Source organism: Bubalus kerabau, chromosome 6 (assembly GCF_029407905.1).
Source record: "Bubalus kerabau isolate K-KA32 ecotype Philippines breed swamp buffalo chromosome 6, PCC_UOA_SB_1v2, whole genome shotgun sequence".
Lineage (NCBI taxonomy): Eukaryota > Metazoa > Chordata > Mammalia > Artiodactyla > Bovidae > Bubalus > Bubalus kerabau.
Window position 1 is genome coordinate 121,245,520 of NC_073629.1, and position 67,593 is coordinate 121,313,112.

The window sequence follows — 67,593 nt, forward strand, 5'->3', positions numbered from 1 at the left end:
CTGTGCCTCTGCCACCGCTCCCCAAGGGTGGGGGGACATGACCCACCTCTTCCCGGGGCCTCCCTGGAGGGCCGGCTGGGGGGTGTTGCTCCGCTCTCTGGGGTCCAGCCCAGGTCCTGCGGGCTGTGCCAGCTCTGGCGGAAGGGTGGGTCCCGTGGGGCTTCTGGGACACATGGCCCGGCCGGCCGCTGTGCGTGTCCCAGGCTTGCGGTGCGGCGCAGACCTCGGGGAGAAGGCAGTGTGCGGGCTCACACTCGGTGGCCCTGAAGGCCCAGAACCTCGGGGCAGTTTTCTCTGACTTGTGGGAACGCCTGGGGCCCATGTTGCTAGGTCAGCATCCTGGGCCTGTGGGCAGACAGGCCGGCTGCCGCCCAGGATAGGGCACCGGCAGGCTCAGGCTTGCAGCACGTCTGGGCACCACGGGAACCGAGGGGACGAGTGTGGGCTGGGGGCATCCAGGGGTCCACAGGGAGGAGGGGTGGGTGTGGGCCAGGGGTGCCCAGGGGTCCACAGGGAGGAGGGGATGGGCATGGGCTGGGGGCACCCAGGGATCCATGGGGACAGCGGGGACGGGCGTGGGCTGGGAGTGCCCAGGGCTCCACAGGTAGGAGGGGACGGGCATGGGCTGGGGAGCCCAGGGGCCCTCAGGCAGGAGGGGATGGGCATGGGCCGGGGGCGCCCAGTGGCTTGTTTGGCTAGACAGGCTGCCTGGAGCAGAGACCAGACCTCTTCTGCTGGACAGGGTGAGGGGTCTGGGTGAGGCTGCTGGCCTGAGGTGCTGGGGCATCAATCTCCCTGACTGTATGGGAGCTATTGGATGGTCCCTCAACTCCACGCCTTGGCTTCAGGTCTTTGGAAACTTGTGATTCTGGTTATTTGAGGTCAGCTTCTCAGGACAAAAATCTCCTGGGGTGCTGAGACCAGGGAGTGGCTGTGGGATCCATGTGATTCCAGGGGGCTGTGTGACCCATAGAAGGTTGTGACCCCATGGGGGCTCTGTGACCCCATGAGGGCTGTGTGACCCATAGAAGGCTGTGACCCCATGAGGGCTGTGTGACCCATAGAAGGCTGTGATTCCTTGGGGACTGTGTGACCCCGTAGAAGGCTGTGACCCCGTGGGGGCTGTGTGACCCCATGGGGACTGTGTGACCCCGTAGAAGGCTGTGACCCCGTGGGGACAGTGTGACCCCATAGAAGGCTGTGACCCCGTGGGGGCAGTGTGACCTCACAGTGGCAGTGTGACCCCATGGGGGCTGTGTGACCCCGGGGGGACAGTGTGACTCCCTGTGGGGGCTGTGTGACCTCGTGGGGGCTGTGTGACCCTGTGGGGGCTGTGTAACCCCAGGGGGACAGTGTGACCCCCTGTAGGGGCTGTGTGACCCCATGTGGGGGCTGTGTGACCCTGTGGAGGCTGTGTGACCCCGTGGGGATAGTGTGACCCCGTAGAAGGCTGTGACCCCATGGGGGCAGTGTGACCTCACAGGGGCAGTGCGACCCCATGGGGGTTGTGTGACCCCGGGGGGACAGTGTGACCCCCTGTGGGGGCTGTGTGACCTCGTGGGGGCTGTGTGACCCTGTGGGGGCTGTGTGACCCCAGGGGGACAGTGTGACCCCCTGTAGGGGCTGTGTGACCCCATGTGGGGGCTGTGTGACCCTGTGGAGGGCTGTGTGATCTGTGGGGGGCTGTGTGATCTGTGGGGAGCTGTGTGATCTGTGGGGGGCTGTGTGGACCCTGTGGGGGCTGTGTGATCTGTGGAGGGCTGTGTGATCTGTGGGGGGCTGTGTGATCTGTGGGGGGCTGTGTGGACCCTGTGGGGGGCTGTGTGACTCTCCTGGCCTCAGGCCAGCTCTTAGGGTGGGTAAAGAGTACACGCAGGAGCGCAGGCGGGGAGGGGACAGGGCAGGGCGTCTGGCAACATTCTGCTGGTGCACAGCTGCGGTGGCCACGTGTGGGCTGGATGGGGGCTGGAAAGAGTCCAGAGGGGGGCCAGCCAGGATGCTTGCAGTCTGCTTTTCAGTGGACAAGGGGACGCTTTGGCCTGAGCATGAGGTGACGGAGGCAGGATGGCAACTGAATGATGAGGAAGAGTAGACCTGTTTCCATGGTGACTGGGCAGAAGAGTGGACCTGTTTCCATGGTGACCTGGGGGAAGACAGCACGCAGCATCACTGTCTGGGACACACTTGAATCTCTGTGTGCTGTGTCTGTCTGAAACATGTCTCCCCGCAGCCACACTGCCTCCCACATGCTCAGATACTGTCTAGTCTGCTCTAGTCTGCGTTTATTCTTTGCCCGTCTGTATCAGGTGGCACAGTGGTAAAGAATCCGCCTCCAGTGCAGGGGGGTCAAGAAACCTGGGTTTGATCCCTGGGTTGGGAAGATCCCCTGGAGGAGGAAATGGCAACCCACTCCAGTGTTCTTGCCTGGGAAATCCCACGGACAGAGGAGCCTGGTGGGCAACCATCCATGGGGTCACAAAGAGAGTTGGACACAACTGTATCTACACTATTCTATTCTGTGCCTGTGCTTTTCTTTCTGTTCTATTTGGTCCTATTTCACACTATTCTCTAAGAGTGCTGGCTGCAACCTCCAGCTCTCAGAGTGTGATCCACTGAACTGACTTCAGGGCAAATGTGGTGCCACCTGGATGGGAGGAAACACCCCCGGGTTGTAGAGCACGAAGCAGTCCCCTTTGGGGGAAAGACTCAGAGGGCCCCGTTGGGGTCGGGTGGGGACATAGGCCACCCTGGGCTCTCCTCATATCAGCAGTCTGGTAAGCAGCCCCCAGAGACCTGGCTGCACCAGGCCATGCTGACCTATCTCTCGGCTCAGTGTCCCCCCTGGCGACGCCCCGCCCCACCAGGGGCTGCGCCCAGCTGGACGGCTGCAGGGCTGGAAGGCCCTGGCTGCCTCTTGCTCCCGGGCCTCGGCTGCGGCATCTCGGTTCCCCTCCTGGAAAGTGGCACCGCAGCTTCCAGGGGGTTGCCATCTCAGGACAGTGTTGAGGGAGTAGAAGCGGAAGTTGCAAGGTTCTTCCTGCCAGCCTCAGATCCCAGCCAAAGAAAGGCCCCATCACTCCCGATTCAGTGGGCGGTGACAGGTGGGGACTGGGTGTGGGGCAGGCGTCTCGGCCACGTGCCGAGGGCCAGCCCCGGCTGATCCAGGGAGTTCGAAGGGGAGACGGCATTGGCGATTACACTGGCTTTATTTAAATATTCATCAAAGATATAAAGAGTAATAGAATGAGGATAGCTCAGTAGGAAAATTCAGTGGAGAAAAGAGGCTGAGTAGCTTGGTTTACACGGAAAATCAATACAACCTGTGACATCAGGTTAGCTCTGACCACGGAGGCCGCAGGCGCCGTCTCGAATAGCGGAAGGTGCCCCACCTTAGGCACCTTCTCGAGTGGGTCTTAGAAGCCCAGGCAAATAAATGGTCGCAGAGGACCTCCGTGCTCCAGATGGAGACTCAGCCAGAAATTGAGAAAAAGAATGACATGGGAGACCAAGCTTTGGTGAGCAAGGCCCGCAGCTTTATTTTCAACAGGGGCTTTTATACCCTAAGTTGCACATAGAGGACAATAGGGGGGTGTGAAATCATGCAAAGTCAGCAGTCTTTGATCCTTATCAAAACCAGGGTTTCTTTCCTGCAAACTTATCTTATACAAATGGTTTAGGTGATTTACATCATCTTCTGGCCAGAAGGCCTATTAACATTTTATGACTCTTGACAAAGGTTTGTCAACCGTAAGACTTATTTTCTCTAAGAGTAATTATTTTAAGGTTTGGCGCCATCCTCCAGAGGTGTTACATAAAGTTGCATTCCTATAGGGCAGAGGTGCAGTGGGTTTACAACAAAGGAAAGAATTTATTACCTTAAGGGTCTAAAGTTGCTAACACCAAGGCCACTACTTATTTTTTCTACATACCAACTATATTAATTAATACACATTCAAGGATACAACACAGGGGATGTGGAAACTTGGCAGCAAGCATTGGCTCATCAATGAAATCTTTTACTAGTTTTATTCTGACGGTTTCTAACTCTCCGAGAGGCTCTAAGCTATTTGAATATCTTAAGCTTCCCGTGCCTCTCACGGTTGAGAGACTGTAAATAATCATATGCATAGCTGCAGGAGTCCGGGTAAACTTGTCAGGCCAGTTAGAGAGCTATCTGAGGGGTTTGGATTTAAACACTCCTAATGCCCAGGAACTTTATTAACTGGAGCTGTAAGTTAACTCTTTATCAGAGAGAGCGAGATGGTGGTGGGGGATAGCCTCCAGTAAAGTCAAAGGTGAGAGCACAAAGCAGTAAAGTAGGCAGACTCTGGTTTTTGGGGGTAGATGCTCGAGAATATCCAGGGGGACTCCTGAGGCTCGATCCCGCCGTTGCGTATGCCGGGCCTCCTTCCTCATGACCTTTGCCACAGGCGGAGCTCCTCACGAAGGCTGCTGGCAGCCACGTTTCTTCTCTGTTGCACCCTGCAGGCAGCAACAGAGTGACTTTCTGGACCACGGCCTCACCAACAGATTGACTTGACGACTCACTGGACCACAGCCTCACCACCCTGACCACAGGGTCCCCAGGCCCAAGGAGACCTCCGGCAGCCCTGTGCCCGGCGTCCTGCTGGTGCATCTGGGGGTGGGGGTGGGGACCGGGGCCAGCACCTCCTTGTTCCTCTCAAACAGCCGAGCCAGGGCAGGGGGCAGGGCCTGGTTTCCCGAGGATGCAGCCTTCCTGGCCAAGGGCTTATCTGTGAGGAGGGAGCCCTGAGTAACTGTTCAGTCTTGTCTTTGGCTGCCGCTAATTAAATACTGCCACTGTACCCACCCCCTTGGCTTGGCCCCACACCCAATAGGGCATTTGGGGCTAAACAAGGGCCAGTTGAAGGAATGATGGATGGACAGACCAGTGGTGACCACTGTGGGTGTGTTTACCTGGCCACTTTGGATCCTACACAGGAGCCCTGGATTGGGCCCTGGGATCAGCCAAGGGACAGAAGCGCTTATCTTACAAAAGGTTTTCTGCTAGTCATGAGCAGCTGATATCACCATGAAGGGATTTAGTGATTTCTCAAGATGAGGAGATGCAAGGCTTGGGCTCATAAAATCAGTTTCTGAAAATATCTATGTAAAGACCTATTCCACCAGTTTTTCTGGAGCACAGAGTGTTTCATTTCAGGGAGTGTCAAAGGTCAACAGCTGCAGCCATACAGGATTCCATTCCCAAAGACAGATGGCAAATGCCTGGGGCCCTGTCTCCCTGCCGGGCAGGACATCCCTCCTGTTGACAGCCCCAGGAGTGGCTCCCTGAGCACCCGTCCTGCCGGGCGGACTGCCCGGCCCATCCCACACCCACACCCTGCTGACCCCAAGGGTGATGGGACCAGAGGGTGTTCTGCAAAGGAAGAGCCTCTCCTTAGAAATGAGGGATTTCTCTGAAGACATTATTTTTCTTGGGCAGCTGTTGTTGCCACCAAAAACCTTGGATTCTCTGCCCACCGAAGCCAAATAAAAAAATACAGAGACAGAGTTTGGAGGAAATAGAAAGGTGGCTTTAATCCTCAACCGGCAAGGGGAGACAGAACAGAACAGGCTTGTGCCTCGAGGACTGTGCCCTCTTTCATGAGGAGTCAGGGGATCCTATAGATGAGGGCTCGCAGTTGGAGTGGTGGTGAGAGACAAGGACATCAGGATCTTGTATTCTTCTTCCTCCTGCATTGTTTTGGAAGCAGTCATAGGCTGGTGTTGGGTAGTTGGGTCCATTGCCTTTTGTGTACTGTACTACGGCCTTCTTTCTGAATGCAAAAAAGGAGAAAAACTACAAGAGTTGGTCTTCAGAGAGAGAGAGAGAGAGTGCCGTAAAAGTGAGCACCAGATATAGGATGTGCTGCTGCTGCTGCTGCTGCTAAGCCGCTTCAGTCGTGTCCGACTCTATGCGACCCCATAGACGGCAGCCCACCAGGCTCCCCCATCCCTGGGATTCTCCAGGCAAGAACACTGGAGTGGGGTGCCATTGCCTTCTCCAATAGGATGTGGTACATAGAGTTAAAAGATAATAGGTGCAGAAACAGCTCATGCAGAGTCAGAGGGTGAAAAGCAAACTTAGTTACCGAGTACAGATTGTTGCTGTTCAGTCGCTCAGTCATGTCCAACTTTTTGCGACCCCATGGACTGCAGCATGCCAGGCCTCCCTGTCCTTCACCAACTCTCAGAATTTACTCAAACTCATGTCCATTGAGTCGGTGATGCCATCCAGCCATCTCATTCTCTGTTGTCCCCTTCTCCTCCCGCCTTCAATCTTTCCCAGGATCAGGGTCTTCTCCAGCGAGTCAGCTCTTCACACCAGGTGGCCAAAGTATTGGAGCTTCAGCTTCAGCATTAGTCCTTCCAGTGAGTATTCAGCACTGATTTCCTTTAGGATGGACTGGTTGGATCTCCTTGCAGTCCAAGGGACTCTCAAGAGTCTTCTCCAACACCACAGTTCAAAAGCATCAATTCTTTGATGCTCAGCCTTCTTTGTGGTCCAACTCTCACATCCATACACGACTAATGGAAAAACCATAGGTTTGACTATAAGGACCTTTGTTGGTAAAGTAATGAAACTGCTTTTAACATACTGTCTAGGTTTGTCATAGATTTTCTTCCAAGGAACAAAAATCTTTTAATTTCATCACCATCCACAGTGATTTTAGAGCCCAAGAAAATAAAGTCTCTCACTGTGTCCATTGTTTTCCCGGCTGTTTGCCATGAAGTGATGGGACCAGATGCCATGACCTTAGTTCTTTGATTGTTGACTGCAGATTAGGAACGAAGTAAAAACTAGGCATGATCAGCCCTGCTCACTATTCTCTGTATCTTTGTTCTCAGGGAAGGAAAAAAAAACTCATTCCTCTTTTCTCCTTCTCACTGCAATTCTCTGGAGAACTTGTTCCCTTAAGGCCAAAGGGGTTGTTGTAAATGTGACAGCAGAAATTTCCAAAAGTCCTCAGTGTGGCTCCTCTGAAGGGGCCAGCAAACACCCAGTGTTTGGTGAAGGGAGTTTTATGTGTCAGATCAAAGTCAGGCCGGGGGCAGACTGAGGGGAAAAGCCAGGCCCGTTAACATCCCGGGAGGGCCTCATCCAGCAGGGGTTAAACTGTAACTATATGGGGTGATAAAACTCTGTGTAAAGTAGATTGCCAGTGGGAACTTGCCATGTGACACAGGGAACCTAAAGCCAGTGCTCCATGATGACCCGGAGGGGTGGGATGGGGAAGTGGGTGGCAGGGAGGTTCATGAGGGAGGGGACGTGTGTATCCCTGTGGCTGATTCATGTTGCTGTATGGCAAAACCAACATTATAAAGCAATTATCCTCCAATTAAGAAAAAGGAACCAACTGCTCAGGCTCCAGTGACAAGCTGCCTTCCCTGGAGGGTCTCATGAACTCTGCAGATGTGACTCCACTGTGGTGTGGGAAGCCTGTGACCACAGCATAGCCTTCCAGAAATGCACCCCTTTGGGGCTTGGGGAAAGTGTGCAGTGAGCAGACCCTGGGGCCCGGCCCCTGGGCTGCCGCACTGTCTCCCGCTGCATCTGTGGCTGCCCTCCTGGGGCCCACAGGCCGTGACTGCAGGCTGACACGGGCATCCTTTCCCGGCAGCCCTGCCCTGTGTGTGATCATTCTACACTTGGTCCACCATAGTCCTGAGCTTACAGAGACTCAGCCTGTCCACCTGCTGGTTCCTGGGAGTCTCTCTCAGGTGGATCTCAAGTCCTTCATCAGGAGGACTTGAGGGAGTGTTAGGCAGCTGGGGGTTGGAGAAGCTCACATCATGTTTGAAAACCCAGGTATGGTAGCAGATACAAATGGTGGAGCAAGGGACTCCCCTGATGGTCCAGTGGTAAAGAATCCAGCTTCCAAAGCAGGGGACGCGGGTTTGATCCCTGGATGGGAAACTAAGAATCCCATATAGCATGACTAAAGATCTTGTGTGACACAGCTTCTGAGCCGTGCGCTCTGGAGCCCATGTGCCCTGTAACATAAGATCCCACATCCGCAACTAAGACCTGATGAGGCCAGATCAGATCAGTTCAGTTCAGTCGCTCAGTTGTGTCCGACTCTTTGCGACCCCATGAATCGCAGCATGCCAGGCCTCCCTGTCCATCACCAGCGCCCGGAGTTCACTCAGACTCACGTCCATCGAGTCAGTGATGCCATCCAGCCATCTCATCCTCTGTCGTCCCCTTCTCCTCCTGCCCCCAATCCCTCCCAGCATCAGGGTCTTTTCCAATGAGTCAACTCTTCGCATGAGGTGGCCAAAGGACTGGAGTTTCAGCTTTAGCATCATTCCTTCCAAAGAAATCCCAGGGCTGATCTCCTTCAGAATGGACTGGTTGGATCTCCTTGCAGTCCAAGGGACTCTCAAGAGTCTTCTCCAACACCACAGTTCAAAAGCGTCAATTCTTCGGCGCTCAGCCTTCTTCACAGTCCAACTCTCACATCCATACATGACCACAGGAAAAACCATAGCCTTGACTAGACGAACCTTTGTTGGCAAAGTAATGTCTCTGCTTTTGAATATGCTATCTAGGTTGGTCATAACTTTCCTTCCAAGGAGTAAGCGTCTTTTAATTTCATGGCTGCAGTCACCGTCTGCAGTGATTTTGGAGCCCAGAAAAATAAAGTCTGACACTGTTTCCACTGTTTCCCCATCTATTTCCCATGAAGTGATGGGACCAGATGCCATGATCTTCGTTCTCTGAATGTTGAGCTTTAAGCCAACTTTTTCACTCTCCACTTTCACTTTCATCAAGAGGCTTTTGAGTTCCTCTTCACTTTCTGTCATAAGGGTGGTCTTATCTGCATATCTGAGGTGATTGATATTTCTCCCGGCAAGCTTGATTCCAGCTTGTGTTTCTTCCAGTCCAGCGTTTCTCATGATGTACTCTGCATAGAAGTACATGAGGCCAGATAAGTAAATATAAAAAGGGGTGGGGGAGGGCAGATCATGTGCCACAGTGGCTTGACCTTAGCGCGTGTGTGTGGAGCAGGAAGTGATGGCAGGGGCTCAATCCTCCCAGCCGTGTCCGAGACTAGGCTTGTGTCCGAGACTAGGCTTGTGTCCGAGATAGGAAGCAGTAGGAAGAGGGTCACTGAGAAGCTGTGATCACTCACCTAGAGCCGGACATCCTAGAATGCAAAGTTAGGAGGGCCTTAGGAAGTATCACTACAAACAAAGCTTGTGGAGGTGATGGAATTCCAGCTGAGCTATTTCAAATCCTAAGAGATGATGCCATTAAACTGCTGCACTCAACATGCCAGCAAATTTGGACAACTCAGCAGTGGCCACAGGACTGGAAAAAGTCAGTTTTCATTCCATTCCCAAAGAAGGGCAATGCCAAAGAATGTTCAAACTACCACACAATTGCACTCATCTCATACGCTAGCAACTAATGCTCAAAATTCTCCAAGCCAGGCTTCAACCATATGTGACCCATGAACTTCCTGATGTTCAAGCTGTATTTGGAAAAGGCAGAGGCACCAGAGATCAATTTGCCAACATCTGTTGGATAATAGAAAAAGCAAGAGAATTCCAGAAAAATGTCTACTTCTGCTTTATTGACTATGTCAAAGCCTTTGACTATGTGAATCACAACACACTGTGGAAAATTCTTCAAGAGATGAGAATACCAGACCACCTTACCCACCTCCAGAGAAAGCTGTTCAAAACTGGGAAAGGAGTGCGTCAAGGCTGTATATTGTCACTGTGTTTATTTAATTTATATGCAGGGTACATCATGCAAAACATTGAACTGGATGAGGCACAAGCTGGAATCAAGATTGTTAGGAGAAATATCAATAACCTCAGATATGCAGATGATACCATTCTAATGGCAGAAAGTGAAGAGGAACTAAACAGCCTCTTGATGAAGGTGAAAGAGGAGAGTGAAAAAGCTGGCTTAAAACTCATATTAAAAAAACTAAGATCATGGCATCTGGTCCCATCACTTCATGGCAAATAGATGGGAAAACAATGGAAACAGTGACAGACTTTATTTTCTTGGGCTCCAAATCCTGTGGAGAGTGGCTGTGCCATAAAATTAAAAGATGCTTGCTCCTTGGAAGAAAATCTATGACAAACCCAGGCACCATATTAAAAAGCACGGACATCACTTTGCCAACAAAAATGTGTATAGTCAAAGCTATGGTTTTTCCAGTAGTCATGTACGGATATGAAAGTTAGACCATAAAGGAGGCTGAGCACAGAATTCATGCTTTCAACTTGTGCTGCTGGAGAGTCCCTTGGACAGCAAGGAGATAAAACCAGTCCATCCTAAAGGAAATCAGTCCTGAATATCCTGAATATTAGAAGCTGAAGCTCTAATACTTTGGTCACCTGATGAGAAGAGTCTATTGATTAGAAAAGACCCTGATGCTGGGAAAGATTGAGGGCAGGAGGAGAAGGGGACGACAGAGGATGAAATGGTTGGATGGAGTCACCAACGCAACGGATATGAGTTTCAGCAAACTCCGGGAGACAGTGAAGGACAGGGAAGCCTGGCATGCTGCGGTCCATTGCTTCGCAGAGTTGGATATGACCGAGCGACTGAACACCCCCGAAGTGTGGTGTCAGAGTTGGCCATGTGGGTGTGAACTCGGGGAGTTCCCAGCTGTGTCCACTGAGAGGACCCAGCAACTGACAACGTCCCAGAGCAGTGAGCACCCCCAGCCCCCAGGCTGTGGTCCCTAAAGACCATTTCTTTTCTTTGCTTTTTTTTAAGCCCTTTTCTTTCCAATGAGACCCGGGGCATCTTGGCGATGAGGCTGATCACAGGCCAGCGGGCAGGCGTACAGGGCGAGCGGGGCAGTGCTCGTCACACCAGACGGCAGAATGCTAGCATTCGGCTACAAGAGGCATGTACAGTGGCTGAAGGGCTGGATACAAGGCACATTTTTTTTAAACAAAGCTTTTTCTACTCTAGTGATAAGGACCAAGAAATGAAATGTGAATTCGTTTACAATGGCAATAAAAACTAGAGATTGAAATCAACACAGGGTCACAGGACTGAGGTAATGAAAATGACAAGACACTGTTGAGAGCCTGGAGAGAAAACAGCCCCTGGGCGCACGGACCCGGCACTTCCCTGGGGAAGGCGACGCTGGGCCCAGGTCCACCCAGCGCCCCGTCCCGGAGCAGCCCTGGCCCTCCCACCCTCTCCCAGCGAGGGGCTGCTGGTGTCCACGGCTCTGAGCAGTTTCCTCCAATGGACGCAGCCGGCTGGGAGTCCCGTGCGGCAGCCTGTCCGTGGGTGGCCGGCCGCCCGCTGCCCCTGACGGAGGGCATCAGGCACCCTCCCTGTCCTCGGGTCCCCTCCCTTCCTAGTGCCCGGCAGGCTTCTGCTCCCTGACACCGTTTAGAATTGTCCTGTTATTACTGTATGACGTGCTTCCATGAGGAGTTGAGAACTGAATTCTGAATTAGAAACTCTCTTTGGGGGAAGATGTGAAGCTTCAAGACTATTTGGTGTGGGGTCCGGCCGCCTCCTTGCTCCAGAGCAGAGTGGGGGGTGTGGACCTGCACCCCGCTTGGGGCCAGGGGGCCAGAGGGGTCTCATGGGGCGGCCCTGCAGCCAGTGTGAGTCCACTTCTGAGTTTCCGCCTGGGGGGGCGTCAAGAGGTTCCTGCGAGGCCGGGGTCTGGCCTCCCTGCTGTCGGGCATCACCCGCCCCAATGGAGCAGCTGTGCTCTGCCCTTTCCTCCCGGGCTCCTCCCCTGCGTGCCCCCTGCTCATCACACTCCCCGTCCCTGCAGAGCCCTGTGGAGAGGCCCCAGGCCACTCAGGACGCTCCCTGCCGGCTCTGCTCCCTGTGCCAGGCTCCGAGTGCAGATGCGTCACCTGGCCCCTCTCACCTGGGACTGACCGCCGCACTGAGCGGCCCCTCGTCCCCTCCAGCCCCGTCGGGCCCTCCGCTCCCCCCGGAGGCCTTCCTGGTCCCAGCCACTGCCGCTCCACATCACTGGAGCCCGAGGAACCAGCTGCCCTGGGGGCACAGGCCGCGTGGAGACGCAGGGCCCAGAGGTCCCAGGAGGGACCTTCTCCTCCTTCGGACGCAGGGACACCTGGAACTCACCCTCCGACCTCGGATCTGCCCGAGGTGGGGCCTCGGAGCCGGCCCTGACACCAGCAAGGGGTGGGTGGTGAGGAGGGTGTCGGGGCAGGGGAAGGGCCATGAGCCTCGGAACTGACCCGGGAAGGGCAGTCGTGAAGCCTCCCGGCGCCTGGGGACAGGTGGTCAGCCCGGTCTGTCCTGGGGACGGTGTCTGGCTGGGCGGCTCCTCCCAGGAGTTCAGAGCAAGGCCAAGGGGAGCACACGCAGGCCTGCCTGGGCGCCTTGCTCCCTGGAGGGGTCAGGATGCTGAGCCATCAGCGTCCCTCCCGTGCTGGGCTGGTCGGGCCATGTGCCGGGTGTCCTGGGGGCAGGGGCCTCAGCAGAGGCCACAGAACCCCACCTCCCTGACTTGCTCCTGTCTGCAAGAAAGAAAGGTATGGGTGACGTGTAGGGGGTGGTGTTCCAGCCGAGTAAGGGGTCCCGGTGGTCCCCTGCCTGGCAGCACACAGGGGCCTGGCCGCTGGAAAATCAGGGCCAAAGCACCTAGACGCAAACGGGTGCCTGCACTGTCCACACGCTGCCGCGGACACCTGGAAACAGCCCAGGCCCCGGAGGCGGTGGCTTTGCCAACACCCTGCCAAGGCCACAGGAGGCAGGCAGGGCCAGGGCCGTCTGGCTGTGAATTCCATTCAGACGTCTAGGAAGAGCCTGCAGCCGGAGCATCAGGACTAAACAGGGGCCTGACTGGGGGGCTGTTCTTGCTGCAGACTGGGCCCCCTGGATCCAGGGCCACGGACAGGCTGCAGGCGAGAAGCTCACTTGTATTTCAGAGATGTGTCTGCCTCCATGGGCAAACCTAGCTAGGCCCAGGTTGCAGCCCACTGTTTCCACGGATTTACACAAACACAGTTGAGGCTGACAGCCACCACCTTCTCCTTGTGCCCCCAGGACAGAGGCTGTAAACACTAAATGAAGCTTTCTGAGCGCTCCCTTGCAGTTGGGGGAAGGGGGACCATGTGACCGCATTTGGGCCGAGAAGATGGACGAGGAGGTTTGTTAGAGGCTTCTAAAAGGCTTTTGGTTCCTTATTATGGCTGGTCCTGTCCCTTCTACTTTCTTGGTGATGCAAATGTTTATGTGATGTCTGGAGCTTAGCAGCCATATTGTGACCATCAGGCCACGAGCATGGGGAGAGAGACGTCAGTTTTCGCAGTGTGACGGGGCTGAGTCTGCCGGAGCCAGCAGCTTCCCTCCCAAGCCTCTAGGTTGGAGAGGGGAGTCTGCCGTTGTTTTCTGAGTCCTGCAGCCGAGGTTCCAAGTGGCATGGGTTTTTACTGTCGCTGCTGTGCAGTTGCCCAGTTGTGTCTGACTCTTTGTGACCCCGTGGACTGCAGTGCGCCAGGCCTTTTTATGCTGATGTGTGAGTGCATGTCCTGGCCCTGGCAACGCCTTGAGCTCCGGACTCCTTCAGCCACTGCCGGGCACCTCCTCTTGGTGTCTCAGGACGTTTCACACTCAACAGATTTGCTTCCGATCTTGTTCCCACCCCATTGTTTCTCCTCCCTCTGCACCCCATGCAGACTCAAAGCAGGAGGTCTGCGGTGGCGGGTGGGATGTGTGCTTGGCTTCACTCACTCACTCAGCACACATGCGCTGAGCACCGTGCACGTGCCAGCTGCCTTTCCAGAAACCGAGGAGCTTACCCGATGGTGGGCAGACCTGTGCTGTGTGCTTACTTGCTCAGTCCTGTCCAACTCTTAGAGACCCCATGGACTGTAGCCCGCCAGGCTCCTCCGTCCATGGGTATCCTCCAGGCAAGAACACTGGAGTGGGTTGAGGAAATGGCAACTCACTCCAGTATTCTTGCCTGGAGAATTCCATGGACAAAGGAGAGACTATCACCTCCAGGGGATCTTCCCAACCCAGGGATCAAACCCAGGTCTCCTGCAATGTAGGAGGATTCTTGACCATCTCAGCCACCACAGAAGCCCAGTGGGCAGTACAGACTACAAAGGGACCACTGCAACTGCGATGCCCTCAGGTGGCGGGGGTGAGCTGCGGGGAGGTCAGGAGACCCCTGCCCACAGCCCGGAGAAGCGGGAGGCTGCCCTCAGGTGGCGGGGGTGAGCTGCGGGGAGGTCAGGAGACCCCTGCCCACAGCCCGGAGAAGCGGGAGGCTGCCCTCAGGTGGCGGGGGTGAGCTGCGGGGAGGTCAGGAGACCCCTGCCCACAGCCCGGAGAAGCGGGAGGCTGCCCTCAGGTGGCGGGGGTGAGCTGCAGGGAGGTCAGGAGACCCCTGCCCACAGCCCGGAGAAGCGGGAGGCGGCTCCTGCAGAAAGACAGTCTGCTGCTGAAGCCTTGTGAGCGCAGAGGTCCTGGGGCTGGGGGTATGAGGAACAGGAGGAAGTGGAATGGCTGGAGGGTAGGGGTGGAGCGGGGGCCTGGGGACTGGCTGGGAAGACTTGCACTTTCCTGAAGGGTTTAGCACAGGAGGCTCTTCAATTATGGGATTTAATCGAGGGTTTGAGCTTGTTGAAAGAAAATGAAAGTGTTAGTCGCCCAGTTGTGTCCAACTCTTTGTGACTCCGTGGACTGTAGCCCGCCAGGCTCCTCTGTCCATGGGCTTCTCCAGGGAACACTGGAGTGGTTTGCCATGCCCTCCTCCAGGGGATCTTCCTGACCTGGGGATCGAACCTTCATTGCAGGCGGATTCTTTACCGTCTGAGCCACCAAGGAAGACTTTGAGCACATTGGATTTTTTAATAAAAGGGTCTTTTGGGCTGCTGGGGCGGAATGAACCACAGGGCAGGGACACAGGAGGGGGTAACTAGGCCACCAGGGTTCGGGAGCAGTACGGATCAGGACAGAAGGTGAGGGGAGGGAAATGGGACCAGAGCAGGTGAAGAAGCCACTGTCCCTGGGGGTGGGCTGGGTTTGGAGGGCAGCGTTGGAGCCAGTCTGGACCTTGGAGGCTGCGATCCCTGTGGACACCCCAGTAGGGGTTCAGGGCTAGCCCAGGCTGGGGTGTAAGTCTGGGGCGGCCTGCAGATGGTGACCAGAGCTGAGGCTGGCTGGGCCTCCTCCCCCTTCTCAGTACAAAGTGGCCCTCCAGGTGGTGCAGCGCAGGGAGCCCCTCATGGCTGAGCTGCTGCAGCTTCTTTGTCCAGGGATGGCTGGACAGGGAGCCCCTGCCCATCTCTCCTGATCTGCTCACTGCCTTTCCCTTGTGTGTTCTGGCCCAGGAGCCCTGCCCACACCACCTTCAGCTCCTGCACCTGGGCGGGCCCCCCTGCCCTCATGGGCCCTGGGCTGGAACTCAGGGGTCTCAGTCAGGCCCATCTCTAGGGGGCCCTGCTCAGGGTTGAGGGTCCACAGACATGTTTTCACCTCTGATTGCCCCCCCAGGGAGTGGATCCCCCTCTTGGCTTCTCCCAGCTTCTGAGTAGTGGGCAGTGCAGGGGGGCCAAGTGGGGGTGGTGTCTGATGACTCAGGCTCATCCTGGGCTTTGCCCCCACCCTAGGGCCCCCATGGGCACAAGTTGTCACATGGATGCCGGGGAGGTGGAGGGGGTAGGGAAGGGGGTGGGCAGCAGAGGCTCCTCCTGGGCCCCGGACTCAGTGCTGAAGGGATCCTCCGCCCACAGGTGCTTCTGGGCCGTGCTCCTCCTCCTGGCCCTGGCTATGCTCCTGCTGGCTGGCATCATGCACGTGGACGTCGGGCTGCTCATGCCGTGAGTCCTCCACTGGGTGGCCTGAGGTTTGGGCACTGCCCCCTCCCCGAGCAGTACTGGGACCCCAGTGTGCCCCACTCCGGGTGGCACCCAGCCCTGCCTGTGGCTGTGGTAGGCCACGCCTCCCTTCCAGACCTCAGCCTCCCCTCTGCAATGGAGGAGGGGCTCTTCCTGTGGTCATCCAGCCCGGGGGCCTCCCAGTATCTCCCATGGGCAGTAAGCTGCCCAGAACTCCAGGCAGGGATACAGGAGGGTTGAATCTGGGCCAGGTTGGGGGTGCCCTGGGCAGAGTTGCTGTGTGCAGAGGGTGACTGGGAGGCAGGGCTGGGGTGGTTAGAACCCCCTAGTGGTCTGGAGGTCAGGACCCCTGCTCCCCTGCTGGTTGGTGGTATGGCCTCTGTGAAGCTCAGAGTCCTCCCGATGGCTACCCAGCCCCAGTGGTTTAGCCTGGCTGGTGGGAGGGCCCTCCAGCCCCGGGCCTGGCTGATCTCCACTGGAGAGGGGGAGTGCTAAAGCTCCTGGGTATCCTTGCCTACCCCCCAGGCCTGGCACTAGCCTCTGGACCCTGTCCCCACCATCCTGGGTCACTCTCACCAGCCCTGTTTTGGGATCTTGTGTTGGGGCAGGGTGGGCACCTGTAGCTCCAGGCTGGTGTCCACAATTGGGTGGGTGCCACCCTGAGATCACAGGAGTGAGCACCAGCGTCCAGTCTTGCCCAGCAGTGAGTCAGCCCATCTCAGCATGAGGGGCCAGCCAAGCACCGCTGGCCATATGGCCTGGGTCACAGGGCAGAGCCATGCTGGGCGCCCTCAGAGCCAGGCAGGAGGTTGGGAAGCAGAGGGGTGCAGGGCCTGCAGTACATGGGGGCAGGTGGTGCAACCACTGGAAGAGCGCAGCCAGGGCGGAGTCTCAGGTGAGGGGCACAGTGACGGGGCTGGGCTGGGGTGTTGCCAGCTCAGGGCGTGTGGGTCGGGGAAGCGTGGACCGGGCAGAGGCTTTGCGGGCCTCCAGGTTCAGGGGTCGCGGGGCTGGGATCTCTCCGGCTGGGCAAGCGCGAGGATTCCCGGCCCACGGAGGTGCGCTCTTCCCCCAGCCAACTCGGGGACCAGGCTGATGGGCCTCCCGTCACCAACGTCATGTTTCTTAAGACGCACAAGACGGCCAGCAGCACGGTGCTCAACATCCTCTTCCGCTTCGCCGAGACGCACAACCTGTCGGCGGCGCTGCCCGCCGGCGGCCGCTTCCACCTCGGTTACCCCTGGCTCTTCTTGGCGCGCTACGTGGAGGGCGCAGAGCAGGGCGGGCCCGGGCGGCGCTTCAACATCATGTGCAACCACCTGAGGTTCAACCCGCCAGAGGTGCGTGGGGCGGGGCTTCCGGGGGCGGGCTCCTGGAGTCCGGTCTCTCGGGGCTGGGCTCCATGGGGGCGGGGCTCTGGGGCGGGGCTTGCGGGGCTCCGGGGGCGGGGCTCCTTGGAGGGCGGGGCTTCCCGGAGGGCAGAGTCTTCCGGGGGCGGGGCCCATGGGGGCGGGGCTCCAGGGGGCGGGGTCCCGGGCGGGGTCCCGGGACTCCCGGGGGCGTTGCTCTCCCAGTCAGCAGCGGGCACCCGGCGTCTGCCGCCTTCTCCCTCTTCTTCGCCTCTTCCTGGGTCCAGACCGACCAGCTCGTCCCTCCGCAGGCCCTTTTCACGTGTTCACAGCTCCTTCTCTGGGTCATTCGGGTCTTAGCTTAGAGGGCATCTCCTCCCCGGGGGTTTCTCTGACCTCCTCCCCAAAGGCTCAGCGGGGGTGACGGCGAAGGGTAATGGGGCCCGGGGCGTGGCCAGGGTCGTTCTGGATGCTGGTGCAGGGTGGCAGGCAGAGGAGCCAGGTGGCCTGGACTGGAGGCAGGAGACTGGGTTTCGGGGGCGGGGGACCGGGGGCAGGCTCAGGTGTGTTGCGTGGTGGGGGCAAGGGAGGAGGCACCACCTGGCCCCGGGACCACGGCCAGAGGAGCCCAGAGGGTCACCAGCCCTTCCCGTTCTGTCTCCCAACAGGTGCAGAAAGTCATGCACAGCGACACCTTCTACTTTTCCATCCTCAGAAACCCTGTTTTCCAGCTGGAGTCCTCCTTCGTCTACTACAAGAGCCACGTCCCCGCCTTCAGGAACGTCTCCAGCCTGGATGCCTTCTTGGCCTCGCCGTGGACCTACTACAACCAGAGCCTGGGCCTGAGCAACGCCCACGCCCGGAACAGCATGTGGTTCGACCTGGGTTTCGACAATGACGCGCCGCCCGAGGAGGGCTACGTGCGCGCGCGCCTGCTCGACGTGGAGCAGCGCTTTCAGCTGCTGCTCATTGCCGAGCATTTCGACGAGTCCATGGTGCTGCTCCGGCGCCTGCTGCGCTGGCGGCTGGACGACGTGGTGGCCTTCAGGCTCAACTCGCGTAGCCAGCACAGTGTCACCACCTTGTCGCCCGCAGGCCAGGAGCGCGCCAAACACTGGTGCGCCCTGGACTGGCGCCTCTACCAGCACTTCAACCGCACCTTCTGGGCCCGGCTGCGCGCAGAGCTGAGCCCGCGGCGTCTGCGCTCCGAGGTGGCTCAGCTGCGCGAGCGGCGGCGCGAGCTGGCCGCCCTGTGTCTGCAGGACAGCGAGCCCAAGAACCAGTCGCAGATCACCGATTTCCGACTGCGCCCCTACCAGTCGGGCAGGGCCGACATCCTGGGCTACAACCTCAGGCCGGGCCTGGACAACCAGACGCTGCAGATGTGTCAGCGGATGGTTATGCCTGAGCTCCAGTACATGGCCCACCTGTACACCCTGCAGTTCCCCGACAAACCCCCCAAGAACATCGCCTTCCTGGGGGCCTAGAGGGATGGCACCGGGGACTCTGGCTGGGCCCTCTCCTGTTGTCTCTGGAAAGCCCTAGGTGCTGTCTCAGGCTCCGAGGGGTCTTCTGGGGGCACCTGGGGTACCCAGGCCCTGCCAGACCACCAGTCCTCAGGGTGAAGACACCAGTGAAGAGACCACCTGTGATCCATCCTCTCGGAGGTGACCTCTCCACTGAGGACCCGAAATATAGGACACCCGCGCACCTGGACTGAGGATGTGAGCCTGCTCATCAGATTCATCAGATAGAAGCGTCTTATGAGGTGGGAAAGTGAGGGATCTTCCATCAGAAGAAAGGAATCTGGAGCTCAGAGTGGCTGTCCTACTTTGCCAGCCATGGGGACATGGCCCTGGTCCCTGAGACACTGTCAGCACCCCACACTCTGGAGGTGGGCTTGGGGACCTGGGTTTGAAAGGGTCTGGAATGCTCAGTTTCCTATCTTTGGCTGTATGAGCCTTATTTTCAACTGAAGAACGGTTTTGGATTGAGAAATGTTACAACTGCTTACAAGGCAAATGGTTTAGCCGGAGCACATGTTGAAGGCCTGTGCTGCAGCTCTGAGCTGCAACAAACCGCCCCCAAAAGATGCGTGGAGGAGGAGACCTGCCGGAGAGCTGGGAGGGGACTGCTGTACCCTTGGTTGCCGTGAAGACGGCACTGGATGAAGCCCGAGGAGGGTGGCTTCCAGGCCCCCCTTCTTGTGGTTTGTGTGGAGGGAGTGAGGATGCCTGCCTGGCAGAACATGATCCCTGGCTGCTTGGGGACCCAGTGGTTAGTGGGGTGCACACACCCAGAACCATGTGCCTTATGCCTGAGAAAAGTGGGCTACCTGGAACACCCAAGAAACAGAGCTGCTTTTTCACACTCAGCTGAGACGCTCAGCCTGGCCTGTCTGGCTCTGGGGTCCCCTTCCTTCCACGTGGGGCCCTCAGCCCTGAGGACCCCGGCACCTGCTCAGGTGCTCCTGGGTCCAGACATGTCCACACTTTTCAGGGGAATCAGCACTTCAAAGAGAAGGGGAACTCTCACCCTCAGAACAGGCAGCAGCTCACTTGGACACAATTTAATGGAGAGACTTTATGAAGAATGAATTTTCAGTAAGAATATGGGATATACTGCAGCAAATTTGAGAATAAATGACAATATTTAGAAACAGAAAAAAATGAACAGAGTCCATGCAGGATGGACCAGAGATCCAGGTCGGCAGGAGACCCCCCCCACCCTCCCCCGCCCCCTGGGAGGTTCCTCCATCCTCCACCCAGAGGAAAATGCAAAGAGGGAAATTGCAAGGGAGAGAGGAGACAGGGAATCAGATCCCAGATGAGCCAACCTGACAGGAGTCCGGGAGGGGTGTATGGGCCATGGATAAGAGTCGATAGCCAAACGAAGAATGGGGAAATGACCCTGATTTAAAGAAAGCCTCGAGCTTCCCTGGTGGTCCAGTGGTAAAACCTGCCAATTTAGGAGATGCAGGTTCGATCCCTGACCCAGGAGGGTCCCACATGCCACAGGACAACTAAACCCGGGCACTACAACTACCGAGCCTGTGCTCTAGAGTGTGGGGGCTGCAACGACAGAGCTTCCGAGCCCCGGCCACTAAAGCCTGCAGGTCCCCACACCTGTGCTCTGCAACCAGCAGAGCCACTGCGATGGGAAACCCGTGCACTGCAATTAGAGAGTAGCTCCTGCGGCAGTGAAGACCCAGCACAGACAAACATAAATAAATAATAAATAAAAATAGACATTAAAAAAGATCCAGTGCAGCCAAAATTAAATAAACTAAAATAAAAATAAAGACTCAAATCCTATCACTGCCCTGAGCCTCAGGTGAATCTGCCAACCGCCAGAGAAAACACAATGCCTGCTCAGCTGATGTGAAGAAGCGAGGGGATCCAGGATGAGCAGGAAGCGTGGAGGCCTCTTTATACCGAGCGAGCGGGCTGTCTCTGCCAGCCGGTGTCAGACCGTCACTGCTGCCCACAGGGCTGGGACCGTGCAAGTGGGCTGTTCTCAGCTGCATGGTAACCAAGAGCGCGAAACTGCCATGGAGATTCAGTGGCGGTTACTCTGGTCTTTGAGGTTGGCAGGAGCGTCAACCAGCACTGTCTTTTTGGAGGGAAAATTGGGGATATTTATCACAAGGTAAAGTGCATGTGGTTCGTAACAGACAACTTTGAAAACAATCTGTCTGCTTGTCTGTCCAGAAGAGTGTTTAACGTGCAGAGTCCGATGCGGCCAATAAAGCTGGAGGCCCGGACTCTGTGGGTCTCCTTTCTGGAGGGGCTCTAGCCGCGTGTTGTTGGAGGTGGGGTTGGTAGGCGGGGCTGTGGCTGACTGGGGTGGGTGTGCAGGGGAAGCTGGGGAGAGAAAGTGGTTTTTCAAGGGCAGCAGGTTCTTATGCAAGATCTCCATGTTTTAAAAAAGCGGGCATCTAATTAAAACATTACAATGCCTGAGAGAGGGACCGGGCTGTGTGTGTGTGTGCGCACGCGTGTGTGTGCGCACGTGCCTGTGTGTGTTTATGTGGGGGGGGCCTCCTTTCATGGCCCCCAGGTGCCCTGCCCCGTGGGGCTGCCCGATGGGCATTGCAGAGGCTTGGAGGCCCGTGTCCCTGAGCCTGGGTTCTCTGAGGGAGCTGGTGAGCCATGGCTGGTGGGGCTGGCGGACAGGGACAGAGCTGGGCCCTCCCTTCTAGTTCAGATGGGCTCGAGAGACTCTGGGCCGTGCTAACCCTTTCTTCACACCTGTCTTCCCCTTTCCACTCACCGCAGACCCTTGGGCTTTTATGTGGGCGCCGGCTGCCCGCTGGGGACACCCTGGGGCCCCCGGAGCGGGCAGAGAGATGTGGGCCAGGTCTCAGCCTGCTCTGTGGAGGGGCCCCTCCTCCGGCCGTGGGGGCCCGGCTCTGGTGAGCTGCCGTGGCCGTGGTGGGGAGAAGGCAGCCCAGACGTGGGGCAGGATGGGGGGCTGCAGCCCAGTGAGGGCCAAAGGGCCGGGCACCCTGAGGGCCGGGGGCAGGGGTGAAGGACCACAGAGCACTCACTCGCCTCCTCGTGGGAGGTGTCTCTGGGCTGCCACACCGAGCCCCCCAGGGAGGTCAGCTGTGGCCCCGCACGGCCTTGTTGGAGGAGGAGCACCCAGGGGGAGGCTGGTCAGTCAGCAGAGGGGGGCCCCGGGCATCCTTGTCCTGACGCGTTCCCTCCCGTGGGCCTTTCGCCCCCCGCCCTGTCTCTGCCCTGCCAAAGCCACACAGCTGGCGGGACGGTTCTGGGCCCTGACGCAGCCCTGGGCCGTGGCCAGTACCCGGCTCCTGGCCACACAGTGGGCTCTGTCTCCCTGGGAGCGGGTCGGAGAGGCAGGCGCTCCTGCGGCCACCCCACAGCTGGTCTGCTGTTCCGGTGAGTCCCTCTCCGCTCACCTATACCCCGGCCCTGGGGCTCGGGACCTGCCCCTCTTTGGGGTGGGGGCGATGGGCTTGTGGACGAGGGTCCCCTCCTCCATGGGACGACTTCCTGAAGGGCCCCTGGGTAGGTTTACAGGATGGGATGGGTGTCGCCTGCGTGTTGGGGCCCAGCAAGCATTGCTGCTCTCATGGCCTGGAGGCGACCCTCCAGCAGGAGGAGTGTCTGTAATTGAGGCCTCGCCCTGGACAGGGCACGGGACACCTGGGTTAGGCCGGAGACCCATCCTGAGGGACAGCCAGGTCTGCCTGTCTTGAGTGCAAAGGGCCTGTGACCTTCTCCTGTGAGTGTGTCATTGCCGGCAGGCCTACAGGACCCGTGTGCTGGCCTGGAGGGTGTGGGCAGGGATCCGGGCTGGCTCGAGCTCCAGGGCGGGGCCCAGGCAGGACTGGCTGCGGGACTGCAGGGCGGGCCCTGCCTGGACACAGTGACCCCCAGGGGCTCCCAGACTGTCTTGGAGGTCGCTTCTCCTCCCCAGGCCTTGTCTCCCGCTCTGTGATGCATCCCCCCTGGGGAGGTCCACGCTGGGGAGGGTGGATGGGTGTTGTCTCCCCTGAACGCTGGGGCGCAGCCATCCTGGTGGAGCCAAACGCCTGGAGCCTGCTGCACTGGCCCAACTGCGCTGGGCCGTGAGCTGGCGGGCCTGCTCCTCTGCCCAGATTGAGGGGCCCCCAAGGCTCTGGGGCTCTGCAGGGACCCAGGGCCTGGCCCGGGCGCGGGGGCCCTGGGTGCCCTGCAGTACCTCCTGCTCTGTGCAGGGGGCGCACTGGCCAGCGGGCCTTTGGACCCTCCATTCCCGCTGCCTGGGCCCGCATTGGGGGCGGGGCCCGCGCCTCCTGCTTCTGCTGGCATCGGCTCCGCGGGGTCCCCAGGGGAGAGAATGTCCCCTTGTGTCCATGCAGCCTGCGGGGCACGCGGCACCGGCACCTGCTTCCTGCTGGGGCACAATCGCCCTTTGGATGCAGAACGGGGTGGCCCGGGGCTTCCCGGACGCAGGAAGCCGATCCTCTGGCACCGCCCCCAGGCGGGGGGTGGGCGGGCCTGGAGAGAGGCGGGGTCCGCAGGGCTGACTAGGGGCGGGGTCTGGAGGGCTGAGTGAGGCGGAGTCTGCAGGGCTGAGTGGGGGCGGAGTCTGCAGGGCTGATGGGAGAGGGGCCTGCAGGGCTCAGAGGGGGCGGGGTCCTCAGGGCTCAGTGAGGCGGGGTCTGCAGGGCTCATTGGGGGCGGGGCGGGGCCGGCTGCCCGTGAGCCTCCCACGGGCAGGCGGTCCTGGGCAGAGGTGGAACGGAGTGGAAGTGTGTGTCTGCCTGGGGGACCTCAGGCATGAAAGTGTGTGCGTTCGTCCTGGTCGCCCCATTCTCCATCCCGACTGTATCCTTGGATGCGCCGGCCTCGCTGTGCCGGGACTACCTCGCCTCAGCACCCGGTCTGGTCACCGCTGCGTGTCTGGCCCTCAGGCCTCCACTGCTCAGACACCCCTCGCTCCCGTCGCAGACCCGGGACCCCTCTGTGCTGCGGGGAGGGGAGCGGACTCAGTCCTGTTCCTGGATGCAGCCGGGGCCCCACAACTCTGTGCAAGAAGCCAGATCCCGTGTGGCCCAGGGCAGCCCACCGGAGGCCCCGCCCTCGCGAGCCGCCTTCAGGTGCATCCTCCTGGGAACGGGGCAGCCCCCGCAAAGGCTGCCCAGGCCACGCTGTCACTCCTGCAGGAGCCTGGCCTGTGGGCGAGCGGGGCTGGGAGACCAGCCAAGGTTTAGGGATTCAGGCTTCGTGGGGCTGGGGGCCCAAGGCAGGGGCCGGTGGGGCCGGGGCTGTGGTCAGACAGCCTTGCGGAAGGGGCCCTCTGCATGGTGGCTGAACCCAGAGATGCTCCCTCCTGTTGGGGGTGGCCAATGCCCGGGGCAGCAGTCTCCCCTGTGCCTCCCCTCTGGGCTTCAGAGGCCCCCCTTTCTTCACTGCACCCCTAGCCTGGCTTCTCCCCTGAGTGTGCTCCCTTTTCTGGGGACCCGTCAAGGAGGGCACGGATCTTCCTCCATCCTTGTGTGGGAGCCGCTGCTCTTCAAGTTCAAAGCCCTGCCCCTGAGAGCAGACCATCAACCCCACCTGATTCCTTTCTGCCTGGAGCGGGCAGGGCAGGGGTGCAGCATGGTGACCTCTCTGGCCTCCTTGGGGTCCCTCTCACTACCCCTGCTAGCCTGTACCGCCCCTGGCTCTCTTGCGGATAAACGTGTGAGCTATTTGGGGTGCCTATTGGTAGGGGCATCTCTGCTGGGCCTCCCGCACCCCCAGCCTTGCTCAGGAGCCTTAGGGGCAGGGTGGTGGGTCCCCTCCCTTGCTGGAGTGCGGGACCTTCATGTGCAGGAGACCAGTGGGGCCCCTTCTTGGGCCAGCAGGCTGCCCCTACCTCTCTTGGCCACTCCCCCGCGTCCCCTGGCCCTGCGGAACCCAGTCTGAGAGCAGCAGCGTGGCTATCTTCCTCCAGAAAGCCTCTGCAGGTGTGTGGGGCAGTTGAGTGAGCTTCATGTCCCTCCGCAGCCTCTTCTGCATGTGGTGTCTGCAGGGCTCCTGTGGTCGAGGGACCTCTGTCTGGGGACGCTGAGCCCCTCCGTATCCCAAACCCTGGGGCCTGACTGTCTCCTTAGCAGCCTCCTGCTGGGCGGGTGTGATGGAGTCAAGGACGTGGGTGGGCAGGGTCCAGGGACTCTGACACCAACCAGCTCCCTCTCCCTGGGTGATGCTGAGGAGAGGAAGACATTTGAGCTGCAGTGTCGTCGGGGAGTGATTGTCCTGGACGGGGGGGGGGGGGGCATGAGGGGCCTGGGAGAGGGTGGTCTCTGGGGTGGGCACGGGAAGGTGGGTGGGACACCAGCACCAGCAGAAAACCCTCGCCCATCTGGAGGGACCAGCAGGGAGCCTGGAGGACTGCCTCGCCACTGACCCGCTGATCCAGGGTCCTCGCCCCACCCGCAGAGCATGGGGACCCCGCGTGTCCCCGCGCGGACCGTCCTCTTCCAGCGCGAGCGGACGGGCCTGACCTACCGCGTGCCCGCGCTGCTCTTCGCGCCCCCCGGGCCCACCCTGCTGGCCTTCGCGGAGCAGAGGCTCAGCCCCGACGACGCCCACGCCCACCGTCTGGTGCAGAGGACCGGAACGCTAGCCGGGGGCTCCGTGCGGGTGAGCGCGCTGAGGGGCGGGTTCGGGGACCGCGCGGACGGATGTGAGACGCGGGACTGAGGCTCGGCCCCTTCCCGCAGTGGGGCGCCCCGCGCGTGCTGGGGACGGCGGCCCTGGACGAGCACCGCTCCATGAACCCCTGCCCGGTGCACGATGAGCGCACGGCCACGGTCTTCCTCTTCTTCATCGCCGTGCGTGGCCGCACCCCCGAGGCCGCGCAGATCGCCTCGGGCAGGAACGCCGCGCGCCTCTGCTGCGTGACCAGCCGGGACGCGGGGCGCAGCTGGGGCGGCGCGCGGGACCTCACGGCGGAGGCGGTGGGCAGCGCTGAGCAGGGTAGGTGGGCGCGGCCGGGCCTGCGAAGGGGCAAGGAGCGGGGTGTCTGAGCCGGGAGGGGGCGGAGTGTGCACCTGGGGCTGGTGGGGGGTGTCGGGCTGGAGGACCTGCCTCGCCCAGCTCCCAGCCCCAGCGCCGCCCACGCCACCTGCCGTCTGGCCCTGACCCTCAGCCCTGCGGGCTTGTCGCATTCCTGAGCCTCTGCGCCAGCCTGCTGGCCCCAAGCCCCGGACAGTCACTCTTTTACCCCTTCCTCCTCGGCCTCGCCCCGCACCCCGCCCTCCTAGGGTTGCAGCTGGGTATGTTGGCTTGACCCCAGAGCTTTCCTGTCTTCTTGCTGTCGGTTCCCTGAGGGCTGACCACCCATTGCCCTCTAGGGCCACCCTGCCCCTGGCCTGTGGGTGATGACCCAGGGGTCACTCACACTCTGGCAGGTGGGAGCTCTCTGCTGGTGTGGACCCCACCCCAGGGGACTCGATCTCATTGCTAGGAGGGGCCGCCTAGACCTTTCAGCCCTCAGCTGCCCCTCTGCCTGGACACACTGGGTCACCGGGCACCACCAGTGGTCATACATCCATGCTCGGGGACCGGCCACCTGCTGACCCTCTGAGAGCCCAGCCCAGGGCCGCCTAGGCTCGCAGCTCCTGCTGATGACCCAAGAGGCTTGTCCAGCCTGGGGGAGGGGCCCAGAGGAGCAGAGGGTGGGGGCTTGCTCTCGAGCTGTCCCCTAATGAGAGGCCCTGGCCCCCCATCTTCCCCATCCCCCGGGGTGGTGGTGCTGCCTGCCTGCGGCCACAGCCGCCCCCTCCTGGGGTGACCGGGCCCCTCCTTCCTGCAGACTGGGCCACGTTTGCCGTGGGGCCTGGCCATGGCGTGCAGTTGCGCTCTGGCCGCCTGCTGGTGCCGGCCTACACCTACCACGTGGTCCGGCGGGAGTGCTTCGGCCGGATCTGCAGGACCCGCCCCCAGTCCTTCGCCTTCTACAGTGACGACCACGGCCGCACCTGGCAGCGTGGGGGCCTCGTGCCTAGCCTGCGCTCGGGCGAGTGCCAGCTGGCTGCGGTGGACGGCGGGTGGGCCGGTGGCGTCCTCTACTGCAATGCTCGGAGCCCCCTGGGCAGCCGCGTGCAGGCCCTCAGCATGGATGAGGGCACCTCCTTTCTGCCTGGGGAGCTGGTGCCCGCTCTGGCCGAGACCGCCCGGGGCTGCCAGGGCAGCATCGTGGGCTTCCCGGCCCCGCCTGCCAGCGGGTGGAAGGATGAGGGGTGGTCCGCGGGCACCAGCAACCCCCTCCGCCTTCCGTGCCTCTGTCCTGGGGCCAGGGAGGCCCCAGAGGAGAGCAATGGAGACACCCGTGGGGGCGGGGGCCTGGGTGGGATGGAGGGCTGTGGCGACGGCCCCAGGGAGCCTGGTGAGAACGGGGGCTCCTGGGCCTCAGCGCTCCCGGGACCTCCTGCAGCCTTGTCGCAGAGCCCTACGTGGTTGCTGTACTCCCACCCGGTGGGGCGCAGGGCTCGGCTCCACATGGGCATCCGCCTGAGCCGGTCCCCGCTGGACCCCCACAGCTGGACGGAGCCCTGGGTCATCCACCAGGGCCCCAGTGGCTACTCGGACCTGGCATCCATTGGGCCTGCCCCTGGGGGCGTCCCGACCTTCGCCTGTCTGTTCGAGAGTGGGGCCAGGGTCTCCTACGAGGAGATCTCCTTCTGCATGTTTTCCCTGCAGGAGGTTCTGGAGAATGTGAGGCTGGGCGGGGTGCACCCCGGCCCTAGAGACAAGCCTGTGGGGCGCTGCCAGCCCTCCTGACGGGTCCCTGTCTGGGCCCGGCCCTGGTGCCCAGCAGGGGCAGGGCAGGGGACGGGGTGGTGGGCGCTGGAGGCGGGGGTAGAGGTCCAGTGGGCAGGGGGCTGCCCCAAGATGACCCGTGCCAGCCCCTTCCCAAGGCTGACCGTGGGCTGGGGGCCTGGGGTGGGAGGGGGCACGGGGACCCTTAGTGGAGCACACAGGGCTCGGTTGTTGGTGCGGCCTTCCTCTTTAACCTTGCTTGGCTCACGACTTTCTGGCTTATGGACGAGAAATAAAGGGATCCTCCGTGTCTGTCCAGGGGCGTCTCTCCTCAGTTCTTTCTACTTCGAAGCCTGGGGAGGGTCCCCAGGGCTCTAGACACCCCTGATCCCATTGCAAAGTCTGCTTGCCTTCGCCAAACTCCCTGGAGCCGGCCAGCTGTGGGGCCAGAGGAGGAAACGCCCCAGAGCTGCCTGCAGGGGTGGGGGGCGGGGGCAGCTGCCTGGAGGGGTGGGGGCGAGGGGGGAGCGGGGGGCAGCTGCCTTCAGGGGCGGGGGAGGGGCGGGGGCAGCTGCCCACCCTGGCTGGGTCCCCGCTCAGCACCTTTCTGTTTGCTGTTCTCTGTAACATCTTTTCTGGTTATAGAAATAAAATACACTCATAGAAAACTTGGGAAAACAAAAAAGTGATGCACACAGATTCCCTTGCTCACCCCACAACTATGATTATCTTTTTGGCATTTCTTTCTTGAAGAAATTCTTTTTGCAAAGCGTGACTTCATTTTAGCTTGCTGTTCACTACCCTCCCCGTCGGCCGCGTTTTGGGCCCCGATGCCCCGTGAGGAGGGCCCTGCAGGGACCTTCTGGGCTGGTCGGTTTCCCTGGTGGCCAGTCACACACGGTGAGCACCTCTGGGGCGTCCTTTACCTCCTTAGGCTGGCTTCTGGGCAGCATGAACGTCTTGCACTCTCTTCCCAGCACTGGGGGTGTCCAGGAGACCTCGAAGCAGCAGAGGGCCCAAGGGTCCCCAGGGAACTCAGGACAGCCAGTCTCTTGGGAGCCAGGAGGCACCACCCCCCGCATTGCTGCCTTCACTGTCAGCGCCCTGCAGGGACCGCCCCCTTTCTGGGGTCACCCCTAGGCTCCAGGCAGTGGTGGGATGGGGGTCTGGGGCCCCTCAGAGCCCTGGGCGTGTGCACCCAGTGACCCCCACCCCCGAGCAGCCTCAGCCCCCTGGAAGGACACCCCTTCTACCTGCTGCTTTGGGGCAGTGGCTTGAGGCCACTTCTGTTTTCAGGTTTAAGCCCCAGAAACCAGCACGGAGGGCAGGTGGGGCTCTCCGGAGGCCCAGAGGTCACAGGTGCGTGTGGCTGGTGTCCTGCATTACCCTCTGCACTGATTCATGCCCCCGGAGCCCCCAGAACCTCAGCTTGTGACTTGTTTGGCAGCAGGGGGTGTGTGTGCAGACGCAGCTAAGATCGGGACTGAGAGGGGGCCAGCAGGAGTGAGCGTCTTCACGGAGGGAGAGGACAGTTGGGGGAGCACCCTCACAGTGGGAGAGGACGGTCCGGGAGCACCCTCACGGGGGGAGGACAATCGGGGGAGCACCTTCACTGGGGGAGAGGACGGTCAGGGGAGCACCCTCGGGGGAGAGGACGGTTGGGGAGCACCCTCATGGGGGGGAGGATAGTTGGGGGAGCACCCTCACAGGGGGGAGGATGGTCGGGGAGCACCCTCAGCCGGGAGAGGACGGTCGGGGGAGCCCTGTGTGGATGAGGCCGGGACTGAAGCAGCCCGGTGCACGCGCTTGGATGCCCAGAGCCCCCAGTGGTGGAGGCAGGGGGACCCTCCCTGGAGCCTCAAGAGGGAGCACATCTCTGGGCCACCTGATGGGGGGCTTCTGGCTCCAGAACTGGGGCAACTGACACCTGCTGCTCGTGTGAAACTGCCGCCATCCCGCCAGGGTGCTCTGGGCCAGCCCCGACCATCATGCCTCTGAGTCCCGGCCCAGTGTCCCAGCTGGTCCCACAGGCACACGGCTAGCCTTCTTCTGGGTGAGCCCTCCACCTACGCAGGCCAGCCAGGGCAAGAGGCCTCTCAAGCCGGCAGAGCTGGCCCTACTGACCCGGCCGTCCCAGAGCTGTGGCTCCCTTTGCTGGCCCCGTCCTGGCTCTGTGACGTCCAAGCTGTTGCTGCGGGCCTGGGTTAGGGAATGACGCCCTCGGGCAGGGAGACAGGCCGTGGGGAGCGTCCTTGGGCTCAGGACGGCCGGGCCCCCCCAAAGCTTCCTCTGCACGGAGGCCTGCACTGCCTGAGCCCGGTCTGTCTGGTGCCGGGGGCTCGAGGCCCCTGTTGTCAGGGGCCTTATCTGGGCCAGGCTCGCCCTGCTCTCTGTGCCTGGGTCCCGCTGTTGGCTCGCAGCGGGTCGTGTGGGGCCTTGGCCCTGCTCGCGGATCCGGGTGACTGTCCCGGGTGAGTGCCCCGCTCCCCGTTCCCCAGGGCCCCCAGTCCTCAGGAGTTGACTCTCTGCTCCCTGCCCGCTTCCCTGCACCCCTAGGCTGCTCTGACCCAGGTCTCTCGGGATGGCCCTGAGCTCTGCTGGCCGCCTCCTTCCTCTACTGGACTTTATGGACCGGCCCCTGGGCCATCCCCAGCTCCGTCATGGCCATAGTGTGGCCCCCAGGTGGGTCGGGCCTCCCTGGGCTTCTGGTGCAGACTGTCTGTTTTGTCATTTTCTTCCGGTGTTGTTCCTTCCATTTCCCTTCCTGATCTCACTGGACCAGTAGGACCTCCAACCTGAAATAGGCAGAAGCTCCAGCAGACAGGATCCGGGCTCCCCCAGCTGTCAGTGTCCTCACCCCGGAATCTGTGACAAAGGGACCCCGCGACCGAGACTGAGGGCCTTGAGATGGGGATTACCCTGGGTTGATGGGTGGGCTGGCTGTTACCCCAGGGCTCTGAGAAGGAGGGTGGGGGTCGGAGGGGCAGCAGGTCTGTGGCGCTGGGTCTGCAGAAGGAGGCTGGCCATGGAGCCGGGGCTGCAGTGGCCCCTGGGACCTGGGAAAAGCCACGAGCAGATTTCCTCCTGGGGCCTCAAGAAGGATGGACGGAGGACGCTCCGTCTCTGCCCAGCGGGGCCCAGAGCTGTGCCGCTGTGGGTTCCTCCCAGCAGCTGCAGGAAACCAGGACAGTCACTGGCTGGGTGCCTGGTTCCGTTGCAGTGCTTCTGGGGCCCAAGGTCCTGAACGCTGCCCTGCTCGCGGACGCGTCTGACTCTCTGCTGTGTGTGTTTCCATCATTTACTGTCTCTGTGCTTCATTCCGGTTAGTTTCTCTTGACTTTTCTTCCAGCTCACTAGTTCTGACTCTGCTGGAAGCTACTGCCTCCTGCCCCTTGGGTTGGGCTTCCCTGGTGGCTCAGATGATAATGAATCTGCCTGCCATGCAGGAGACCCAGGTTCGATCACTGGCTTGGGAAGATTCTCTGGAGAAGGGAAAGGCTACCCACTCCTGTATTCTTGCCACGGACAGAGGAGCCTGGCGGGTCGCAGAGTCGGGCCCAGCAGAACGACTAACAGCCTGTGTGTCTGTCTTCTCTCCTCCCTCCCCTCCCCTGTCTGTCTCTGTCTCCTTCTCTGTCTCCTTCTCTCTCCTCTCTCTCTCCCCCTCTGTCTTCCTGGACTCCAGTGCTGTGCTCCTTTTCCGTATGTGCACAGAGGGGAAAGGACAAAAGATCTGCAAGATTTCCTGTGTGTTACATGCTTTGTATGTTCCGTTCCATTTAATAAAATTAACCCCCCTGTGAAGTGGGTATTATTTCCATTTTCCAGATGTGGAAATTGAGGCTCAGCGGCTTGTGATGACCTCACAGGTTGGGGTAGAAACCAGCTTGCCATCCATTTGGTGGTTCCCACATGGTTCTTTTTTGAATGTTTTCCACTGCGTGTGATTAAAGCAATTTCAATGGCTACAAGTGCTTGTTTTAATCTGTCAACTCAGAGTCTCTCCCCACCCCTTTCTGCCCTGAAGATGACGGCGGCCCGCTTCCCTCCTGAGGCTCGCAAAGGAGGGAGTAAACTGGAAGATCACAGAGGTGCTTCTCTTTGCGCCCGACTGGAGCGGTTGCGTGTCTGTGGTCCAGTAGCTGACGGCCCTCGCGCGGAGGTGCTGGGCTGGGCCTGTCCCTGCGGTCTGGTGCTGGCGCGGGGCCACTTCCCTCACCCCTAGACCTCCATCCTGCGTCCGTTTCCTGTGGAGCCCAGACAGCAGCACAGACTCACATCCTGGCTTCTGCCTTCTCAGTGCTGGCTCTACAGGTTCAAGAGCAGGGCCGTGCCCTGGGCCAGCCCGTTTCCTGCTGGGCACATGTAGAGGGGGACAATCACATGTTGTTGTGATTATTATTGCTGCTGCAGACAAAGCTGCAGTGCGCCCCGCTGAACGTCTGTCTTTACAAACCGAGACTCTCATTTCTGCAGGATGGGTTCTCAACTGTGGGGGTGATTGAGCAAAAATCTCTGTAGTTTTTTATTTTAATAGATGATAGCAGACTATTTTCTTAAAAGGAGCGGTAGTTCACATGCTGTGCCTGCAAATGAGAAGGCTGCTGTCTGGCACACTCTTTTCCTTGTTCCCATTTGGTGGGCACACAGTGGCCCACCCTGCCCTTCCCAGGCGACCGTGACCTTGCGCTTGCCCTTGTCCCTGCATGGATCCGTGGGGGAAGGGAGCGTATGCCTTCCCTTCCGTCTCCTCTGCAGGCCCCCCTCCACCAAGCCTGGGGGGAGGCGGGAAAGCAGTCTCTGCCAGAGCCCCCAGCCTTTGCATCTTTCTAAACCGAGACCGTCCCCCCTGGACACTAACTCCCCCGCTTCGTCCCCACCTGTTGGCACCTGCCAGTCTGCTTTCGGTCTTTACAGTTTGGCTGCTCTGAGCACTGCAGGTAAGCAGGCTGCAGGTGTCCATCCCCTTCCGTCTGGCCCATGTCACTGAGCACTGTGTCCTCAAGGTCCATCCACAGTTAGCACGGCTCAGAACTTCCTCCCTGTTTTCTCTGTCGAATGGACGGGCCGTACTCTGTTTATCCCTCGTCAGTCGGGACACCCGGGTGGCTTCCATCCTGTGGCTACTGCGAACAACGCTGCTGTGAATGTGGGTGGACAGAATTTAAAATTAATTTAGGTTTTAAGTGACTAAATAATAGAATTTGGTTTTTGGAATTCGGACTGATATAAAAGCATAAAAACAGAAGACGATCGTGGATTTTGCCACTGTGGGTTGGGGGAACGGTGGTCCAGCTGTACCTAAGGCAGGGACCCCAAAGGGGACCCCCTCCCCCGCCCAGACCACGCCCTCAGGTCGGCCACGCTTTGCCCGAAGGAACAGTAGGAGCTGAGTCTAGGGGAGCTGGGACCCTGGCTGGGTTGAGTTAAGGGACCTGGGGAGGCTGGTGTGTGGCTCCCGTGGCCAGTGGCCGGGCCACCAGGGGCTGGCATGTCCAGGGCAGTCGGGAGGCTGGGGCCACCTGCCTGGATGTGTGATCAGAGCCATCAGGGCCTCTTCCTGCCCGAGGAGCAGGCGGCTGAGAGCCTCCTGATGCTCTGACGACCGGGCCTGAGGTGCGGGGCTGGGGGGGTGACACGTCAGAGGCGGCCTTGACCTGCGGTGGGCGCAGTGTGCCCCAGACCACAGTGGGGGGCTCAGGGATTACAGACACGGGCCCCCGTCAGCAGTGGGGCAGACCATCTGGGTGGAGGTACAGGGCCGCAGGGAGGGCCCCCCACCTCTGTGTCTGCCTTTAGGAGGGTCCCCACATTCTGAAGCCTCCAAACACGTAGGTACCTCACCCAGACTGCAGGCACTTCCCTCCATCCACGGGGGACCGCAGACCACAGGGGCCTCCCTCCGTCCACATGGGACCGCAGACCGCAGGGGCCTCCCTCAGTCCACACAGGACCGCAGGCGCCTTCGACCACGAGGGCTGAAGGCCCAGGCCCCGCCCCTACGGCAGCCCCGCCTCAGTGGCCTAAGCTGGGTTCCCTTGGAGACCCTCGGCCACAGCCCCACCCTCCGCCAGCAGTCCGGGGAGGGGGGACGGACCTGGGGCTCCTCTGCTGAGGTGTCTGGCGGCCCCTAGAGCCCAACAGACTGGGTCAGGAGGGCGCAGGTGGGGGGGGGTTGGTGAGGAGGGGCGGGGGGTGTCCTGCCGGGAGGTCTCCAGCCGGGACGAGGTGGGGGATGTCCTGCTGGGCAGAGGGGCTCCAGGGTGGGCTCGGCTGGCAGCGCCGGGAGGTCTCCAGCGGGGGGCGGGGAGCCCCGAGGCCCCCGCCCCCCTCCCCCCACCCCGCGGCTCTGGAGCCGCGCAGACGCTGCTGCAGGGACAGGCCCGATGGGCCGCGTGGGCGGGGGTGGGCGCGGTGCCGGGCGCCGGCGCGAGCGGGGACGGAAAAAGTGAGTGGGGCGCGGGGCCGCATTACGGGAAGGCGGATGCTCAGCGCTGAGCGCCGCTCTCGGTCTCGCTGAGCTGGGCGAGGCTGCCAGGCGCCGGCTCTGCCCGCCCGCGGCCGGGCCACTTCCGGCCCCCTGCTGCCCGCTCTTTTGTCTTTGAAATCTTTCTAGTATCAGTATGAACGCGTGGTCTTTAATCCTGCTCAGAGTGTGTGAATCAGGGAAATGTTCAGTGTTCACTGTGGCGTCTCTGACGCTCTAGCGGCCCCCACGGCTCCTGACGCGGCTCCAGCCTGCTCTGCACCCTGGGCTGGGTACCCCTGCACACGGTGGCCCAGAGCCAGTTCGCCCAGAGTCCAGGCCTGGGGGCCTCTGCCGCCCCACTGTTTGCCCTCAGCACGGTGAACCCCTGGGGCTTCCGTCCCTGTCAGCGCACCCCCTGCCCCTTCTGGTGTCTAGGTTCTTCACCCTCGACACCAGGGCCTCTTCCCGGCATAGTCGCCCGGAGTGTGAGCAAGCTCTCCGCGTTGGCTGGTTCACAGGTGTGGCTGTGACCTGCAGTTTTCTGATTTTGAGTGAAAACCAGCATCCTTTCCCTGTGTGCACATGTGTACATGCGACACGTGGCTGGCGTGTGCGTGTCATTTGCTCCCCTACTTCCCCCCTGTATCTGTGATCTTGCTGTCTCCTGTAACTGGAGTATTAGCCTCCTGCGTGATATTTAAATACTGTCCCCAGTGTGCGGGTGAGGATTTTTCTCCCACGCTGCAGGGTTTCCCCCAATTCACACTTGAATTTCCCCATCCTCTCTTCCCGGCACCTTGGGAAGCCATCTCTGCCCTCCCCGTGAGGTTCTGGCTGGTTTTCCTCCTGCGTCCAACGGGGCTGGGACTGATGGAAGCCAGGGGGAGCAAGACCGGTCCCCCTTAAAACTTCCTAAACCACCTGAAAGAGCCCGCAGCTCCCCGTGGGCCCTGTTCCTGGCTTTTCATGTGCTAACGCCACTGCTCTAAGGACCCCGAGTTTCAGATCTGACGACGCTGCTCTTCTTTCACTTTCCTTTCCTGGTTTTCTTGGCTGTTACTCGCCTGTTTGTTTTTCCAAGTGAACCTTACAGCTGCAGAAATGTGGGTTTTACCGGGATCGTGTTAAATTCGGAGGAACTGACGTCTCGGACAGTGCCACGCCTGTGCTCCACGCTGCCCTTGCGGCTTCGCGCTGTTCTCGTGAGAGCTACGCCTGGGTGCTGTCGTCGGCGGAATATTCTCTATCACTTTTTCTTCAGAGTGGTTCTTGCTGGGTGTATGAAAGCCGTTTATTTCTGGATGTTAACGTCACAGTTGCCACGGACTAGGTTCTACTGTTGCCGGAGCAGTTTCCCCACAGAACCTGCCGGGTTTTCCAGGCGAAGCTTCCCAGGCAGTGTTCCCGCTGGGGTCCCGGCCCGGTTTCTTTCCCCTGGCCTGGGGCAGTCCAGGGCGGCAGGCACAGGGTGTGGGCTCGAGGGGCCTCTGTGCTCCGGGCCCAGGGTTGGGGTGTCTGTCCTGTTGGTCAGGGGCATCCACCGCCATATGGAGCGGACTGGAGCCTGCTGCTGGCTTCACGCGGGGCCTGTGGGGCTGCAGCGGCGCATTCGGCAGGCGGCTTGTGGGGGCGTGCAGGGGGCGCGCTGACGGTATAGGGCCGGGGCAGGGCTCTGGAGGCTGGACGGGGTCCTGGGGGAGGGCTTTCAGCTCCCGTCGGGCCTGGGAGGCCCGTGTGCTCCTGGGTAGCGAGGCAGGGGTGCTGTGTCCTCCACTGTCTGCAGCCCTGCCCAGCCCCTCCCTGCTCCTCCCCCAACAGCGAGCAGGGAAACTCCGGGCCTTTCCTGGAGTGTTCTCACTCTTTAATTACAGTGTAACAGAGTAGGGCAGGGCGTGTGGACCCCTGCATGGGATACATGCCCCCCACCCAGGCCGAGCTGACCCTAGCCACATGGCCGGAGCGCGTGTGCAGGCCTCGGGAGGGGACCTGCCCAGCACCCTGGGGGGAGCCTGGCTGATACCCCTCTGAGTAGCACCGTGAATGGGAATCCAGGAGACATGCAGATGCATGGAGACCCTGCGCCCCCAGGAGAGTTTCAGCGGCGGACTGCAGCTCTGCCAGCTCCCTCCTTTGCCTGTTTCCTGGGCTGCACGAAGGCCTGGTGTGTTTGCAGGCAGAGGGCCCACTGCTGTCCTGGCTCTCTCCGGGCCTGGGGGGGGCCAGAGGCCATGGGGAACCCTGACCTCGTGCACGTCCCCATGCGCCCCTCGAGGGACCCGAGTGCTGGGTCTACCGGCCTGCGCCACGGCACAGTCTCCAGGCCCCAGGCTCCCTTGGGAGGCAGTGGGTGTGTATAAGGGTGGCTCCAGGCAGCTCAGTCCAGGGCTGGGCCCGGGGTCCTGGGCGAGGCTCCCTCCCTTGCCCTTAGGGACAATGATGCTTCCTGCCCCCGGATTGCTGCAAGCCTTGAAACGGGAGCCAGGCAGGGCTGGCAGGCGCTGGCAGGTGCCGGGAGGTCCCCTGTGGGCTGGCCTCAAGCCCTCGGTGGCCCACCCATCTCTCCACCGCATGCCTCTCCAGGGAACGCGGTCAGCCCTGGCTCTGGGCGGAGGGTCTGAAGGACTCTGCCCAGCCTGTGAAGCCAGTCAGAGGGGCCAGGAGCAGTGTCCATCCTCGGTCCTCAGTGGCCAGGGCCCCTGCGGGCTGTCGGCGGACGCCCTGCGGCCTGGGAAGACGATGGTGGCGTACTCTGTCTGCTCCGGCACACAGGGAGCCGCGGGTTCCGGGGTCTTCTCCCGCCACTGGAAGTCCAGCTCCCCGTAGTCCACTGTGACAGCCGGCACAGAGGGGGAGCCCTCCTTCTAGGGGAGAGAGGGAGGGATGGTCATCGGTCTCCGCGCGTGCCTGCGAGTGCACACACACACACCCCTCCTGGAACAGGCAGTGATGCTGGGCGAGGGGCGTGGCTCTGCCCGGTTGACCGGTTGACTGTGGTGGGAAGGGAAGGACACTCACCGGAGGCTGGTCTTGGCTCCTGCGGGCGCAGCCCCCTGCAGAGAAGTACTCGAGTCAGGCAGCCCCAAGGCCCTGCAGTCGTGAGCTGGGGCTTCGGGGGTCCCTGGGCCCCGAGAAAGGTGCCGGATCCTCTGGCCTCCCCACCAGCCCCCAGAGCCCTCTTGGGACCTGAGCTGTCTGAGCCCCAGGGCCCGGTGGGCTCCTGGGCGTCCTGTGCGGCCCAGCCCAGCGGCCCTCCGCCAGCCGCCATGGGGCCCACAGGGTGCACCGTCAGTGGTCCCTGCACGTCCCCTCACACATCTGAGGGAGGGAGGCGTGGTCCCCTGGCGAGACGACACCCACGCGGGCATGTCACTGTGGCTGTCACCTCGGGTGCCCGGCGGTTAGAAGAGCTCAGTGCCTTGGCTGAGGTCCAGCCCGGGTGACGGCCGTGGTGGGGGCTGCCTTCCCTCCCCCCCTTCCCGAGAGCAGGCCCTGGGGAGGGGCAGCACCCAGCAGGCCCAGCAGAGGGGTTTCCGAGGGGATCCCCGGCCCTGGAGGCCCAGTCCAGCCCCTCCCTGATGGGGAACACAGAGGGGATAGGATTGGGGCAGGAGGCGAGGGAGGGGGCAGGGGGCAGAGGCGGGGAGCAGTGCCTTCAGGGACCCGTCACCTCGAGTGGCCCTGAGGAAGACCGCAACCAGGACCCAGATCAGCGGCAGCAGCAGCAGGACCCCCAGAAGGACGCTTGTGACGCCAATGACCAGGCTCTGCATCTGGCCCTCAGGCCTGGGCTGGGGGCTGGGGGGCTCCGTGGGCGGCTCCAGGACCGCCTCTGCAGGGCCGGAGGACAGGGATCAGAGCTGGGCACCCAGCGGTCCGCTCCTCCAAGTCCTAGGCCCACACACACGGTCTCCAAGCCTGCCCTTGGGCAGGGCTTCCAAGCACAAGGTCACCCTCAGAGGCCTCCCTGCCAGCCCCCTTCCTCAAGGACAGTGGATCTGGGGGCTGCTTCCAGCCGTGGAGGGCGAGGATGGGGGTCACCGCAGTCTTGGGAGTGGGATGCAGGCCTGGCACGGAGCCTGGCGACCCCAATACCACCCTGCCCTGGTGGCTCCCACCCCAGCCCTGGGGCCTGCCCCGCGCTAGGGTCTCCGGCGCCCACACCTGTCACCACGAGCTCTGCGCTGTGGCTCTCGTTGATCTGCGTCCGGGGTGGCAGGTAGATGGCCCCGCAGAAGTACACGCCGCTGTCATTGCGCTGGGCGGCCACGATGCTCATGTGGAACTCTTGCCCATTGGGCAGCGGCGTGACGCGGAAGCGCCGGTCTCGGCTGGGCTGGCTGCGGTCCTCAGGGAAGGCGGCCAGTTTGTCCATCTGGTTGCTGGGGCTCTTGCGGTACCAGTTGAGGACGAAGCGCTCCGGCTTACTGGAGAAGCTGCAGGTGAAGGTGGCATTCGCTCCCTCGGGCACGACCAGCAGGGCGGGAGAGAAGGTGAGGGCGCTCCAGGGCCTGCTGGAGGCCTCTGTGGGGAGAGCGGGCGTGAGGTGGGCAGGGACAGCCCCCGGCCCCGGTCACTCACCTTCCCTCAGCCCCACCAACGAGGAGGCTCTGCCGCGTGCTTCTGCCCCCGAGCCCTGCTCGCCCCTGGGGACAGGACGCTCGCCCCAAGGACTGGATGCTTGCCCCCGGGGACAGGTCACTTGCCCCCTGGGACAGCGTGCTCGTCCCCGGGGACAGGACGCTCGCCCCGGGGGACAGGACGCTCGGCCCTGGGACAGGACGCTCGCCCCCGGGGCAGGACGCTCACCCCCGGGGACAGGACGCTTGGCCCCGCAGACAGCGTGCTCGGCCTAGGGACAGGGCGCTCGCCCCCGGGGACAGCGTGCTCGCCCCCGGGGCAGGACGCTCACCCCCCGCGGACAGCGTGCTCGCCCCCAGGGACAGGTCACTTACCCCCTGGGACAGCGTGCTTGCCCCAGGGACAGCGTGCTTGCCCCGGGGACAGGACGGTAGCCCTGGGGGACAGGACACTAACCCTGGGGGACAGGACGCTCGGCCCCGGGGCAGGACGCTCACTCCCTGGGACAGGGTGCTCGCCCCCAGGGACAGGGTGCTCGCCCCCACGGACAGCGCGCTTGCCCCTGGGGACAGGGGGCTCACCCCAGGGACAGCGTGCTCGCCCCCGGGGCAGGACGCTCGCCCGCGCGGACAGCGCGCTCGCCCCCGGGGATAGGTCGCTTGCCCCCTGGGACAGCGTGCTCGCCCCAGGGACAGCCTGCTCGCCCCACCGACAGCGTGCTCGTCCCCGGGGACAGGACGCTCGCCCCGGGGGACAGGACGCTCGGTCCCGGGACAGGACGCTCACCTCTCACAGACAGCTCCATGGTGGGACTCTGTCCTCTGACTGTACTGACCTGGGGCCTGCTCTGACCTCCAGGCCCTCATTTCTGCCCCCTGCCCCAGGTGGTAAGGGCCTCCAGCCTCTCCCTTGCTGAATCCTAGTTGCCAGTCCCTGCAGGTCTGAGCCGCATGGTCCCAGCTCCAGCACCCTGGGTCCTGCCTGCTCTGGGCGGGGGAGGGGGTGGGTAACCGCTGGGGGTGTCCCGTGGAGGGGGACAAGCTCCATCTCAGGACAGGGTCATTGTTGGAACCCCCACCTCACGGCGGGCACTGCTGACCAGGCGGGGAGCGAGAGACCCTCTGTATGTACTGCCACAGCTCGGGGACTGGTGCTCAGAGGCCAGCGGGGCCATCGCTCATCTGAGGGTGGGTCTGAGCTCTGCCTGCATGCCCCCAACCAGGCCTGCCACGGCCTGCCAGGGCCCACCGGGGGCCGCCCCACCACGTTCAGGGACCTGCTCGCTGACACACACACACATGCACGTTCCCACACGCCTGCGTGGGTGTACACGCCCTCACAGGCTCACACCCACCCGCTGGCTGGGTGGGGGGATGACACCCCTCCTAGGAGATGTCCATCGCACCCCCCTTGGAGTCGAGGCCGACGTGGTGCCCCCTTCGCAAGGAGGCGCCGTGTGGCTGGAGGGTGCAGGGTGGCTCCTGATTTGCACATGGGACCCTGAGAACCATGGCCTGGAGCGGCAGGCCTGAGGCTGCCGGGTCTGGCCCCAGCTCTCGGTCTGCAGACAGCCGCCCCAGCACCCCTCCCCCACAATGCTCCTCCAGGCCTGGGGTCTCCCAGCCCCTGTGGAGGGCGGCTCCTGGCTCCTGTGGAGCACCCCCCACCCCGCACCGCTGCTTTACGTACAAGCTGAGCACAGATTCCGTCAAAGCCGTGCGGCGGCGGTGCTGGTGCACCACCTGAGAACACTGGCTCTGGTCCCGCTGGCCCAGCCCAGCCCTGCTCTGCCCATGGTCCCTGGTCGGTGCTCCCTGACTCCCACTTGCGGCGAGCCTGAGTCTGGGGCTTCACAGACACCCTAGACTGGCCCTCCCAGACTGTGCCCCCACCCGCCACACCCACGCCACCTCTTGTCCCACCTGCCGAGGCCTTGAGTGAGCCCGCTCCTGCGTGGCACCCCCAGCACCCCCTGCTCTGAACCCCTGTGTGGACATTTGCTGGCGGGCCGCATGTCTGGGGAGAGGGGCCTGCCCGCCTTCAGGTCAGGTCCTCAGCAGTCCCCCCAGCCGGAATCGGTGACCATCTGTGACCTTTTGTGGGGCCTCATGGAGTTGGAACTGGATGAGCTGGACCCTGGGCTGCCAGCCTTGTTTCTACACAGCTGCCCTCGGCCTGCTCAGGCCCTGGGATGGCAGGTCCCTGCTGGTGGCCGACAAGGCCCTGCTCCGTCTGGACCCTGCGAACCTCCGCTGCCTCTCAGCCCCTCCTCCAGCACAGCGCTGCCTCCTCCCAGATGCCCACCCCACCCCTACCGGGCTGGGCCACAGTCAAGGGTGGTGCCTGCGGGGCAGTGATCGTGGGCGGCCCGTCCCCTCTGGGTGCTCAGGACCCAGCTCCGACGGGGCACTCGCCTCCCAGGGCCTTGGCTGTCAGGGGCCCCGGGGGCCGGGCTGGGATGCGGGGTCACAGAGTGGACCCTCATGGGGTACCCGGCTGCCCCCAGAGGGAGAAAAATGGGCTCCTCCGAGCAAGAGTCCAGAAAAGGCGCAGAGCAGACGGAGGACGGGGCGGGAGCCCGGGGCGGCGGACAGCTGGGGGCCCTGGGTCCTGCGATGCCCGTGTCCCTGTTCAGCCTTGGTGTGGGAGGCGGTGCCAAGCTTCTTCCCGAGTCCGGGGCGGGGCCTCACTTTATCTCTGCGGTAGGAACGCCTATGAAGTCGGCTCTTATCATTTATGAATTGAACGTTTAAATGTTGGCTATTTCTGTAACAATAGAATGTCAACGAGGGGCCCCAGGCCTTTTTTTCTCTTTGAGAAGAGGGTTGAGGAGAAAGCTGAGCCCCAGCAGGGTCAGCGGGGAGAGAGCCTGGGGGAGGACTGGGTGTGATGGGCTGTGAGCCTTGAGGAGGGCTCAGCGTGCCCTCAGAGACCGCATCTCACAGCTGCTGTCTGATGCTTGATGTGGGCAACGCCCACCTGCGCTGCTGAAAGCACTGCTCATGGGTTGGGGGGTCCCTGCCTTGGGTCTCCAGTTCATCCCAAAGGGAAAGGTGGACCTTCCTCTCCTTTGCAGTGGACCCGGAGGGAATGACCCCCTTGTGGGGTCCCCAACAGGTGCCCCAAGAAGGGCCAGCATGTCTGTGACCTCCTACAAGTGAATGACACTCACGCCCTACCTGGGTCCTTCAGAAATGCCCGTACCTGCAGCACAACCCAAGATAGGTGTGCGGGGCTGCGTCAGACCAAAGAGCGCCCGCTCAGCAAAGGACACCATCAAAATCAGACCAAAGAGCGCCCGCTCAGCAAAGGACACCATCAAAATCAGACCAAAGAGCGCCCGCTCAGCAAAGGACACCATCAAAATCAGACCAAAGAGCACCCGCTCAGCAAAGGACACCATCAAAATCAGACCAAAGAGCACCCGCTCAGCAAAGGACACTGTCAAAATCAGACCAAAGTGCGCCCGCTCAGCAAAGGACACCATCAAAAGCTGAAGAGGCAGCCGAGCAAACGGGAGAACGTACTTGCAAATCATACATCTGATAAGGGGTTAATACCCAGAGCATATAAAAAATTCTGAAAACAATAGCAAAAAGCCAAACAATCTGATTAAAAAATGGGCAGAGGACCTGAGGAGACATTTTCCCCAAGAAGATGTGCAGGTGGGCCACAGGGACATGGAAAGGCGCTCAGCATCAGTGATGAGCAGGAATCGGGAATGCACACAGAAACCACAGCGAGCCGGTCCCTCGCACATGCCGAACGGCTGTCATCGAAAAGACTAGAGATAACAAGTGGCGAAGAGGATGTGGAGAAAACTGGAAACTGGTGCGAGGTATGAAGGTTCCTTAAAAACTAAAAATAGAACTACCACATGATCCACCAGTTTCACTCGGTTTTCATGTGAAGGAAACCGAAGCACTCACTTGGAAGATACACACACCTCCATGTTCATAGCAGCATCGTTTACAACAGCCAAAATATGGACACAAGCCGAGTGCCCATGGACAGAGGAACGGATAAAGAAGATATGGTCCATTTATACAGTGGAATACTGCTGCTGCTGCTGCTAAGTCGCTTCAGTCGTGTCCGACTCTGTGCGACCCCATAGACGGCAGCCCACCAGGCTCCCCTGTCACTGGGATTCTCAAGGCAAGAACACTGGAGTGGGTTACTCAGCCACAAGAAAGGATGAAATCTTGTCACTTGCGACAACATGGATGGAGCTGGAGAATATTATACTTAGTGAAGTAAGCTGCACAGAGAAAGACAAATGCTGTTTGATTTTACTTATGTGTGGAATCTAAAAACAAAGAAACAAACAAAAAAAACCCAAAACAAAGCAAGATAAAAATCGAGCTCGTGGGTACGAAGAACAGACTGAAATTTGCCAGAGGCGCGTGCTCAGTCGCTTCAGGCATGTCTGACTCCGTGCGCCCCACGGACTGTAGCCCGCCAGGCTCCTCTGTCCGTGGGATTTCCCAGGCAGGAATACTGGAGTGGGTTGCCATTTCCTCCTCCAGAGGATTTTCCCCACCCAGGGATGGAACCAGCGTCTGCTGTGTCTCCTGCGTTGGTAGGTGGGTCTTTTACCATCGAGCCACCAGGGACGACCATTGCCAGAGGTTGAGGTGGGGGAATGGGTGAAGGCGGTCAAAATGTACAAACTTCCAGGTATAAATAAGTCCTTGGGGTGTGATCTGCAGCATGGGGGCTAGGGTTAATCATACTGTACTGCATATTTGAGAGTACCTAGGAGAGTAGATCTTGAAAGTCCTCCTTACAAGAGAAAACTGGTACCTGTATATGGTGATGATATTAGCCAGACCCACTCTGATGATCGTTTTGGAATATATACAAGTGTGAAATCATTACATGGTATACCTGAAATGAATATGATGAGGCATGCCAATTATACCTCAAAACATCCTAATTCTAAGGATTTCCATATCGGAAATGAAATAGAGATTTGATTACAAAAAGAAGAGAAGAATGCTGGGCCCAACAAAGCCAGGGAGAGGGACACCTGCTGAGGTCCGAGGAGGTGGGGTCCTTGACTCAACTCATCCGGGAAGGGGCCAGGCAGAGGGCAGGCTCGCGACGCAGGGGCGTCTGAACGGTGGGCCTGCAGCGGGGCCTCTGCCCTGGGACTTAGGGGGCTCTGTGACTGCTGTGTGTGGACCGAGAGGGCTGTGGGCTGTGCGGCCCCAGACCCAGGCATTCAGCAGCCCCCAGAATGTGGCCCTACGGGAAACGGGGTCTTTGCTGGCAGGATCGGGTGAGATGAGGGGTTGGTCTGTGGCCCTTAACGCACCGTTCCTGTGTCCTTCATGGGGAAAAGACATGGACAGACCTGCACACACAGCACGCCGTGTGACACAGAGCAGAGCTGGGGTGATGTGTCCACAGGTCCAGAGACACCCAGGATCTCTACCGCTGCCCGGGGCTGGGAGGGGCCTCGGGCAGAGAGAACCCTGAGACCCTGAGGACCCTCTGACTTCCCACCTCCAGAGCCACCAGCCCACAGGCTTCTGAGGTCCACGTGGCCAGCCTGGGGTGGGGGGCACCACGGCAGCCCCAGCACACTGACCCAGGGTCGCTGGTTGGCCACTGGGTGCAGGGTGTTCACTGCTGTGTTTCTGTACTTTTTTGTATCTTTCAAATACTTTTCAAGATTGTAAGTTGAAAAAAATAAAGAATCTGACTTAGAAAAAGTATGTCATAGGCAGAGCCTGACAGTTCTTACAAGACGGAATTCTCATGACACTGTACAGTGGCATTTTATCCCCAAGCTGCGGTGGAAAGATTTCCGCTCAGAGCAGTTAAGGGAGCTGTCCCAAGCTCCCCAGTGCCAACCCCTTTAACGTTCTGATCCTTCCTTTCTTTAGGAAGGGACCCTGGAGGGGAGCAGGTCATGGGAGGCAAGTCACCGCCACCCGAGCCTCGGCCCTTCTTCCCGGGCGACATGCACCCAGTCTCCACCCCTCCCCACGCCATGCCTGGACCCCCAGGGCTCCCCACGGGGCACCTTGTGACCACAGACTCCTGGACCACTGACCACAGCCTTGAGTTTTGCTCTGTCCACGGTGAGCAAGTCCAGGGGAGGAAGGGGAGTAGGGAGGTCCGGCTGTCCCACTCTGTTGGCCAGGCCCAGGCCTGGCACAGACGCCTGAAGGGCTCTGGGCACTGGAGTCCAGGACAGGTGGCCAGGGGGTCAGGGCTGCCCCCCCTCCCCGTGGCCCTTCCAAGGTCCTGGCCCCCGGAGCCCAATGAGGTCCAGAGGAAAGGCCCTAGGGCCGACTGGGAGCCCCCTTCCCTGGTGTTCCCCTCCGGCAGGACTTGGCACGGCGGCTGAGGGCAAGGGGAGCCAGGAGGGGCGCCTCCCTGACCATGAGGCTCTGGCCGTGGGCCTGCAGGGCCTCCCGGGGAACAGCCTGTACAGGACGCTGGGGCCAGGCCCCTTCTGGAAGCCCTGCAGACGCTCCTGGCCCTGTGCCCCAGGGCGCCTGTCACAGACCCAGTGGGGCACGGCCCAGGCTCACGAGGGGATGGGGGCTGAATGGGTGTTACTGGAGCCGGGGCCCCGCTGACATAATTGCAGAATCACCGTCAGGCCGTCCAGCCTGTGCCCTCAAGGAAACGGCCAGTCCGTTTTCCCGCAGGAAAACACAGGTGGGCCCGGGGTCTGGGCTCTGGCAGGCCGGCGCTGTCATCCTACAGGGAGGGCGCGAGCCTGCCCGTCGCTCAGGCCTCCCAGCAAGAGCGGGGCCCTCCTGCCTGCTCCCCAGAGGGACGGGGCCCACCCCTCGGCGAGGACAGGGCCCACCCCGGGCAAGGACGGCAGGTGAGCAGTCGGAGCCCAGAGAGGGCCCTTCACCTGTTCAAGGCCATCTAGCGCCCTGCCGGGGGCCGTGCTGGGCCTCGGAGGCCCGGTCCCACTGGCCGGAGACTGCGAAGGGGAGGCTCGGCCTTGACCCCGCGCCACCCAGCCCTGGCCCACCTACCTAGGAGCCATCCTGGCCAGCAGCCCAGCTGCAGCACAGCCCAGACGAGTGGCCACAGCGCCCGCGGGGTCCCCATGCCCAGGGCGCCCGCCCGCCGGCATGCCGCTCACAGCCTCCACTGCCGCAGGAGAGGAGAGGAAGCTGTCCCGGGCGGGCGGAGGGCCCCGCCCCCAGCCCACCCCCTCTTCCTGGTGGGAGAGACACACTGCACCGAGACAGACAGAGGGGGAGAGGAGCGAGACACGGGCCGGAGGAGGAGGAGGTGGGTCTGCCCCCCTGGCCCGGGGAGGCTCTCGGCTCCTTCTGTGTTGCTGCCCCTTCCTGAAGCCAGGAGCCCCCTGGGCGGGGGGAGGGTCTTCTGTCCCCCCTCCCCCGGCCAGCCCTGCCCTCTCTGGGCCCAGGTCCCAGCGCCACTGTGCTTGAACCATGGCCTGCCGGAGCCCGCTCTGCTGGGGGCAGCGAGTGCTGGGTGGGCCCCTGCCTTGCCAGACCTCCCTCATGGCGGTGGGCAACCTCCCCGATGGCGGTGGGCGGTGAGGCTCCGGGCTCTTTCCTCCAGGCCCTCCTGCGACCCACGCCTCCCGTCCTACCCAGGGCGCTGGGCCTCTCCCCATGCCCTCGGTGGTCCCTCTGGCCTTGCGTGGATGGGGGGCTTCCGGGGGCTGGCTCTCAGGAGGACCCTGGCAGTGGCGGGTGGGGGGGGCAGCCTCACTTCCACCTCTTTCCTCCTGCAGAAGCTTCCCGAGCCCATCGGTGCTGGGGGTGGTCCTGGGGTTTCCAGGAGCCCGGCCTGGCCGCCCAGCCCCGACGTTTGTTAAGTCACTGGGTCATTCACCACATTTCGCTCTAAGCATTTTGTTCTAATGAATGGAAAACAGGAAAAACGAAACTGCTGATATTAGCCGTGCGGTGCGTAGGTCTCGTCAGCTAAGATGACAGAGACAGAAACTGCCTGACAGCTGGCGCTCAGCCCTGGCTCTGACACTGGGGTTTGCTGTGAAGGGAAAACATTAAAGAAAACTGAAACGGTGGAAAAAGAGCATCAAAGACACTATCTCCGGCAAAGCAAGGCACTGGGTGGAGGAGGCTCCGTGGTGAACAGGGGGCCACTCCCAGGTGCCAGCCCCCGAGGAGGCCGCAGGGGCAGCGTGGAGGGCGGGAGGGGTCCCTGCTGACCCTGGACCTGGGAGGCACGTGGGCGCTCACAGAGGCCCGAGGCTCTGTGTGTGGGGCGCTGTGTCCCCTGAGGACCAGGCTGCTGTGGGGTGTGTGGGGAGCACTCTGTCCCCTGAGGACTGGGCTGCAGTGGGCTGTGCGGAGAGCACTTTGTCCCCTGAGGACCAGGCTGCAGTGGGCTGTGCGGAGAGCACTTTGTCCCCTGAGGACCAGGCTGCAGTGGGGTGTGCAAGGAGTGGGGTGCTGTCAGACCCTGGGGCCTCCTCACCACCCTCGCCTCCATTCCACCTGTGAGAGCCCGGATGGTGCCTCCTTCCCTCTCGCCCCACTTCCCTTCCTCCCCCTCTCCTGGTGGTCCTTCCCTCCCAGCCTCTTGACCCCCACTCTCACTGATGCCCCAGGGTGGTGGGCTGGGCAGGTGGCCCAGACTCGGCAGGCTGAAAGGGGCCCTTGACTGCAGGAGGGTTGGGGTGGGAGGGGACCGAGGGATGAAGGGGACACAGACACTGGAGGCAGAGAGAGGGTACCTGGAGCCTGGGGAGGGCAAGACCAGCAGGACAACTGGGCCAGAGCCTGAGGAGGGGCCCTGGGAAATGAGGGAAGGGGCAGGAATCCCAGGGCCTCTGGGTGCCGTCCCCACAGGCCAGCTCCCGCTGCGTATCAACAAGCTGTCCCCACACACACCCCATCCAAACACACCCAGTCCCCCACCATTTCCCCCATCGTCCACCTGTAGGGCTCCCCGCACCGTCCCATCCCCAACAGCGTCCCCCGACACACCATCCCCACAGACTGTCCCCCCACACAGCATCCCCCCACAGCGTCCCCACACACAGCGTCCCCACAGACTGTCCCCCCACACACCGTCCCCACACAGCATCCCCCCACGCAGCGTCCCCCACACACTGTTCCCACACACTGTCCCCACACACACCCTCCCCACACAGCGTCCCCCCACGCAGCGTTCCCACACACAGCTTCCCCCCTCGCAGCGTCCCCCCACACACCATCCCCACACACACCATCCCCACACACACCGTCCCCACAGACACCATCCCCACACACATACCGTCCCCACACACACCGTCCCCACACACAGCATCCCCACACATACCGTCCCCCCACACACCGTCCCCACACACACCGTCCCCCCACACACACCGTCCTCCCACAGACCGTCCCCACACACACCGTCCCCCCACACACACCGTCCCCCCACAGACCGTCCCCCCACACACCGTCCCCCCACAGACCATCCCCCCACACACCGTCCCCCCACACACGGCCCCTCACACAGCCTGCCCCCGTCCCCACCCTTCGCTGGGACAGGTCAGGCTCCCTGGGTGGAGGGAGGGACGGTCAGGCCCCATCTGCCCCTCCCTGCATCCTGCCGGCTGGGCTGTCCTCTGGGCCCTGTGACCTGGTCTCACCCCTTCAGGTTTGGGACATTTCAGTCGGGCTCACCACGGGGCTGACCGTCTGACCCCACGTGTGAGCCTCTCACAAGCCCAGGCGTGGGGCTGGGACCGTCAGGCCACACGGGGCCCCCAGTGCAGTGGGGCCTCCGGGGAGGCGGTCACTGCGGAGTGCTCCAGGCGTGATGGTGGCAGGGCCAGCGTCCCGCACAGCTGCCGCTGGCACACGGGGCTGCCGTGGCTGCGGCCCACCGAGGGGTGTGGCGTGTGTGTTTGGTGCTGCACAGCGTGCCCGTGACGGCCTGCCTCCTACCCCTGAGGTGCCGCCAGCTCTCATCCCTGGGTCCCCTGGGCCCCCTGCGCCTCTGAGGCCCCTCCCAGCTCCCTGACCTCTCACCCTGCACCCAAGCGTCCACCCTCCAGCGCCTGCCGTGCCTCTACAAGGTACACGGTGGGGCGGACCCTGCGGCAGGACACCATGCACAGTGGTCCACGTGCCCACGTGTCCCCGCTGAGCTCCTCACTGTGCCCCGTGGCAGTGGGCACACTTGGCTCTTCTCTGCTGAGGCCCACCTGGGCGGATCCAGCTGGGGGTTCGGCAGGGAGGAGCCGGCAGGCAGGGCCTACTGAGCAGCCCTGGTCCCCGCAGCCTCTGGTGCCGTGGGGTGTGTGCTGCGTTGGCAGGTCTGTCTGGCTGCTGGCTGCTTCCTGCTGGACCAACCACAGAAGCCCAGGGGCCAGCAGTGAAGGAAGCGAAAGGGCCTGCAGGGTTCTCAGCTAGGTGGGCACTGGGCTCCCATCTTTCGGCCTTGAGAGGGGACCTAGGTTTTCCAAGGTGCGCCTGGCCTGGCTGAGGTGACGCTGGAGGAGGACAGGGGTGGAGAGAAAGTGGGGAAGAGGGGATCCCCGAGCTCCTGAGAGGCCGCTGGCGTTGGAGGGACGTTTCCATCGGGGGGGAAGCACAGGAAGCGGGGGGTCACCCGAAACTGCTTCTGAGGGGCCAGAGGATGGTGATGTCAGCGACCCCTGACCCACACTTGGAGGGGGAAATGATGCCCCAAACCGGGAGGGTGGTGAGTTCACAGCCAGTCTGAGGTTGGAACAGGAAATGGTTAATAGTGTTTGCAAATAAAAACTTTCTGCTCTATCTTGTTTTTGAAGCATTTCCCAGAAGTTAAAAAAGAATACCGAATTTATCTGCCCAATTTAAGAATCAAATTAAAATGAAGATGAAATATTTTCATCATTTATTAGGCACAAGAGTAAAGACAGCTGGCTGTTTGCTCATGCGGTGGGGCCCCCTCATTTCTGAAATTGCCAGAATGCTGTTAGGAGTTTAAATGCAGATTTATATTTAAAATTTCCCAGAACGTGTATTTGTGTGTATGTGTTCCTGTTTTTGTACGTGTGTGGGCATGCACGTGTTCACAGGCAGGCATGTGTGTGATGTGTGTTTGCATGTGTACAAGTGTTCACATGAATGTGCTTTGTGTGTGGTGTGTTTATGTGCAGGCTTGTGCTCATATGTGGCTCAGGATGTGCAGGTGTGTGTGGTGTGTTTGAATGTATGTGTGCAGAGTACAGGTATGTGTGTGTTGCGTGTTTATGGGTATGTTTGTGCAGTGCTCACATGCGTGTGTGTGCCTGTGTGTACACCTCTGGCCTCTCTCACTGGCCAGTGAAAGGTTGTTGTTGAATCACGCGAATACACCAGGATTCTTGGCTCCCGGAGAAGAATTCAATCCGGGGCCAGAGACAAGGCTTGATTGCTCAGAGCTTTTGTGTAATAAAGTTTTATTAAAGTATAAAGGAGATAGAGAAAGCTTCTGACATAGGCATCAGAAGGGGGCAGAAAGAGTACCCGCTTGCTAGTGTTAACAATGAAGTTATATAAGCCAAAGAAGGTCTGGAGGTTGTAAAGACTTCATCAGACCCACTCCCATAATTTACATCTTAAGGTAACACTGTCCTCAGGCAAGATACATCCTTGTAAAGACCAGGTCTACTCCCATAATTAACATTTTAAGATAACAAAAGGAGACCCACTCCCATAATTTACATCTTAAGGTAACACTGTCCTCAGGCAAGATACATCCTTGTAAAGACCAGGTCTACTCCCATAATTAACATTTTAAGATAACAAAAGGAGACCCACTCCCATAATTTACATCTTAAGGTAACACTGTCCTCAGGCAAGATACATCCTTGTAAAGACCAGGTCTACTCCCATAATTAACATTTTAAGATAACAAAAGGTTGAATCCAAAGACTGTCCTTAGACAGGATACATCCTTGTAAAGACCAGGTCTACTCCCATAATTAACATTTTAAGATAACAAAAGGAGACCCACTCCCATAATTTACATCTTAAGGTAACACTGTCCTCAGGCAAGATACATCCTTGTAAAGACCAGGTCTACTCCCATAATTAACATTTTAAGATAACAAAAGGAGACCCACTCCCATAATTTACATCTTAAGGTAACACTGTCCTCAGGCAAGATACATCCTTGTAAAGACCAGGTCTACTCCCATAATTAACATTTTAAGATAACAAAAGGTTGAATCCAAAGACTGTCCTTAGACAGGATACATCCTTGTAAAGACCAGGTCTACTCCCATAATTAACATTTTAAGATAACAAAAGGTTGAATCCAAAGACTGTCCTTTCTTCCTCCTTGAGAATTCCAGACCCCTCTCTCCTTGGGGACCCCTAGACTCCCTATCAACTTGCCTAGGAACTGACTCTCTCATTCCCCCCTTTTCTTTTAGGAGAATTATGTTGCCTAGGGAAAAGGGGCGTCGTTCTCATTCCATAACTGCTTCCGAGCTGACAAGGGGCGTTGTCCCTAAATTGGTGAGGCAACATATTCTCCTAATCCTCATATTGAGGATATCTGATCCAGGGGCCCCAAATAGTAGCTGGAGGAAGCTGCAGCAGTAGCAGGAGTTTGAGCAACCATTTGTAACTTAAAAGCTTTCATGCGGCTAGAACAAATCCAGTTATACAATTACAGATGTAGGCAACATAGTCATTAAAACAAGTTAAAATCGAAATTAAAAGTCACATTATGTCCATAGTTAAAGTACAAAGTGTTGCACCAGTCCATTTTAGGGTTGGTAGATGTCATCAGATGAAGAAGAAACATCGCATGTGATTGTTGTCAAAGATATTCACAGACTTGGAGAAAGTCTTTTCCTTGAAGTGGGGATGTCCACCACAGGAAGCCTTCCACTGACGAAGAAGGGAGCGCTCCACAGACCCAGCAGTTAGACCGATTGTGGAATGCAGCATAGGAGTGAGCCCAGGACAGGAAGACATTGTCTTGAGGATCCAACGGCAGACTCAGGATATTTGGAGTCAGCAGAAGTAAGCTCACATAGGTTATCAGGCCCATCGGCTGCCCTTTGCTTAACTCTAGAGCTCGGGTCAGAGCCACAAGCTCCGCCAACTGAGCACTGGTTCCCTGGGGGGAGAGATTTTGCTTCCAAAACCTGTTCAGCAGTCACCACGGCATAACCTGCTTTACGCTTTCCATCCTGATCAAAAGAACTGCCATCTGTAAATATTTCCATGTCAGGATTGTCTAATGGGGTATCCTTTAGATCCTCCCGAGCTGCATAGTTTAAAGTTAGGAATTGAGAACAATCGTGATCAGGTGTTTCATTTTCCTTCTCAGGAAGGAAAGTGGCAGGATTTAAATTTCCACAAACTTTAAGCTTAGTTACTGGTCCTTCTAACAACAATGACTGATACTTAAGAAGCCTACTGTCTGTCATCCAAATATTAACCTTAGAATTTAAGATTCCACTCACATCATGAGAAGTCAGTACAGTAAGGTTCTGTCCATTAATTATTTTTAAAGCTTCAGGTGCTAATAAAGCCGCTGCCCCAATTACTCTTAGGCAGTGGGGCCACCCACGTGAAACTACATCTAATTCTCTGCTTAGATAAGCAACAGGTTGCTGGTGAGATAAGCAACAGGTTGCTGGTGAGGCCCTCGGGGTTGTGTCAAAACTCCCAATGCCACACCTTTTCTTTCAGTGACAAACAAATTAAATTCTGACCCTGTGGGCAAGCTCAGAGCTGGAGCTTGCAGGAGAGCAGTCTGAAGAACCTTAAAAGCCTTTTGAGTTTCTGGAGACCAAACCAGTTTGTTGGTTTGGGCCTGCTGAGTTTCAGCCGTAAGTTTATATAAAGGCCGGGCAAGTTCCCCGTAACCCAGAATCCAAATGCGACAGTAACCTGTGATTCCCAAAAATCCTCTCAATTGTCTTAAAGTCATAGATAGGGGGTGATTTAGTATAGGTTTAATTCTCTCAGGGCCTATGGCCCTAGTCCCTAGGCCCAGATTTTTGTTGACAAAGCTGAGCCTTTTCTCTTGATGCCTTGTAACCACAGTCCGCCAGAAAGTTTAAGAAATCTTCTGAGGCTCGCGAACAAGCTTCCTCTGTCTCAGCACAGAGCAAAATATCATCTACATATTGTAACACCACTACTTTAGAGCTATTAAAGTTTTGTAGATCCCGTGACAAACTTTGTCCGAATAAGTGAGGACTGTCACGAAATCCCTGGGGCAAAACTGTCCAGGTTAATTGAGAAGCTGGCTGCGTAGGGTCTTCAAAGGCAAACAGGAATTGACTTTCTTCCGCCAAAGGCACTGAATAGAAGGCATCTTTTAAATCAATTACTGAGAAATATTTGGCCCGTTCAGGAATTTCAGACAATAGAGTATAAGGATTAGGCACCACGGGGTGTAAAGGAACTATAGCCTCATTTATTATTCGTAAATCTTGAACTAGTCTCCATTTACCATTTGATTTCTTTATACCCAAAATAGGAGTGTTGCAAGGACTGTTACAGGGAATTAATAGTCCCTGCTCTTTTAAATTTTCGATGATGGGTTTTAACCCTTCCTTAACTTCAGGTTTCAGTGGATACTGCTTCTTATGTGGAAATACGTGCGGGTCTTTGAGCTTAACAACTACAGGAATAGCATTTTGTGCTCAACGCACAGATTTTCCATCAGCCCATACTCTAGGATTTACATTTTGTTCAACTAAAGGGAGAGAAAGGGAGGGCTCCATATTCATAAAAACAGAGGCATGGACCTTGCTCAGTATATCCCTCCCCAAAAGGGGTGAGGGAGATTCTGGCACAATCAGAAACTCGTGTGAAAACAGCACAGAATCCCAGTTGCAAGATAAAGAATAACTGAAATAATACCTTTTGGCTCGTCCAGACAGTCCCATTACGGAAGCGGATCGGGAAGAAAGTGGGCCAGGGGCTTCAGTGAGCACAGAATAAGTTGCCCCAGTATCTAAAAGGAAATCGACAGATTGGCCCCCCACAACTATTAATACCCGGGGTTCCTCAGGTGTAATTAGGACGGGAGCTTGTGTGGGGACCCCCGGGCACCTTCAGTCCTGATTGTCTTGAGAGTCCGACCCGGGAGACCTACGCCTCTGGGGGCAGTCTCTCTTCCAGTGTGGTCCTTTGCAGACCGGACATGGAGCCGGGGGTGGCTTAGATGCCTGAGGGCAATCCCGCTTGAGGTGCCCCTCCTTTCCACAGTAGTAGCAAGCCCATCTCTTTTCACCTGGGCCCCTCTGGGCACTTTTCTCAGGCTGTTTAAGAACGTTTTTCATAGCCATGGCGAAGGCTTCCGCCTTTTCCTTTGTCTTTTTTTGCCTTTCTTTCTTTTTCTCATATTTTCTACCATAATAGACTGTCTGAGCCAGTTGTAACAGAGTATCTAAAGACTGATTTGGTCCATACGCCTGTTTTAATAGCTTACGGCGGATATCTGGAGCCGACTGAGTGAGAAATCTATCCTTTAAGATCACTTTTCCCTCTTCACTTTCGGGATCAATCTCAGTGAATCTGCGAAGGCCTTCTCTCAGTCTATCTAGGAATTTACCAGGAGCTTCTTTTTCCTCCTGTTCTATATCTGCCAATTTGCCATAGTTTAAAGGCTTAGAACGTGCCTGCCTAAGTCCTTCAAGAATACATCTAACAAAATGATTCTGATCCCATCTTCCTTTAGCTGTGTTGTAGTCCCAGTCTGGTTCTATAGTTGGGACCGCCTGATTCCCAGTGGGGAGGGCCGCTATCTCGTTCTCCCTCTTCCCTACTGATTCATTACCAAGCCATTCATCTCCATAAGCAACTGCTTTTCCCAAAACTCGAGTCTTTGACTCAGGAGTCAGCATTTGTCCTAAGATATACATCACATCCTTCCAAGTGAGGTCATAAAGCAGAGTAACACCTTTAAAAGCTCTAATATATTTTTCTGGGTCATCTAAATAGTCTCCCAGATCCTCCTTGATTCTTTGTATTTCTTGATAAGAAAAAGGCTTATTAACTCTCACAGACTGATTATTTCTCCCGGTGGGTGTTTCATAAAGAGGCAACAGCTTCTGTGGCTGTTCCTCAGTCTCTCTGGCTGCTCTGCGCATATGATCCCAGGGATAGATTGGAGAAACCTGTTTTTCCTCTTCTCTTTGTCTCCTGTCCTCCATCTCATCTCTTACTTCGATGGTCTGAGTTTCTACGGAAACCAGAGTAGTCTGAGGTCGTACTGAGACAGGAGTTGTTTGGACCTCCATGTGGGCAGTTTGAATCTCAGTTTGGAGTCCCCAGCACGGGGGCAGAGTAAGAGGACAGAAGGGAGCTGAAGGTTTCACGCCCAAATCTATACCCTTAGGACATAAGTCTGGCATATTTCGCAGAGAGAAAAAGGGCAACACATATGCTACTTGTACCCATTTCCCTTGTTCCTTACAGAACCGGTCTAATTGTAGAACAGTATTATACTTAAGAGACCCTCCAACCGGCCACCGTTCGCCGTCCTCCAATGGATACCGTGGCCATGCAGTATCACATAGGAAGACCAGGTGTGTCTTCTTTAAGCCCTGGGGATCAAATCTATCCCAGTTTTTCAGGATACAGTTCAAAGGAGTGAGGCTGGAATTGTTAGCTCCCATCTGTAAGAGAGAAAAAAAGCGACCAGCACCATTTTTCTATCGGAGGCGTCCCTCCCTGCTCTAGATGGGGGTGTAGACAGACGTTACACCAAAAGCTTTTCCTTCCTGGTCGGACTTAGTCTGTCCCTTACCGATGCAGGCGCCGTACTCGTCCCTCCCGGTTCTACCACCGAGATGGGGTGGGGATGTACCAGGGGTAGACTTGATAGCATCCCTACTTGACGTCCAGCTCTTCACCCTTAACCTTGTTTGCCTCTGATGTCACCTGGGGTGAATCAGAGTAACCTTCCGGAATGCCTCCCAAGCTAAAACCGCTGTGGGAAACATTTGTCACCTGAGTACCTGTGCACGACCCTGAGCACTTCCTGACTACAATAAGACCGACGCGAACATAAAACTGAGATGTTCTTTCCAAGCATCACCACACCAGTATAACAGCCTCCTCTGATCCACTAAGAGCCGGCGTTACCCATCGCAGTCCCAATCTGCGTAACCTTTAACCTCAGAGATGTTCTGGGAGCTAGAGCTCCAACTAGCTTCCGAACTTTCAAGATTCCTAGCGAGGCTAGACACTTTCTTGACTACCAATCCAAGTTTGAGACCTAAGCCACAGTATACAGTAACAATATAGATCACAAGTCTCTTGAAAGTCTATGATCTGATAGATTAGGTTAGTACTTCTAATTACCAAGGAGTTATGAAATGGTCAAAGAGACCGAAAAGTTTGACCGAGAAAGGAGAGTTCAGTCCACACGCTTTGCCCATTTCTGGTCGGTTCCTGAAGGAGACATTGGGTGCCTCTTGGCATTGGCAGGTCGGTATAACGCCCCAACAGGTTTCTGCCATAAGCCGTATGAGATCACTGTGGAACCGCAGAGCAGGGCCCCTTACTTGCTTCACGCAGGGCCTGCCATTCATTCACACAAGCACACCGTAGAGTTAGTAAAGCACGGCAGAAAACGTGTTCGCTAAGAGAACAAAGAACTAAAGCTCCAAGCTTCCTTACCTTGTCCTGATGGATCCCGGACGAGCCCCCAAGATGAAAGGTTGTTGTTGAATCACGCGAATACACCAGGATTCTTGGCTCCCGGAGGAGAAGAATTCAATCCGGGGCCAGAGACAAGGCTTGATTGCTCAGAGCTTTTGTGTAATAAAGTTTTATTAAAGTATAAAGGAGATAGAGAAAGCTTCTGACATAGGCATCAGAAGGGGGCAGAAAGAGTACCCGCTTGCTAGTGTTAACAATGAAGTTATATAAGCCAAAGAAGGTCTGGAGGTTGTAAAGACTTCATCAGACCCACTCCCATAATTTACATCTTAAGGTAACACTGTCCTCAGGCAAGATACATCCTTGTAAAGACCAGGTCTACTCCCATAATTAACATTTTAAGATAACAAAAGGAGACCCACTCCCATAATTTACATCTTAAGGTAACACTGTCCTCAGGCAAGATACATCCTTGTAAAGACCAGGTCTACTCCCATAATTAACATTTTAAGATAACAAAAGGTTGAATCCAAAGACTGTCCTTTCTTCCTCCTTGAGAATTCCAGACCCCTCTCTCCTTGGGGACCCCTAGACTCCCTATCAACTTGCCTAGGAACTGACTCTCTCACCAGTTGCCCAGGCTGCTGAGGGGCAGCCCGCCAGGTTCTGGAGGCAGACCGGCCAGGGCGGACGAGGAGGCACCACTCCCTGGACGGGCCGACCTTGCCTCCGAGGGCCAGGGTGCTGTCAGAGGTGCCCTGCCCGCCGCCCCGGGTCCCTTGTCCTTCTCCTCTGCTGCTCGATGTGCTGGCTCCGGTGGGGTCTGGGGGAGGGGCCAGCCCCTCGCTTGGCAGCAGCTGGGCTGGATGCTGAGACTTGGACGTTGGGAAACACCGTAGGGATGGAACAGCTGGACGGGGCTGTGGCGCCTGCTGCCGGCCTGGACCCCGCCTGCCGCCTGTGGCCCCGTGTGTGCAGCCTGACCGTGTGCTGGGCTCGGGCCCTTGGGTGGGCTGTAGGGCCCAGCATTCAGGGCTGCACCCCTCTGAGAGTCTGAGACAGACTCTGCCCCCAGCTCTCTTCTTGGTTGTCTGTCTGTCCTAACTTGTCTGCTGCCCACGCCCAAGGTTGGTGGAGCAAAGCATCAGCTGGGTGGCCTCGGGCGGACCCTGTAACCCCCGACCCTGAGCTGGTGGCCAGGTCTGTCGCCTCCCTGCTGGGCTGTCTTGCCGCCTCCACTCCCACCCCTGCCCAAATCGGGCTGTTATCTGGCCCAGGGTCGGGGTGGGGGCTTCCGGGACCCAGCCAGGTCCAGGTGGGGGCAGATGGGGGCTCACCTGGACTGCAGGAGGTCTACGTCCTTACGCTCCACCGGAGGGCCCCGCGTGGGGGCTGCCCCCGCGCCCTGGCTGGGGGGCGAGTGTAGCTGAGGAGGAGGCCAGAGCGTGTCCACCAGGAGAGTGGCCCTTGCTGCTTTCCCTGGGGGGTGGTCGTGTGGAAACGGGACCTGGTTTCTTGGCGCTTCTCTCCATCCCCATCCGAGCTGGTCTGGAGTCATCAGTGCCTCAGGGAGGCTGGTCCTAGGGCAGAGGGCGGAGGGCGGAGGGCGTGGCTGCTGACCTTGCTGTGGGAGCCTGTCCTTCAGCGGAAGGGCCTCTCCGACCCTTCCTCCAGGCTGGACTCACACAGACCCCGGCTCCAGAACACGCCTCCCGTGCGGAGTGGTGCTGCTTCTGCCTCGCCTCTCGTTTCTCTGCCAAGAGGAGGAGGTGTTTATGGCTGATGGATCTGTTAGCAGACCCTGTAAGCAGCTTTCGTGGGGGGCTGGGCTCGTGGGTTTGGGGGGCAGATAAATGGGCAGCCAGATAAAGGGGTGTGAAGGCTGACCTCTCCACCTTCTGCACCTCTGGGATAGGCTGAGGGGGTCCTGAGTGAAAGGTCGGAGGTGACTGGCTCCTTGCATCACCACCCAAAGGTTATTTTCTGGGACAGGATGGTGAGTCATGATTGCTAGACTCTCCCCCAGAGTCAGAGACAGCTGGCGGTCTCTGGAGAGGAGGGGCCTGTGGGTGGCCTGGGGTGGTCTGGTCTTGGCAGCGTGAGGGGCCCACGCCCAGCACAGGGCAGGCACAGCCGGGGCCACTGTGCCTGGAGGGGCCACCGGGAGGGGGAGAGCTTGTGCACAGCACAGCCCAGACTGACCAGCAAAATGCAGGATCTTAGAATTGCAATGATTGGCTGGGTGATAACCAAAAATTTCCCAGGAAAAGCTGCCCTAAGGTAACTGATAGAGTTTTGCCAAGAAAATGCACTGGTCATAACAAACACCCTCTTCCAACAACACAAGAGAAGACTCTATACATGGACATCACCAGATGGTCAACACCGAAATCAGATTGATTATATTTTTTGCAGCCAAAGATGGAGAAGCTCTATACAGTCAGCAAAAACAAGACTAGGAGCTGACTGTGGCTCAGACCATGAACTCCTTATTGCCAAATTCAGACTTAAATTGAAGAAAGTAGGGAAAACCACTAGACCATTCAGGTATGACCTAAATCAAATCCCTTATGATTATACAGTGGAAGTGAGAAATAGATTTAAGGGCCTAGATTTGATAGATAGAGTACCTGATGAACTATGGAATGAGGTTCGTGACATTGTACAGGAGACAGGGATCAAGACCATTCCCATAGAAAAGAAATGCAAAAAAGCAAAATGGCTGTCTGGGGAGGCCTTACAAATAGCTGTGAAAAGAAGAGAAGCGAAAAGCAAAGGAGAAAAGGAAAGATATAAACATCTGAATGCAGAGTCCCAAAGAATAGCAAGAAAAGATAAGAAAGCCTTCTTCAGCGATCAATGCAAAGAAATAGAGGAAAACAACAGAATGGGAAAGACTAGGGATCTCTTCAAGAAAATCAGAGATACCAAAGGAACATTTCATGCATAGATGAGCTCAATAAAGGACAGAAATGGTATGGACCTAAGAGAAGCAGAAGATATTAAGAAGAGATGGCAAAGATACACAGAAGAACTGTACAAAAAAGATCTTCAGGACCCAGATAATCACAATGGTGTGATCGCTGACCTAGAGCCAGACATCCTAGACTGTGAAGTCAAGTGGGCCTTAGAAAGCATCACTACAAACAAAGCTAGTGGAGGTGATGGAATTCCAGTTGAGCTATTCCAAATCCTGAAAGATGATGCTGTGAAAGTGCTGCACTCAATATGCCAGCACATTTGGAAAACTCAGCAGTGGCCACAGGACTGGAAAAGGTCAGTTTTCATTCCAATCTGAAAGAAAGGCAATGCCAAAGAATGCTCAAACTACTGCACAATTGCACTTATCTCACACGCTAGTAAAGTAATGCTCAAAATTCTCCAAGCCAGGCTTCAGCAATATGTGAACTGTGAACTTCCTGATGTTCAAGTTGGTTTTAGAAAAGGCAGAGGAACCAGAGATCAAATTGCCAACATCCGCTGGATCATCAAAAAAGCAAGAGAGTTCCAGAAAAACATCTATTTCTGCTTTATTGACTGTGCCAAAGCCTTTGACTGTGTGGATCACAATAAACTGGAAAATTCTGAAAGAGATGGGAATACCAGAACACCTGATCTGCCTCTTGAGAAATTTGTATGCAGGTCAGGAAACAACAGTTAGAACCGGACATGGAACAACAGACTGGTTCCAAATAGGAAAAGGAGTTCGTCAAGGCTGTATATTGTCACCCTGTTTATTTAACTTAATATGCAGAGTACATCATGAGAAACGGTGGACTGGAAGAAACACAGGCTGGAATCAAGATTGCTGGGAGAAATACCAATCACCTCAGATATGCAGATGACACCACCCTTATGGCAGAAAGTGAAGAGGAACTCAAAAGCCTCTTGATGAAAGTGAAAGAGAAAAAAAAAAAAAAGAAAGTGAAAGAGGAGAGTGAAAAAGTTGGCTTAAAGCTCAACATTCAGAAAACGAAGATCATGGCATCTGGTCCCATCACTTCATGGGAAATAGATGGGGAAACAGTGGAAACAGTGTCAGACTTTATTTTTCTGGGCTCCAAAATCACTGCAGATGGTGACTGCAGCCATGAAATTAAAAGACACTTACTCCTTGGAAGGAAAGTTATGACCAACCTAGATAGCATATTCAAAAGCAGAGACATTACTTTGCCAACAAAGGTTCATCTAGTCAAGGCTATGGTTTTTCCTGTGGTCATGTATGGATGTGAGAGTTGGACTGTGAAGAAGGCTGAGCGCCGAAGAATTGATGTTTTTGAACTGTGGTGTTGGAGAAGACTCTTGAGAGTCCCTTGGACTGCAAGGAGATCCAACCAGTCCATTCTGAAGGAGATCAGCCCTGGGATTTCTTTGGAAGGAATGATGCTAAAGCTGAAACCGCAGTACTTTGGCCACCTCACGCAAAGAGTTGACTCATTGGAAAAGACTCTGATGCTGGGAGGGATTGGGGGCAGGAGGAGAAGGGGACGACAGAGGATGAGATGGCTGGATGGCATCACTGACTCGATGGACGTGAGTCTGAGTGAACTCCGGGAGTTGGTGATGGACAGGGAGGCTTTGCGTGCTGCGATTCATGGGGTCGCAAAGAGTCGGACACGACTGAGTGACTGATCTGATGTGATCTGAAGGTAACATATACAGATGACACCACCCTAATGGCAGAGATCGAAGAGGAACTCAAGAGCCTCTTGATGAGGGTGAAAGAAGAGAGTGAAGAAGCTGGCTTAAAACTCAATATTCAAAAAACTAAGATCATGGCATCCATTCCCATCACTTCACGGCAAATAGATGGGGAAAAAGTGGAAACAGTGACAGATTTTGTTTTCTTGGGCTTCAAAATCACTGTGGACGGTGACTGCAGGCACGAAATTAAAAGATGCTTTCTCCTTGGAAGAAAAGCTACGACAAACCTATACCCCGTATTAAAAAGCAGACATATCACTTTGCAGACAAATGTCCATATAATTAAAGCTATGGTTTTTCGAGTAGTCTTGTATGGATGTGAGAGTTGGACTATAAAGAAAGCTGAGCACTGAAGAATTGATGCTTTTTAACTATGGTATTGGAGAAGCCACTCGAGAGTCCCTTGGACAGCAAGGATATCCAACCAGTCCATCTTAAAGGACATCAGTCCTGAGTGTTCATTGGAAGGGCTGATGCTGAAGCTGAAGCCCCAACACTTTGGTCACCTGATGCAAAGAACCAACTCATTAGCAAAGCCCCTGAAGCTGGGAAAGATTGAAGGCAGGAGAAGGGGACGGGAGAGGATCAAATGGTTGGATGGCATCACCAACTTGATGGACATGAGTTTGAGCAAGCTCTGGGAGATCGTGAAGGACAGGGAAGGCTGGAGTGCTGCAGTCCATGGGGTCACAAAGAGTTGGATATGACTTAGTGACTGAACGACAGCAAAGATAACAGTGACTGCTAGAAGTTCATTTCTCTCTTAAAGAAGAAATCCAGGGTTACGTGACCCTGCTGCCCTCAAGGATCCAGGGTCTCTCCTTGCTTCTTCCTCAGCAGTGGCTTCTGTCTGCAAGGTCACCTTGTCGTCTAAGTGGCTGCAGGAGTGCCAGCCATCATGGCATCATCTCTGCTTTGGTGAGCAGAGAAGGTGAAAGTGGAACGGGAGAAGTAGGACTCTCCCTGGTTACCTGGTCCAGTATTATGGAACCTTCCCTGAGGCACCTCCCAATACTTTCCTGCTCTATCTCACTCTCACACTTAGCTGCAAAGCAGACAGAGGTCACCCAATTGAAAGAGAGTTTGTTGAGAAACAAGCCACTTGACAGGGTCAGCCGTGGCCCGGACACAGACGAGGGAGAACAATGGGAAGCAACTGCTCTGCACGCGGGGTAGAGACTGAGTTGCGGGCGGGAGGCCCCGTGGAGCTGAGCGGGCCTCACACAGAGCACTCCCCGGTCAAAGGGCACATCAGGTTTGCACGCTGGAATTTCTGGGTGGCTCAGGGCATTGACAGGCTGCAGAAATGGCCAGCCCATGAGGCCCGCTCCCAGCAGAGGGGGCGCGGCGACTCTGGAGCCTGGAGACAGCTGTCGGGCAGGTGACGTGGCCCTCGGGGCGGGGCGGCACAGAGCAGGTGGCCTGTCTGTGTGGACAGGCCCAGGGCGGGGAGGGGGGCCAGCGGCCCAGGCGCGGAGCCCAGGACCACATTCTGGGAGGGGCCTGTGGAGGAGGCCAGCTCTGTGCCAGGAGCTGCCACAGCCTGGGGGAGTGTCTCTTCCCGTTGCCTGTGGGCGTTGGGGGCTCACTGGCCACTGAGCATGGGCCCTCCCAGCCGACGACCCTGTCTCCCTCGCTTGGCCAGAGCCTTTTCATCTTGTCAACACGAGCCCCTGTGTCAGGGCCTTGGGCCTGCAGAGGAGGCTGCTCCCTTGGCTTTCTGGGTGCAGGCCCCTCCCCACCCTGCCTGACCAGCGGTGGTTCTGTCCTTGAGCCTGGCCACCTGTTGCACCGTCACCAAGCCCTGACCTGCTGTGGTGAGGTCTGCACACAGGACAGGGACACAGCTCATGGGCCGTGGGCTCCTCTTCCAGGAGGCTCCCTGGTGTCCCCGATGGGCTGCCCCGGCAGGAAAGGGTGGGCTCTGGGGGCTGGTGGCACGCGGACACTTATGGGGGCCTGGCGCCTTCAGTGCTGAGCTAAGAGCTTAGAGGCATTTGTGAAGCTGTGCATTGACTGTGTTTAAGGTATTTTAACACAAAGGTGATTTTCTAGCAAATAAAGAGTTCGGAGAAAAGTAATGGGAAAATTCACAACGATACGTGTTCAGTAAAGTTCCTCACAGCTTTGCCCGTGACAGCAGGCTTGGCATCGAGTTCAGGGATTGAGGCCGGGTAGGCAGACTGCACCCCAGCTGCGGGCCGGGCGACGCCAGACGTTCAGAAGCATGGGTCCCTCGGTGTGCTGGGGGAGAGGAGCAGGCCCGCGGGTGAGGTGCTCCACGCGATTCCCTGCAGGCACCGGAGATGTGTGGACGTCGGCCCCACAGCGGGGACGACAGGCGACCTTTATCATCGTTTGTGTTGTCCTGTTTATGTACCTGTTTCCAATTTTTCCTAAAACGAAAATCCACTGCTTGCGTAATAAAAAATACTCAAAGGGATCAGAAAAAGAGTCCCATTGCTCATTTCTCTGAGACAAACCCGGTTGCCATGGAGACCGGGTGGTTGTCAAGGCAGCGATTGGCCAGTGCTGGAGGCGGGTGGGTGCTCGCCTGGAGCCCAGGCCTGTGCAGCCCTCAGGCCGCACTGCGGACCCGAACAGCATGGACGGGGCGGACGTGTGGGCCAAGACTTTGGCACAGCTGATGGCCCAGACGAAGCCCCAGGACACCTGGGAGCTGGTCCCCCAGGAGAACCTGGCCTCAGGGCCCTTGCACAGCAGCGCTTTCCAGTACCGGCTTCGGGGGCTCTCGAGGTGCGGCTGGGGGCCTCCTGTGGCGTCCCAGGAGCTGGGGTGGGGGGTGATGTTGCCTCGCCACCAGCCAGTGCTGGATGTGGCCTGGGCCTTGGGAGGCAGGAGCGGGCGTGTGTCTGCCTGGCCTTGTCACCCAACAGGTGGGTGGGCGGGCCGGGAGCTCCCCGTCCCTTCTGGGCAGTGGGGGAGTTGGGGGAGCTGTGTGTCCGTTACCTGCAGCGCAGGCGAGCTGAGTCCCTGCCTGCTGGGCACCTCCAGGCCAGTCCGGGGGCCAGCCCAGGGGCGGCTGGCGGGAGGGGGGATGGCCGCCCGCCTGTGGCAGACTTTGTTCACCGCAGCATCTCCTCGTTTCCATGGCAGCGCTAACAGCTGGAGAAGGGTGGGTCTCTGCCCTGCCCTGCAGAGGGCCTGAGCGGATGGACTCTCATGGAGGGCTTGGGCCCAAGAAGGAGGAGGCAGTCCTGGCCCAGGCTGTGGCCGAGCAGGGGCCACGTCGGGAGCCCCGGGGACTGTGTGTCCCCACGTGAGCCGTGCCCTCCCAGCGTCAGACAAGCAGCCACAGGCGACCAGCCGAGGGTCTCCCAGGGGCCAGCTGGGAGGGCACCGGCGGGAGAGGGGGCTGTGTGGACCCCGTGGGCAGCTGTCCTTTGACACGGATGCCCCCGCTCCCCCGTGTCTGAAGCGCTGGGAGTCAGGAGTGCGGTGAGAGGCTGGCTTTCCCAGGTGTCAGGAAGTGACAGCATCGGAGGCTCCTTCCCACCCGTGACTGTCCCGGGAGGAGCCGCTGCTCACGGGCTGGACGAGCACCCTGAGCACTGGCTGGTGTCTGCTTTTCACAGGCACAGACGCGCCGGCTGCTGGGATGGTCACTAGTGCAGACCCACGTCTCCACGTCCAGCCATGACGCGCCGCTTAATTAACAAATAAAGGAGGAAGTTCAGTCCCAAGGACACCATGTGTGTCCAGGTGCTCCCCAGCCATGCGTGGCAGGAGGCTGCAGGTGGGGGTGTGGGGGGTGGAAAGCCCACCATCAGGGGAAGGTCTGGTGGATAGGTCCGAGGGTTACTCAGTTGGAGAGACGGGGAAACAGGGCCTTGGCCCCCGGAGCAGCACCACTGCACGTGAGGGGTGGACACGCAGTCCCGGTGCGCCGGCCCAGGGCCACAGGGCCACCCAGCCTCCCAGCCACCCCCCATGCCCAGCTCTCCCTGCACCCCTCATGGCCCCTCTCCTGGGGGATGGGCTCCCCAGGCCCTTTCTGCAGCCCCCCGCCCTATGCCCTGGGCACCACAGATGGCTCTCCCTCCCGCGGGGGCCCTGGTGGTGTCTCCTGGGGCGCTGAGACCCACGTCGCCGGGACAGAGCGGCAGCAGATGTAGCGCTGAGCCCAGAGGGGCCCAGGCAGCGTGCTTGGCCACCCGGGGCGTGCTGGGGCCAAAGGATGAAAGGCGTCTGCTTGGGCTCCTCAGGCTGGGAGGCCGCGGGGGCGCACACACGTGGGGGGTACGCACGGGCTGGGGCCTCGAGGGCGCGCACGGGCTGTGGGGCTTCAGGGGCGCTCACGGGCTGGGGCCTCAAGGGCGCGCACGGGCTGTGGGGCCTCGGGAGCGCGCACGGGCTGTGGGGCCTCGGGAGCGCGCACGGGCTGTGGGGTCTCAGGGGCGCACACGAGCTGTGGGGCCTCGGGGGCGCGCAGGGCAGGCTCCGGCCGAGCCCTCGCCCACCGGCCTCTCTCCTCCGCAGGCTCCAGTGCGGTCGCTGCCAGTGGGGCTGGGCCTCGGCCCACGTGCACGTGCTCTTCCACCTGTGGAGGGATGAGGCAGGCCGGCGCAGGCTGGTCAAGATGCGGGTCTGGGGCCAGCGGTGCCGGCTGTGCCCGCCCGGCGGGGCCGAGTGCCGCGTCAGCCTGCTGAACGTGCGGCTCTTCCTGGGCAAGCTGGTGCGGTTCATCGAGCACAAGTGCTACGTGGAGGGTACCGGCTCCGACCAGGGCCCCGAGGTCTGCTTCGGCGAACGCTGTGAGGCCTGCGACCTGGGGGTCTGCTTCTTCCAGCAGCCGCCTGACCCCGCCTGGGGGCCCGAGGGCAGGAGCTCCGGCAGCATCAAGGGCAGGTTCACCCTGTACTCCAGCGGCGACGAGGCTGCCCCCGCCGCCGGCAGGCAGCTGCGCACGCTGGGCCGCGGGCTGCTGGTCGACCGCCCGCGGGGCTGCACCCCCGACGCCATCGCCGTTCCCTTGTACGCGGCCGACTTCATCAGGAGCCCCATCGCCGAGGGCAGGGACTTCTGCGGCCAGGCCGAGGAGGTCATCACCATCCCCTTCTCCCTCGGGCGCAGGGCCCAGGGGCTGGCGGGTGAGTCCGCTGGCGGGCAGCACATCATCGGCAGGGCCTCCCTCTACCTGCCCGCCAACTCCAAGGCCACGTCCAAGGGTAGACGCTTCCTGGTGAACATCAAAGCCCCCGTCTTCCACGGCAAGGGGCTCCTGCTCAGCGGTGTGAAGGCAACCACCGGCTTCATCTACAAAGGGCTCGGCTGTGTCTCTGAACCCGTGTCTCTGAACCCGACGAGGACGGGGATGAGGGCGAGGGCGAGGGTGCCGACTGGGGCGCCCCGTCCAGCAGCACCAGGCTTGTCCCGGTTGGAGGCAGCCCACGGCCCATGACCTACATCGTCGGCCTCATGGACAGCGGGGAGGGCTCGGTCACCTTTCCCTCCTCCTTGACCGACGTGCTCCTGGAAGATGCCGACGCGTTCGACCTGGTGTACGGCTCCCTCACCTTCCCTTTCATGTTCGCTTACGAGGGCAGAGCGGCGGCCTCCTCTGCCGGTGGCCCCGAAGGCAAAGGGCAGGTGGCTGGCGGCGGCGGCCCTCCTGTCGAGGGCCGTGAGCGCCTCCTGGGGACCGACGTGGGCGGCTGGGTGCCCCTGGGCGAGGGCTCCGTCACCGTCCCCTTCTCTGTCTTCAGCATCATCCAAAGCAAGAGCTCCGGGCGCAAGGCCAGGGGCCCTCAAGGCGACGGCCTGGCGCCCCAGGGCTCGTCCAAGAAGCGGAAGCAGCCAGGACCCTGGGCGTCCAGGTTCTGCCCCCCGCCCCCCGGGGACGAAGGCTTCTGCTGGGCCGAGGGCTTCCGCTTCGACCCTTACGAAGAGGTCTGGATTTGGGTCTCTCTGGCCGTCTGCGTCCTCTGGATAATGTACCTGTGCAAGTTCAGCCCCGACCGCTCCCCGTGGGTATGAAGGGCGGTGCCTCCCGTTGCTCCCCTGGGGCCCCCCTCCAGGGGGGCTGCCCGGGCGCCTGGTGAGCAGAGACCCCTGCCCCCGGCCGCCCTGGCAGCACTGCTTCCATGTTCCATCTCCGCGGTGAGTCCTGGTGTCATGGAAACTCACGCCATGACCACCCCCCGAGCTGACCGCGTGTGTCCCAGGCACTCTGTACGTGTGTTACACTTCAATAAAATAAGAGTTAAGAGGCAGCAGCCACATAGTCTCCCGCTGAGCTGAGGGTGTGCAGGGGAGGGTGGTGGGGCACAGGGGCCAGCTGACCCCTGGGGTCCTGGTCCCCCAGTGACCCTTTCCTGTGGTGCCATTAGATCTCTGGACGTGATGCTCGGGCCGGTTCAGCACAAGCTGTGGAGGGTGGGAGACCAACACCACCTCCTCGGGAAGATGAAAGCCCCTCTGGGTGTGGTTGGAGACCCCCCCTCCCCAGGGCCCCAGGAGCTGAGGAGGCACCTTCCCCGAGGGAGGGGCAGAGGACCACCCAGCATTTTACCAGATTTTGTTCATGGTTCCTGGAACATTTTTATCCACAGCGCTTTTCAAGAAGCGCCATCTGCTTGAGGTTCCCTGTGTCTACACCCTGGATTCCCATCTTCATGGCCCAGAATCCAGGTCTAAGGGGCAGGGGTGTTGGACCATGTGGGTCCCAGGCATCAGGGGATGACCGCAGGCAGCTGGGCGGGGTCACCCTCTCCCTCCCCTCACACAGACTGGCCCCACGGCCCTGGGGTCTGAGACTTGGGTCCCCGGTCGGATGGGAGGTTTGGGAAGGCTTG

The 67,593-nt window shown here is 59.1% G+C and overlaps 4 protein-coding genes across 7 annotated transcripts; 2 read left to right on the forward strand and 2 right to left on the reverse strand.

The window, feature by feature from the left end:
• Positions 1–14,125: 14,125 nt before the first annotated feature.
• GAL3ST2 (galactose-3-O-sulfotransferase 2) lies at positions 14,126–21,078 on the forward strand. Its single transcript, XM_055587140.1, has 4 exons — positions 14,126–14,217; positions 15,739–15,825; positions 16,757–17,183; positions 17,861–21,078. The coding sequence occupies exons 1-4, from the start codon at positions 14,126–14,128 to the stop codon at positions 18,677–18,679; spliced, it is 1,425 nt and encodes a 474-aa protein (XP_055443115.1). The 3' UTR covers positions 18,680–21,078.
• Positions 21,079–25,132: 4,054 nt separating this feature from the next.
• Positions 25,133–27,475, forward strand: NEU4 (neuraminidase 4). Its single transcript, XM_055587141.1, has 3 exons — positions 25,133–25,333; positions 25,414–25,669; positions 26,508–27,475. The coding sequence occupies exons 1-3, from the start codon at positions 25,133–25,135 to the stop codon at positions 27,473–27,475; spliced, it is 1,425 nt and encodes a 474-aa protein (XP_055443116.1).
• An 8,298-nt stretch (positions 27,476–35,773) lies between these two features.
• Positions 35,774–45,628, reverse strand: PDCD1 (programmed cell death 1). 2 transcript variants are annotated; one of them, XM_055587066.1, is made up of 5 exons: positions 45,509–45,628; positions 38,085–38,444; positions 37,591–37,752; positions 36,939–36,973; positions 35,774–36,781 (listed from the first exon to the last, which is right to left on the reverse strand). In XM_055587066.1, the coding sequence occupies exons 1-5, from the start codon at positions 45,582–45,584 to the stop codon at positions 36,569–36,571; spliced, it is 846 nt and encodes a 281-aa protein (XP_055443041.1). In that variant the 5' UTR covers positions 45,585–45,628; the 3' UTR covers positions 35,774–36,568. The 2 variants fall into 2 exon arrangements, with proteins under 2 accessions (XP_055443041.1, XP_055443040.1); XM_055587065.1 differs by having other exon boundaries at positions 35,774–36,784.
• Positions 45,629–51,049: 5,421 nt separating this feature from the next.
• Positions 51,050–57,611, reverse strand: LOC129655801 (uncharacterized). 3 transcript variants are annotated; one of them, XM_055586661.1, is made up of 4 exons: positions 57,412–57,611; positions 56,093–56,226; positions 53,519–55,086; positions 51,050–53,420 (listed from the first exon to the last, which is right to left on the reverse strand). In XM_055586661.1, exon 3 carries the CDS (start codon positions 55,084–55,086, stop codon positions 53,521–53,523), a length of 1,566 nt encoding a protein of 521 aa, XP_055442636.1. In that variant the 5' UTR covers positions 56,093–56,226; positions 57,412–57,611; the 3' UTR covers positions 51,050–53,420; positions 53,519–53,520. The 3 variants fall into 3 exon arrangements, with proteins under 3 accessions (XP_055442636.1, XP_055442637.1, XP_055442635.1); XM_055586662.1 differs by lacking the exon at positions 56,093–56,226 and having other exon boundaries at positions 57,412–57,610; XM_055586660.1 differs by lacking the exon at positions 57,412–57,611 and having other exon boundaries at positions 56,093–56,725.
• Between the last annotated feature and the right edge of the window lie 9,982 nt (positions 57,612–67,593).

Excerpts from the sequence above, each read along its gene's own strand:
- GAL3ST2 (XM_055587140.1), top strand. The coding sequence starts at position 14,126 with ATGCCCTCAGGTGGCGGGGGTGAGCTGCGGGGAGGTCAGGAGACCCCT. Across the intron at positions 14,218-15,738 it reads GCTGCCCTCAGGTGGCGGGG|GTGCTTCTGGGCCGTGCTCC; the intron begins GTGAGCTGCGGG and ends CTCCGCCCACAG. Across the intron at positions 17,184-17,860 it reads TGAGGTTCAACCCGCCAGAG|GTGCAGAAAGTCATGCACAG; the intron begins GTGCGTGGGGCG and ends GTCTCCCAACAG.
- NEU4 (XM_055587141.1), top strand. The coding sequence starts at position 25,133 with ATGGGGACCCCGCGTGTCCCCGCGCGGACCGTCCTCTTCCAGCGCGAG. Across the intron at positions 25,334-25,413 it reads TAGCCGGGGGCTCCGTGCGG|TGGGGCGCCCCGCGCGTGCT; the intron begins GTGAGCGCGCTG and ends CCCTTCCCGCAG. Across the intron at positions 25,670-26,507 it reads GGTGGGCAGCGCTGAGCAGG|ACTGGGCCACGTTTGCCGTG; the intron begins GTAGGTGGGCGC and ends TCCTTCCTGCAG.
- PDCD1 (XM_055587065.1), bottom strand. The coding sequence starts at position 45,584 with ATGGGGACCCCGCGGGCGCTGTGGCCACTCGTCTGGGCTGTGCTGCAG. Across the intron at positions 37,753-38,084 it reads CGCAGAGCTCGTGGTGACAG|AGGCGGTCCTGGAGCCGCCC; the intron begins GTGTGGGCGCCG and ends CCGGCCCTGCAG. Across the intron at positions 36,785-36,938 it reads GGAGCCAAGACCAGCCTCCG|AAGGAGGGCTCCCCCTCTGT; the intron begins GTGAGTGTCCTT and ends TCTCTCCCCTAG.
- LOC129655801 (XM_055586661.1), bottom strand. The coding sequence starts at position 55,086 with ATGGGAGCTAACAATTCCAGCCTCACTCCTTTGAACTGTATCCTGAAA.